Below are 72,089 nucleotides of genomic sequence, written 5' to 3' on the forward strand. Positions count from 1 at the left end.
CAACGAGTGCAGCGGGCTGGTATTTGGTGTCGACACCCGCCGCACGGCCGAACAGCTCCTTGCAGCGGTGGACTCTGCTGTGACAGTGAAAGCGGCCTCATTGGACGGCAGCACCCTGAGGCTCAGGTTCGCCGCTACTGCCCCGCCGCCACATATATCCATCCACGGCCGGGTCTTGCCGGTCCGACCATGTCGTCCTCGCCCACTACAGTGTGCTCGGTGTTTTAGCCTGGCCCACGCAACCGAAGCCTGTCTCGCCATGGAGCGTTGTGCCCGTTGCGGCGGGCCACATCCAAGTGCGGAATGTGCCAGAGCCAAGCCACGGTGCTCAAACTGTGGAGGCCGCCATGCTGCCACGAATCCAGTCTGCCCTGCGTGGCAGAGAGAGAGGCACGTGGCCACTATCCTCGCGACGTCAGAAGTGCCCCTCTCCCGGCGGGCCGTTCGCGCGGTTGTCTGTGAGGGAACTACTCCTTCGGGTGGCCAGAAGCACCAGCGTGCTCCCAGCTATGCGCAAATGGCCTCCCGTGGCGTGCACCAGCGCCCGCCCCAGCAGCCCCGACAGGACCAGGGACCGCGCCAGCAGCAGGGGCGTCAGCAGCGGCCATGCCAGCAGCAACGCCAGCAGCACCCCGGGGGCTCCCAGACCACAGCTCGCACCGCACAACCCATTTTCGGTGCGGGCAACATCCACACCACCTCTCCGGACGAGCGAGATAAAAAGATCGAGCAGCTGATGGCTGCAATTCGCGTCCTCGCCCGGTATATCCCGGAGGACTCTCCCGACAGGCGCGTCTGCTTAGATGCAGCAGGCGCCTCCTTACAGGATGTCCAACATCATGGCTAGTCGCCGGACACCTCCCCGAATTCCTTCCATCCTGCAGTGGAACGTACGTTCTCTTGCCGCGCGCTATTCAGAGCTGCGCTTACGAGTGTCTAACGAGTCTCCTGAGGTTGTAGCGCTGCAGGAGACGTACGTTCGTGCACAAGAGGGGGACCCTCAAATGCGGCTGCCCGGCTACGTCGGATACCACTCCCCGACAACCTGTGAGGAGGTTACATGTGCTGCAGTGCCGTGCAGTGATCCCCAGCACAAACCAGGGAAATCTCGGTGCGCGGTTTATGTGCGGCGCGATGTCCAACATGTCCTCGTTGACTCGGCGGCGGCGACGAGTGATGTGCAGGAGTGTGTTGTTGTTACAGTCCGCATACGTGGTGTGGACACGTCTGTGGCTAGTGTTTACGTGCGTCCAGCTGTGCAGTGGAATGCCCAGTGGTTCAGTGCAGTCTCTTCGTGTTGTGCCACCCGACAAATCATCCTCGGAGATTTCAATGCCCATCATTGTGCGTGGGGAAGTGCCCGAAACACCGCGCGAGGAGACGACCTACACGCCATGGTAACACAGCTGGGACTCACACCGCTGAACACCGGCGAGCCCACCTTCCGGCGACGCGGCACACCCGGCTCCTGCATAGACGTCGCGTTCGCGTCTAGCGGCATCGAGGCGACCTGGAATCGCGCACCATCACTTTGGGGCTCTGATCACTTCTCTATCCTCATTGAGCCCACTGCCAAGGAAGCTCGCGCCACGCGCACTTACTCCATTGTCAACTGGAACCGCTTCCGCAGCGAAGTAGAAGCCGCAGCTACGTCCGGCGCGGATTTCTTCTCCAGTCTCGTCCGTAGCGCGTTCGCAGCCACTCGCCGCGTAGAGGTTCGGGCAGGGCAACCAACGCCCGACAACAAGCTGCTCGACCTGAGACAAAAACGCGACAAAGCTGAGCGACGAGCACGGCGGACGGACCGACCAACTGACTGGACAGTATACAATCGGCTGGACGCAGCAGCGAGGCGGCATTCCAACAAACTCTACCGCCGGCAGTGGGCATCGCTCTGCAGGAAGATGGAGGAGGACTGTAGCTCGCGGCGGCTCTTTACCACCCTGCGACGCATCACAACGCCACAAGCGAACCCGCAGCCGCTGGCCGCTCTCGCCATCTCTAGCGGCCTTAGCTACGAGGAGCTAGCTGAGCGGTTCGCGGACCGCTTTGCGCCGCAAAGCCCCGTGAACGCAGGCAGCCAAACTTCACCTCTGAGTCCCGGAGACAGAGCCAGCGCTCCTACCCCTGGTGACCCTTGTGATGCCCTCTTCACAGTGACAGAGCTCAACAATGCGCTACAGCGCTGCCACCGTCGCTCGGCGCCAGGGCCGGATGGGGTGACCTACCAGATGCTGCGCAACCTGGACGCAGATCAACGGCTGGTTCTCCTGCAGCAGATCAACCTAGTGTGGGAAAGCGGGACCCTCCCGGAGGACTGGCGCACGGCAGTCGTCTGCCCCATCCTCAAGCCAGGACGCCCACCAACCCAGCTCGCGGGATACCGTCCAGTGGCGCTAACATCTGCGGCTGGTAAGCTCATGGAACACATGGCTTTACATCGCCTTAACGAGCAGGCTGCGGCGGCGGATTTGTTTGATGAGCGGCAGACGGGCTTTCGCGGAATGCGGTGCACTGCGGATTCCATCTCCGATGTTGTCAGCGCGCTCGAGCACGCGAAGGCAGTGAGGCAGGTTGCGTTGCTTCTACTGCTGGACGTGTCGGGCGCGTTTGATAACGTCTGCCGCGCTCCCATTCTCGCGACGCTTGAGAGGGCTGGCGTGGGCGGACGCTTGCTACAATACATTCGGAGCTTTTTCCAGGCGCGCTCCATGCGCGTTCGCGTGGGGGGTGCTCTCTCGGCGCCTCGCCCGGTCGGGCTAGGCGTGCCGCAGGGCTCTGTCCTGTCACCTTTTCTGTTCAATGTGGCGATGTCGGTGGTGCCGGGCTGCCTGCCTGCAGGCTGCCGGCATCATGTGTACATCTCCATATACGCAGATGACATTGCTCTGTGGTGCCTGGGACCGCCGGGCGAGACAGCACGGGTGCGCGCGTGCCTGCAGGCAGCTCTGACGGCGGTGAGCGACTGTTTGCGCGGCCTAGGTCTCTCGCTCAGCGCGGACAAATCCGTCGCAATGGCCTATGTTCCGAGCTCGCGCAAACGACCACCGCCGCTCACACTGGACGGGACCCTCTTGCCGTGGCGACGTTCGGTGCGGTACCTGGGGTTGGACATAGACCAGCGCCTTTCCTTCCGACCCGCGGCGATCAAGGCCTGCCTGCAGATGAAGAGAACCACCGCCGCCGTACACAGGCTCACTGCTCGAGGCCAGGGCATCTCCCAGCAAGCAGCGTTACGGCTGTACAACTCCGCGGCTCTGGGGGCAATCCTCTACGCGCTACCGCTCGTCACACTTCGCAAACCATGCTGGAAGAAGCTAGAGGTCGAGCATCGCAAGGCGCTCCGCATTTGCCTCGGCCTTCCTCAGAACTCTCAATGCGCAGCTACTTTGGCCGAGGCAGGTGCGTGGCCTTTACAACTTCAGGCCACGCGGCGGGCGCTCCGACACATCGATCGCCTACAGCGCGCAAAGGACGGCGGCCCGCTATTACATCGGTTGCGACATCATCGCCACTCACGCATGGGAGCGGCGCTGCTCGAGTACGAGCAGCTCACCAATGCAACGCCCCCCTACGACCTCTTCTCGCCCTGGCCCGCTGCTACGGAGGTTCAGCGAGAGATTGTCGGAATCGCGGGGAAACGCACCACACCGCCCTGTGCAGTGCAGCAGCTGACCAGAGCCGTCATCTACGAGGAACTCCAACACCACCTCCTCGTTTACACCGACGGCTCCGTGGCCAGAGACAGTTGCTCGCTAGCAGCGGCGGCTACCATCCCCGCCCTGCAACTGCACAGACAGCTGCACCTGTCATACCTGGGTTCTTCCACCACGGCGGAGCTGCTGGGCCTACGCCTAGGCCTGGATCTACTGCTTGAACTGACTCCGCCGCCACCCAGGTGTGCCGTGCTATGTGACTCCCGCACTGCCCTCAGCCGCCTTCGAACCACCGGCCGGGGAACTCCGCTGCTGTGCCAGATTCGCGCACGTCTCAAGCACTTGGCGGAGCGTGGTTGCGCTATACGGGCACAGTGGATCCCCGGGCACTGCGGCATAGAGGGAAACGAACGTGCCGACGAGCTCGCGACCGCAGCACATGAACTCCCTCCTAGCGACGAGCAACTCGCTTTGGAGGATGTGCGTGCGGTAATCGACGATCACCTCCGGACGCAGCACCCCGACCCACGCATCGCAAGAGGTGAGCGCATTCACAGTGTCAGCGGCCGCTCGCTGACTCGGCTGCAACGCGCGATGATCCTCCGTGCACGCATTGGATGTGTGTGGCCTGGGGAACGACGGATGCGCCACGGACTTGCCAATAGTGACGTGTGTGACGGCTGTGGCGAGGTAGAAACTCTCGAACATCTTCTACTGCGCTGCACCGCGCTAGCCGAACCACGACGTGAGTTGCTGGCGGCTTACAGAGCGCAGGGGGTAATCCCGGACAGCGTAGCTGTGCTCCTGTGGCCGCCGGGCTGTGCGCGCGCCCGCGAGCGAGCTCACGTGAGCTTGTGTGAGTACATCGAACAGGCGGGCTTGATGACCCGCCTATTTCACCTCGCCAGATAGTGCGCGCTGGGACTGAACGCTCCACGTGTGCTATTTCCCACAATAACGGCTGATCGCCCACGACAGCCGTCAGTGTTTTGTACAGTGTGCAAGTGCGTGCGTAGTGAACAGTTGCCTGGACGTGGAGCTATTGCGGAGGCCCGCCCGACGTGCCGAGTACTCAGTGACCTAAGACATTTGCGGGTGGGCCTCATGCAAACTACTGTATACTGTACCATAGTGTATATATTTCTTTTATTTTTACCTACTCTTTTCTTTCTCCCTATCACTCACCTCTTTGATTTCCTCTACCTTCTCCTCGCTATCCCTTTATTTCCGCCGCCCCAGTTCAGGTGCTTCAGATATAAGATAGCAGATACCGGGGCTGGCAAACATCTTTTCTTTCCTTTTGTACATACAATAAATAACCACTACAACGCAAAACATTATCCTCATTCATAAGAAAGGGGACAATAACGACCTTAAAATTTACAGAGTACTCAGGTTACTGTCTGTTACGTATAAGGTATTTACTAAGGTAATTGCTAATAAAATCAGGACAACCTTAGACTGCAATCAAGCAAAGGATCAAGCAGGGTTTCGGAAACGATACTCTACTATCGATCATATCTATACCTTCAACCAGCAGATAGAAACATGTTCGTAATATGACCAGCCCTTGTACATAGCATTCATTGATTACAAAAAAACATTTGACTCAGTAGAAACCTCGGCGGTGATGCAGGCATTGCGATATCAGGTGGTAGGTGAACCATACGTGAAAGGGCTGGAAGATACATATATTGGTTGCACAGCAACCATAGTTTTGCATAAAGAAAGCATCAAAATTCCCATAAAGAAAGGGGTTATAGGCAAGGAGACACAATCCCCCAAGTACTATTCACAGCTTGCTTAGATAAAGTATTCAGAGATTTGGAATGGGAGCAGTTAGGGATAAGGGTAGATGGAGAATACCTCAGTAATCTGCGATTTGCTGATGACATTGCCTTACTAAGTAACTCAGGAAATGAACTGCAAAGAATGATTTGTGACCTAGACAGAAAAAGTAGAACAGAAGGATTGAAAATCAATATGCAGAGGACTAAGGTAATGTTCAACAGCCTCGGGAAGGAACAGCAGTTTACATTAGGTAGCGAAGCATTGGAAGTAGTAAGCAAATATGTCTACTTAGGACAGGTGGTAACTCAATAGCTTCTATTGCTATTTCGTGATCTCCGTATTGGCTCCGAAGGCGACCTTCTACCAGCCGGCAGCTTTGGACTTGCACGGCCGCAGCACCAAAGGTGTTTAGGTGGAAGTCAGCCTTTCCTAAAACCTTCAAATCAAGTGTTTTTGAGATATCTGCTCGAATGAACGTTTTTTGACTTCCACCGTCCATGACGCCCCGGATGTAGCCGTATATGGTGCTCCCCAAAGCAAAGGCACGGAAAGTCTGCAGTGCCGTCTCTTGCGTTTCTTCTGTTTTGGCTTCTGCATGCACATCAGTGGCGGTGATCTCTGTTGGTACGTCAGTTTTGATCGCTGCCCAATTGGGGTTACACATTGATGTAGCGTGCCTTTTCTCGCAATTCCCGCATTTTATCTTTCGCCTGCAGTCTTCTTTTGCTCGGTGTCCCCACCTTGTGCATCGAAAGCACCTTTTCGCCCTGGCAAGTTTTTCGGTTTTTTCTTCGTTCGTCAGTGCAGCCGTGCAGATCTCTGTGCCGTGCCTGTTCGAATTGCAGAATGCGCATTTTTCTGTCTTCTCTGTCTGCGCATAAAGAACAGCGGCACTCGGAGTCGGCTGCCTGGCGCGTTTGCGGAGCTTTTCCTTGTAAGACGGCTTTGTAAAGGCGGGAACTTGCCTACATCGCTCTCGACACTCTGTTTCTACCAGCAGAAAATGTAGTACCTCCTCCACCACCTTGAATGCACGACAAAGGAAGTCTCGAAAACGGCGAGCCTCATGAAGGACTCCTTTTGCGTGGACGATCTGGTGACGGGGGCGGCTATAGCAAACGAGGCGTTGAGAATAGCTACTGAAGCCACCGACATAATGAGAGCCGCCGGCATGTGCTTAAAGAAATGGTCCTCGAATTCCGATGCAGTCCGCGCGGAGCTTGGTGACGACGAAACTACACCTTCGAACGGTAAACAGAAGATCCCGGGAATGAAATGGAACGCAGCTGACGACAAGATGGCAATATCCCTGGCCAGTGTGATCAGCTCATTAACTAACTAGCGGAGCTGCGTCGAAGCGCGCGGTGCTGCAGGCGTCGGCAAGAACATTCGACCCCTTGGGCCTCGTCGCACCGTTCGTGGTGCGAGCAAAGATCCTTTTTCAAAGGCTATGGGAGAGAGGTATTGAGTGGGACGACCAATTACCGAGCGACTTGAAAGAAGACTGGAGAAGTTTGAACCAGACTGGAGACAACTCTCCTTCCCACGTTGCACCCTACAGAACGACCACGTTTCCGGGCAGCTGCACATTTTTTTGCGACGCAAGTCCGTGGCCTACGGGTGCTGTGCCTACCTCCGCATTGGAGAAGACAGCGAAACGGTGAGCGTCAACCTCATCCTTGCCAAGTCACGCGTGGCGCCTCTGAAGGCCTTGTCGCTGCCTCGGTTGGAGCTGATGGCGGCTGTAATTGGATCACGTATGGCCACCTACTTTCAAGGAGCAATTGATCACCAAATGAATGCATTCTATTGGACTGACTCGATGATTACGCTCCTCTATCCATTGGAAACGCGCATAAAATGAGTTGCACTCATTTTTTTTTTTGGGGGGGGGGGGGGGGGGGGAGGATGTAAAGAATATATAAAGAAAAAGAAGAACCGACAATCCCGTAGCTCGACTTCAGAAACGAAAAAAGGGCCTATAATCTGAGCACAAAGCAGAGAAGAAATGCCGAGCTCTTGCTCCCGGAAGAGCAGCCAGTAAAAGTCAGCGCGTTCCTAGGTTTCAAGTTACAAACCGAAGACGGCATGGTCCACTTTCCCGGAACGACCGGGGAACGCGCGATTGGAAACAAGGGTAGGCGTGGCACCGCGCTGAGAAGGAGGGGCCTGGGCCGGCGACGAGGAGGCTGTGCGCACGTGCGGGGTGCGAGTGCTGCTGGGAACGACTGGCCGAGAGAGAGAAGAGGGGACGAGACAGTGTGGAACGCACCCTTCGTCGGAGAAAGACGCGTGTAAACTTTGCTGAATATATCCAGTGTTTTTGTTACCGTTAAAGAGTTTTTGTCCGCGTGTGATTTCTTCACTTTTATTCGAATCCCCTAAAGTTCGAAGTTGTAGTAACAAAGTTCAGTCTAATATCAAATCAACAACTACTACAAGAAGAATAAGATTGGGATGGAGCGTATTGGCAAGCACTCGCAGATTATGACTAGCAGCTTACCGGTATCGCCCAAGAGGAAAATATGCGACAGTTGCATCTTACCTGTACTCACCTATGGGACTGAAACGTGGATACTAACCAAGGGGGTCTGCTTGAGGACAACGCAGAGGGCTAGGGAACGAAAACTGGTATGGGTAACATTAAGAGATAAGAAGCGTGCAGAGTGGGTCAGAGAAATAACTCAAGTTACTAGCATTATAGTGGAAATCAAAAAGAAGAAATGGGCATAGTCAGGACATGTATTGCGAAGCGAGGATAACAGATGATCGCTCAGGGTAACAAACTGGATTTCAAGGGAAGGAAAGCGGATCAAGGGGCAGCAGAAAGTTAGGTGGGCGGATGAGGTTAAGAAGTTCACAGAGGTGATGTGAATGCAGCTAGCACAGGACCGGGTTAATTGGAAGAATACGGGAGAGGCCTTCACCTTGCAGTGGGCATAGTTAGGCTGATGATGACGATGATGAACAGAAAACGTTTACATATTGTTACTAGTTGTATTCTCTGGTCATACTCCAGAGGGCAATAAAGTGCGACAGCTGCCTAAAGACGAGGATGCTGAGGGTGGATAGATCTGGGCTGCCATCAACGCTAGTGGTAAGGACTTGTGGATCTTGCCCATGCCATCTCCTGGTGGAGGTGATCTCGTACAACAAGCTGGAGCTCTGCAGTGGCCGCCACGTCGGTACATTTCTACAGAAGCCTCCCCTTCTACGGTTGCCGCCCAAGCTGTCATAATGGCTCAACCCCGGGATCCGGGCACCTTCTGTGGGACCGACGATGTTGATGTGCACGACTGGTTGGCCATCTATGAGCGAGTAAGCAAGCACAACCACAGGAGTCCTCATGATGGCAAATTTCATTTTTTTATTTGACCGGCACCGCGCACGTCTGGTTTGAAACTCACGAAGACGAGCTCACATCTTGGGACGTATGCAAGCAAAAGCTCCACGACCTTTTCGGCAAACCTATTGAACGCCAAATTGCCGCCCAGAAAGACCTGGCATCCTGAGCCCAAATTTTGTTCGAATCTTTTATTTCTTACACACAAGGCGTCCTGTCCCTGTGTCAGAAAGTTGATTCGGCCATGACTGAGGCCGACAAAGTAGGCCACATACTAAAGGGTATTGCCGATGATGCTTTCCACCTCCTCGTGTGTAAGGGCTGTTTTCTGTGGACTGTATTTGTGACCTGGACCGAAAACCTCTGCTCACTCTTGCACTACACAATTACGGCATCGTCGATGTTCTTGTGGATGGAGTTCCAGTTTCATCAATTATTGATATCTGCGCCCAACGGTCCGTTCTAAGCTCCTCATTTCGCCGTTGCCTCAAGAAAGTCCTTACACCAGCCGTGTCGTCCACAGTTCTCGTCGCTAATGTAAGCCCTGCTGCTGTGGTTGCGCTAGTTACCATTGCTGGCCGCCACGTCCCAGTGTTGTTCACCATCCTACAGGAATGCCCACACGACGTTATTCTTGGGATTGACTGTCTAACAGACCACACTGCCTCTCATTGACTGCTCTACCGCCCTACATTACTTAGACCTTCCGCTCTGTTCTAAAGATCCCGCCTGTTCACACTGCCTTAGCTCAGCACAGTTCTGCCGCCTTCCTCCTGAAGCTGCCGTTTATATCCCCATGTCGCCATTTCCACCCGTCCCGGACGGCGACTATCTCGCGTGTCCCGTTATTGATGTCATCCTGCAGCTGCACGTCCCCCTTCCTCATTTAACTGTACATATTTCCCAGAACTGCACCACTCTCCCTGTCCTTAACTTGAGCTTGTCAACTCAAGTTCTGCTCGAAGCAATTTTACTAGCTGTGCTGTCCCCGCTGACCGATTGTGCCATTTCAGCTCTGACTACAGATCATCCAACTGCCGTCCCTGCAGCCCGGCTCTCGCCCTCCACATCGCGTTCTGACCCTGTTAACAGCATGATTGTAGCTGATCTTCAACCTGAATTCGCCACGGAGTTACACAAGCTTTTTCTGACCTATAGTAATCTTTTTGACTTCTGTACCCGCCCATTTGTTCAAACTACAGTTGTCACCCACCGCATTGATACCGGTGACGCTAGTAGTATTCACAGGCGGCCCTATAGTGTTTCGCTTGCCGAGCGGCGCGTCATTCAAACGAAGGTCGAAAAGATGTTGGCGAATGACATAATCGAGCTTTCTATTAGTCCCTGGGCATCGCCTGTCGTGTCGGTCAAAAAGAATGATAACGTTTGGAGATTCTGCGTTAGCTACCGCCATTTGAATAAGATGGCTAAAAAAGATGTGTATTCTCTTCTGCGTATTGATGACGCGCTTGGTAGTTTGCACGGAGCCAGCTATTTCTCATCCATCGACCTTCGTTTTGGCTACTGGCAGACCTCTGTCGACAAAAGAGGCCGTGAGAAAACAGCGTTCATCCCTCTTGACGGCCTCTACCAATTTAAAGTAATGCTTTTTGGCCTTTGCAATGCCCCTGAAACATTCGAACGCATGATGGACTGTTTGCTTCGAGGCTTCTAGTAGTCCACTTGTTCGTATTATCTTAACGACGTAATTATTTTTTCCTCTACAGTTTACTGTCTCCTCCATCGCATTTCTACAGTTCCTAAGCATTTTTATTGAGCCGGACTTCAACTAAACTGAAAGAAGTTTGCTTCGGTCACCCAGAAATGAAATTCCTTGGTCACTTGGTTAATGCTTAACGAATATAACAGCGCAAAGAACGGGACGAAACACGGAAAGAAGAAACACCTACACGGGCACGTACAGCGCCCGTGTACATGCTTCTTCTTTCCGTGTTTCGTGCCGTTTTTCGCACTGTTATATTAGTTATGCAGTACCAACTAGCCCGGCAGCTTACACTTCGGTAATGCTGCCGGCTTTCAGCCTGACTGTACAAGGTTCCCGCTGTCAGAGATTTTCCGACTCCGCGTTCATCCAGCGATGTTCGACGCTTTATTGGCCTATGTTCCTATTTCCGACGATCCGCCCCGAACTTCCCAGCCCTTGCTCGTCCTCTCACTTAACTCCAGAAGAAAGGCGTATCATTATCTTGGGGGCCGGAACAAGGTGCACCTTTCTAGGAGCTTATGGCTGCTCTCACTAAAGTATCAATCAGTCATGGATCATTTCAACCCTTCCTCCCCTACTGAACTCCGCACCGACGCAAGTGGCCATTGCATTGGAGCTATATTCGCTCAGCGAGAACACGGCCGCACACGGGTGATTGCGTATGCCAGCCGCCTCCTATCTACGCCCGAATAAAACTATTCTATCACAGAGCGAGAGTGCCTGGCGCCTATTTGGGCTATTACAAAATTCCGCCCTTATTTGTTTGACTGCTCTTTTACTGTTATAACAGACCATCATGCTTTGTGTTGGCTTTCCTCCCTCGAAGATCCTAATGGCCGTTGACGCTGGGCGCTACAATTCCAAAAATATACATTTACGTCTTCTACAAGTCTGGCCAGCTTCACCAAGATGCAGACTGCTTGTCCCGTGATCCCGTCGACTCCCCTACCTCTTCCGACTCCGATGACGACGCCTGTGGCTTGTCTGTCTCGGCCTTTTCTAATATTGCGAACGAACGGCGCCTGGATCCTTCGCTACATTCCCTTATCTCTGTCTTATCTCCCACCAGCCTGATCCATCCCTTGCCTTACTTGTTCCCCATGGAAACACCCTTGGAAATGCACATGGAAACACATATATCGACGTAATATGCAACCAGATGGCGCAAACCGTTTGCTTGTCGTTCCCCGACATCTCAGTTCCACAATTCTTAACAGTTACACCTGAGTGTCTTCCGCACATACGACAGCCTGCGTCGACGTTTTCACTGGCCGGGGCTCTACCGCTCCGTCCAGCACTACGTTTCCGGATGTCAGCTGTGTCAGCTTCGGAAGAAACCCACAATTTTGCCTTCAGGTCACTAGCAACCGATCCCCTTACCGACTGACCCATTTTCCCTTGTTAGTGTTGACCTTCCTGGGCCCTTCGCAGTTTCCACCTCGGGGAACAAATCGATCGCCGTCGCCACCGATTACGCTACGCGGTACGCTATTACCCGAGCCATCCAAACGAGCTGCGCCACAAGCGTCGCTGACATGTTTTTAGAAAATGTGATTATTCATCATGGCGCCGCTCGTGAACTACTAACTTACAGCGGCCGCTGCTTCCTCTTACGAGTAGTTGACGAAATTCGCAGTTCGGGCTCCGTCCGCCTCAAATTCACTACCGCGTATCACCCCCAGACCAATGGCCTCACGGAACGTCTAAATCTTACACTCAGACATGTTTTCCATGTATGTGTCTGAATACCACCAGGATGGAGCGTTCATCTACCCTTTCTGACGTTCGCCTACAACTCGTCTCTCCATTCTATTGGTGGATACTCTTCATTTTACCTGCTATTTGGCCGACACCCGTTACTGCCATTCGACACTGGACTTGCAGACGCACTAGTACTTACGCCAGTGATGCCGTCGCCCGTTTTTATGGTTTCCGCCAGATTGCTCACGACTCTCAAACATGCCAGTACAATAGTCGCCACCGTGATGTGCACTACTATACTCCTAGACCTTTCGTCTTGCTGTGGCTCCCGTGCCGTCGAGTGGGGTGGTGCGAAAAACGTTTCCCTTTTAAACAGGAACTTACCGTGTTTAGCGGCCCGTGACCGACATCATATACGAGTTTGAACCGGTGCATACGAGCTCCTCGTTCATAGTGCCATCCTCCGAAAGTGTGCATGTGTCCCGTATCAAGCCATATAATTCACGTTCTATTTCACTAACGTAGAAAGCACCGGGACTGTGTTTTTGTCGAGGGGGGGGGGGGTAGTGGTACTAACTGTATTCGCTGGTAATGCTTGAGATAAAGATGAAGTGCGACAGTTGCCTAAAGAAGACAACGCTGTGGGTAGACAGATCTAGTGCTGCCATCAACGCTAGTGGTACGGACTGCTATCACTTGTGGATCTTCCTCATAACAATATATTGTAAAACAGGTATTCGCTCCGATATGTTCAGCGCCTGATGCTGAAGAGGATGACGACCACCATGTTCAACGCGCGTGACGGTCAGGAAAGAAAACGATACAAAGCTCGCTCCAACGCTCGTGCGTGTGCTGACACAAGTTCGAAGACGGATCGCCGGACGTTCCATTGACTGTTGACGGCGTAGCGCCCTGTTCAAGGTCTTCTATAACAAGTGGTGGAGGTGACAGCAATCCCCTCAACCTGGAGCTTCGCAACCGAGCGTTGCCTACCACTTCCGCGATGCCTGAGACCGCCAGACAACCGCCACCCTCAACGCCTGTCAGGAGGAGGAGGAGGAGGAGGAAACAACTTTATTTAACGCATTACATTAAGCGTTAAGAATGTCCTGGGCCAGGGTCACCAAGGCCAACTGATCTTGCAGCTGGTCAGAGGCTAACCAAGCCCGCCACGTTGAGGGAGGAGGGTGTGGAAAGTGAGGAGACTGGAGGGTGACAGGGCATGGAAAGATGCAATGCTCCAAGTTTGCATAGTGTTCTGGGCAATTTGGGCATGCAGAGGAATGTATGATTCTGTATAGAAAAGATCGGGCAGGAGTAAGCAGTGTATTTAGTTGTATGCGTCTAAGAATGCGGATTTGCGTGGTAGTGAGAGATTTATCAGGAAGAGGAAGTGTACGGAAAGTTTCTCTAATGTTGTCGTAGTGAACGTTGATTTCGTTTTTTGTAGTGAAGAGTAGTGTCCCACGTTGGTGGATAAGGCCAGGGATCCCAGGCGCCCGGTGTTGAAGTTCACGGGTGAGGCGATGCACTACCTCATTGCCTGGGATTCCAGCGTGACCATGAATCCACCTCAGTGTTACAGTGTGGGGACGTAGTTTGGTAAGAGCTCTGTGTAGATCATCGTGTAGTTCAGGAATGCGACCTGTGTGAATGGCGCGTATAGCTTGTATTGAATCAGTGTATATGGTATATCCTGAAGGGTTAGGGGGTGCTTGTGCGAGGTCTTGAATACTGGTAACTATTGGTAGGGTCTCGAGAGTCGCTGTAGTATGAGGATCTATGTAAGGACCGAGGGTATGCGTCACTACATCGCTATAGCTCTGAATTGAGTAAGCAGCCGCTCCGACGTTAATTCGTGATGCATCTGCGTAGATGATCGTGAAATCTGTCGGGTGAACATGGTTGGAAATGCGAGCGGAACGTCTGCCTGTGTTAGTGTCGGGTGCAACGTTTTTTGGAATGGGGATTATTCTGAGGTTATCCGGGAGCGAAGAAGGAAGGGTAATTATAGGGAGGTCTATGGGTTTGAGTGCAACCTGCTGTAGTATCCAATGTCCTTGTTTGGTGCTAGAAAGACGTGCCATTTGCCGGTCGCGATGTTGTTGTATGAGGTCTCCCAGGGCATCTGCCCCAGTACAGCGCGTCAGCGCGACTCAGCCATCTTCAGCGGCAAACCTGCTGTAGTATCCAATGTCCTTGTTTGGTGCTAGAAAGACGTGCCATTTGCCGGTCGGGATGTTGTTGTATGAGGTCTCCTAGGGCATCTGCTCCAGTACAGCGCGTCAGCGCGACCCAGCCATCTTCAGCGGCACCGATGAAGTGGATGTAGAAGACTGGTTGGCGTCGTATGAACGCGTACGTGCGTACAATAAGTGGGACAACACCGTGAAGCTCACAAACGTCATTTTTTATTTGAGCGACATTGCCAATCTATGGTTTCGCAACCATGAGAGTGACATCTCTACCTGGACGGCTCTCAAGACCAGCCTGACTGAAGTTTTTGGCCGTCCCGCAATACCTAAGCTTCGCGTCGAGCAACGCTTGCAAAGTCGGGCACAACAAACTGGTTTAAACTTCACCAGTTTCATAGAAGATGTTGTAGACCTCTGCAAGCGCGTAAACCCTACCATGAGCGACGTCGAGAAGATCGGGCATATTATGCAAGGCATTGACGATGAGGCCTTCCAGATGCTCGTCACCAAAAACCCCCAAACTGTGTCCGATGTTATCAGCTTCTGCCAAAGCTTCGATGAGCTGCGCAAAAGGCGGCTTTCCACACGACGCGCTGGCCTTCAGCAGGTTACCCTTTCCAGCTTGGCGCTCTCCGCGTATGGTCCCGTGGACCAGCAGTCGCTCATTCAGCCCATTCAACAGTTTGTTTGTGAGGAAGTCGCACGCCAGCTTTCCTCGTCTACCTGCCCGCCAGCACCTGCGCCTGCGCCGCCGCTTACTCCCACTCTTCAGCGTGTCATACAAGACCAGGCCGCGGAGGTGCTGTCTTCACCTCCTCAGCAGCCCCTGGTGGCGCTCCTCTCACATACGCTGATGTTTTGGTGCGGCCACCACCCCCTGTCGCCCCCAACACGTTTCTTTATAGGAATTTTGTTACTTTCTTTATGCAGAACTATGGTTGCTGTGCAGCCACTATATATATCTTCCGGCACTTTCACGTACGGCTCGTCTACACCCTTATTTCGCAATGCCTGCATTCCACCAAGGTTTCTACTACCCCAAACTACGCCTAAATGTCTTAGGTATGCTTTTTCATTGATACCTTGTGCGAAACATAAAGGGTGTACTATAACACATACGTGCCAAAAGGGCGATAATTAGTTTTTAAAAAGGTTCCTTGTCATGTAATTTCGGTTTATTTTAATGAGGTTACCACAACTGAACTATGGATAATGTATATCGTAATACAGATTAAACCTGCAAGATATCAGTAGTTCATTCCCGGCAATTGCGGCTCTTCGGCCATACTAGCGAAAGAGTTGGAAATAGTTTACAGTAATGTAGTAGCCATTATGTTACTTTTTGCATGATGAATTTGTGACTTCATAGCTGCTGTTAGACTGCTGGAGCAGAAACATACTGTGTTGGCGCAGTAGTTCAGTTAAAACCATTATTTCAAATTATGAGATAATTCCACACTCTAACGCTTCTTATGTAGTACTCCTCTCAGTTGGTAATGATAAAAAAAGTACAAATTAGTTGCCTACACGCTTGACTTCAACGATTTGGTACGAAATCTACTCTGTGGTGAATGCTGGCTTATCTGTGGGAACTGGGAATGGGGGGGGGGGGGGGGGGGCATAGGTTTATGGTAAGATCAGTGCCTGATTTCAAGAATATTCCCTGAAGTGAATCGCATCATTCCGTGCATAACAACAAATGTCTATTGACAATAATTAATAAATCTGTACTGAACGAGGGGGGCAAGGAACGCGAGGCAGGACATTATGTCCAAGGAGCGCTCCTGCATTTCTAATAGCAAGCATGATGCTTAACTTATGAGGCCTAAATAAATGCGTCACTAAACTACACTTGTCGGATGACAAAGCCAGTTCTTAGTGTATTAAGCTGAAATATAATCGTTTGAAGCAAGCATGTTCGAGCTGCAAGCGTAACCCATCATTTAGTGGGAAGTGCATGTGGAAGTGGGAAGATCATTAATATAGGGGGAGGGGTGTGCCCCTCATTCGCAGTGTGAAGCATATAAAACAGCGAACAGCCTTCACTTTATCGATTTTACGACAAGCGTAGCGCTGCTGTACGCACCTCGACATTGGCAATGTAGCTCCATTCGGCGTGGAGGAAGGCGTTCAGACCCGTGCTGGAGCCTTCCATCAGTGCAGCCCGCGACAGCAGCATGACCGTCGTCGTGACGTGCAGCAATAACATGACGTAGAAGAACTGCATAGAAACATGTGGCCGCGTAGGATAAAACAAACTTAATCCTGTTTAAATTAATCCTTAAACAGTATTTTTCAATTTTGCCTCGTTGCACTGTAGAAAATAATCTGAAGGCGTGAGTTCTAATTTCCCTACAACGACGTGCGAAGACCAACGAGGTCACCAGGATTCATGACGTGACGTTACTATTTAAGCATTGTTCGATGTGCATCGCCTTTTGTATCGGCATGTAGGACGTTGATCCTGATTTCTCGACACGGGTTTAAGTCTTGCGGGTCACTGAACCTCCGGGGAAGCAATAAAAAGGTCAACTTCAATTGTACTTTTGCAGCCTCAACTGCGTTTCTGGTAACAACTAGTGTTTAGAATTACCTCTCGTTAGGGTTTGCCCAGCTGCATTGCACTATAAGTTGTCACGAACCTACAAAATGACACAGCTGCAGAACTCTGGAGCTGAATTCCACAATCTCCCTAATACGTCGCTGTAGCGCCGGGTACTGCGGATGGGGCCCTTGGCTTTAAAGGGACGCTGAGTACAAATAAATGAAATATTCTCAACAAAATTTCATTCGCTTCTCCTTCCGACATTTTCGTTGGCCTTGCAAAAAAAAAAAAAACACATTTAGAGGGAATAAAATGCGAATAAAATATCTTCGCGCCAGCCGACTGAAATTCACGACGCCTTTACAAGAAAGAACGGGTTGCCATTGTTTTCAAATAAATGGTAGTGAAACATGGTGTTTGGAACCCATGCTCATAAATTGGTGTCTAATGATACATTTGATCTGGGAAAACGAATGGTGTGAGGACACTTCTAATTGTATTTTTTTATATTTTATTCCAGCTCCCGCTTTTCAGAGAGGGATTTGTTCATGGTTGAAATGCGGTACACTGGCAAATTTTGTGGGCACCTAATATTCGCCCGTAAGGATTAAGACGGGACAGCGTTAATGACTCCAGTCTACGGCCACCCTTGAGGATCCTGATTCGTGTACAAGAAATATGCTACTCGCGCAATCAATATTTTCTTAACTTGTTCATCTATATGTCGCACATGCTTACAGTTCTTCTTATCTCTTATCTTTGTACCTTTCTACTTGTCTCTTGCATCTATGAAATCTACTGTCTCTTATCGCTTAGAATTTGTATAATCTCTTATCACATTGTCACGAAATCGGCGCCCATTTTCATCAAGCCGGTACGGCGCGAGGCCCGCACGGCGTCGCGTGGAAGGCATGGAGAGCAAAGCCCCCTTCCCCGCGCGGGAGAGCGCGTAACTTTGTACGCGTTGTTGTCGCCCTCTTTCCCCTTGCCCGGGGAAGACGGTGGTTCATCGGCCTGGAATGCGCCAGAAAAATCGAGCATCTTCTATGGGACCTAGCCAATGACGACGCGCGGCTCGACGGGAGGAGAAGAGGGAGCTATAACCAGCGAAGTTATGTGTGTGTGCGCGCTAGCTTTGGCGCGTGTTAACAAACAGACGCGGCGCGCCCTATTTAAAGCGACCGCGCCGCTTGTTGAGTCAGTCAGTCAGTCGGTCAGTTCGTCCGTGTTTTGCGACGTATTCGCCTGTGCTTCGGCTGGACTCCCGGGGATCACCCGCTGCTGGCAAGCCCACGGACTTTCAAGGGAGCGGCGCTCGTCTCGTATGGCGGCCACATCGTGACTCTTGAGGCGTCGGACTGCAACAGTGCCCGGTGAACAAATTGGTGTTTGTTTCTGTACTCTCTCGTCTTTCATCTGTTGTAAAGCCTCTACGTTATTGGATACCTGTGTAATTGCATGCTTAGCGTTTGTATTCTGTGAACCTCTCGTCTATATATCTCAAGTGATCTTGTGTATTCCTTTGTATCGTCTCTTGCTGTGCATAAATTGTGTTTTGTTTGTTACTTCTGACTCCGATCCTTTCTCTGGTTTGAACCGGCGACCGCTGGGCACCAAACGATCACCCCCTTCTGTCACTACAAGGTAGCTGAATTCCGGCTGAGCTTGCCACGCAAGTCGAGGGCATCTCCTTTGCGACCGGAGCAGCTACCCCCACTCACTCTAAGGGTGTCTGGGAGTGTGCGCACCGTTAAGGGCGCATCGTTAATAATACCCCCTTAATTATTAACGGGTGACACACATAAACTGTTTCTTATCTCACATCTCTTATTTCAAACGTGATACAGAAGTAATTACCAGATTATGCGAAATACCTGAAAGACAAAGCCTAGATTTAAGCATGCCATACGATCGTGCCTGCGTAGCGTGGAATTATGTCATCATCAGCAACACCAAAAAAAATTATTGCCAGACTATATCCATTGCGGGATAACGACCTCTCCTACATTCGTCAAATGAACCCGCTCCTAACCTAGCTCCGTTGATTTGACCTCAGGAAATTTGATAATTCTCTCTAATTTTCTGCCGCCTGCTGCTACGCTTTCTTTATCTTGGAATCCATTTTGTTGCCCTTCGCGACCATCAATTATCCTCTCTTCTCTTTACATGCCCTGCCCATGCCCATTTATTCTTATTAATTTCCATTTGAATGTGATTAATTTGAGTTATTTCTCTGACCCACTCTGCACGCTTTCTACATCTCTTAAAGTTACACCTGCCATGTTTCGTTCCATAGCCGTGTGCGTTGCCATCAACTTAAGTAGAACCCTTTTCGTTAGCCTCAACGTTTCAGCCCCATAGGTGAGTACAGGTAAAATGCGACTGTTGCATACTTTCTTTTTGAGCGGTACTGGTAAGCTGCTACTCATACTTTGTGAGTACCTGCCAAATGCGCTCCATCCCTATCGTATTATCCTTGTTATTTCCCTTTCATGGACCTGATTTGTGGCTACTACCTGTCCTAAGTAGACATATTCTACTGACACTTCCAGTGCTTCGCTAACAATAGGAAACTGCTGTCACTTTCAGATCCTGTTGAACATTATCCAGTTTTTTTTTCAATATTTTGGGAAGCTTTCTAATTTTACTGTCCACGTCATTAGCCATTTTATTGGCTGGTCACCTGAGCTATTTAGCACTATATAATGTGACTTAGGATGCAAGGGCCTCTGAGGCCTCCCGCAGCGGCCGACAACAGGAGCCGAGAGGGCGTCGATGAATGCCTGACGACACCTGACAAGCTCCGGTGCTGTGCCGCATGGCAGAGGCGCACCGAAATGAAGGCTTGCCGTCGGTCAAGTCGCCCCGCCGGGGTGGTGCAGTGGTAAGACGCCCGACTACTGTGCCGGAGTTCCCGGGTTCGAACCCGACCGCGGCGGCTGCGTTTCGATGGTGGCGAAACGAAGTGGCGTCCGTGTGCTGTGCGATGTCAGCGCACGTTAAAGATCCCTAGGTGGTCGAAATTACTCTGTAGCCCTCTACTACGGCTCCCCTTTCTCTCTATCCACTTTCACTCCCACCTTCATCCCTTTCCTTACGGCGCGGTTCAGGTGTCCACAGAGCAAGTGTGACGGATACTGCGCCTTTCCCTTCCTATGAACCAACCAACCAACCGTCGGTCAAGTCTGAATATGTCCAGGCTCCGTGACGCCTCGGCCTGCCGCCGCGGCCTCAGCGGCGCCTCGTGCTCTCTCTCTTGCGCCGCGGCAGATTCCAAGTGGGAGAACTGCTCACTCGCTATTTGGCCTCGCGGGACGCTGCCAAATGCAGCCTCCGGATTGGGTAATTCAAGTGGCAAAGGTTTCGTAGCCTACTTAGAATGTTTTTAGTTTTGGTTTGTAAGGTTTGCCATCCTAAAGCGACTAAGGCTTTGAGAGATGAGGTAGTGTAGGGCTCCGGAAATTCGACCACCTGGGGGTCTTTAACGTGGACTGACATCGCACACCGCACGGACGCCACTCCCTTAGGTTAGGTTAGGTTGGTTCATAGGAAGGGAAAGGCGCAGTATCTGTCACACTTGCTCTGTGGACACCTGAACCGCGCCGTAAGGAAGGGGATGAAGGTGGGAGTGAAAGTGGATAGAGAGAAAGGGGGACCGTAGTGGAGGGCTACGCAGTAATTTCGACGACCTGGGGATCTTTAACGTGCGCTGACATCGCACAGCACACGGACGCCACTTCGTTTCGCCGCCATCGAAACGCAGCCGCCGAGGCCGGGATTCGATCCCGGGAACTCCAGCACAGTAGTCGGGCGTCTTACCACTGCACCACCCCGGCGGGGCCGCCACTCCCTTTCGCCTCCATCAAAACGCAGTCGCCCTTATAAGAAGGAACGCTACAGCTTAGGAAGAGGGTAGAGATCGGCAAAACGGCTCACTCAATGAGCTGCCCGTAACGGCTCAGCTCACCTAAATGAGCTGTCTCGTTTGAACGGCTAACCTAAATTGTAACTGTGACTGCGTGACTCGCTAACTCAGGGGCGACCCTGAGGTATAATTTTATTGCAGCGTTTTTTTAACGCACTGTCCAATTTTTCACTGCTGTCCGCGTTAGTCCTTTTTCTCTTTCCTACATTGCTCTCTTTGCCCCCCCCCCCCCCCCGTTTTTGTTTTATCTCTCTCGTTTTTCACATCACCCTTTTGTTCAACTTTGCGGCAGTTTTTCTCAAGGTCCACGGTTTTGAGCAACTCGGCTTCTGCCCCGGTTTCCTTTCTACCTGGCGAAAGGGTTTTCCCCCGGTCCCCTAGCTTCTACTAGTTCAACCTTTATGTTTTCGTCGCCACATACCCGCGCCGACCATTTTTAATTAATAAATAATTCATTCATTATATGTCTACCTCATGCCGCATCAGTCGCCGTTCATGTTGGTGTAGTTCTAATATTACAAAGAATCTGTTTCCCGTTTGAAGTAGACGCGCTGCAGTCGGTGCTGTTTGTACGTGAACGAACAGGTTTTGTTTCTCCAGGGCTGGCTGCGGAAAGGGTTATACTTTCGAAAATCACCTTGTTGTAACGCAGCTTGACAGAACTACGCATAGTAAGCATGGAAAGCGTTCCACGTGCGACAAGCAAAACAAGACGTACGAAACCGGCTACGACCACCCGAAGCATACCCGTAGCATTGCCGGGTTGCCGGCGCGGAGCCAGACGACTTGGGCAAGGCTGCCGACCAGGTTCCGACTTCGCAGCATAAGTTTTTATAGCAATCATCAAGTTTTTCTAGAAATCATAGCAGGCCAGAGGCACCGCCACCCTGTCACCCGTTAATAATTAGGGGGTATTATTAACGATGCGCCCTTAACGGTGCGCACACTCCCAGACACCCTTAGAGCGAGTGGGGGTAGCTGTTTCGGTCGCGAAGGAGATGCCCTCGACCTGCGTGGCAAGCTCAGCCGGAATTCAACTACCTTGTAGTGACAGAAGGGGGTGGTCGTTTGGTGCCCAGCGGTCGCCGGTTCAAACCAGAGAAAGGATCGGAGTCAGAAGTAACAAACAAAACACAATTTATGCACAGCAAGAGACGATACAACGGAATGCACAAGATCACTTGAAATGCACAGCCGAGAGGTTCACAGAATAACAAACGCTAAGCATGCAATTACACAGGTATCCAATAACGTAGAGGCTTTAAAACAGATGAAACACGAGAGAGTACATAAACAAACACCAAATTGTTCACCGGGCACTGTTGCAGTCCGACGCCTCAAGAGTCGCGATGTGGCCGCCATACGAGACGAGCGCCGCTCCCTTGAAAGTCCGTGGGCTTGCCAGCAGCGGGTGATCCCCGGGAGTCCAGCCGAAGCACAGGCGAACACGTCGCAAACACTGACGAACTGACTGACTGGCTGACTGACTCAACAAGCGGTGCGGTCGCTTTAAATAGGGCGCGCCGCGTCTGTTTGTTAACATGCGCCAAAGCTAGCGCGCACACACACATAGCTTCGCTGGTTATAGCTCCCTCTTCTCCTCCCGTCGAGCCGCGCGTCGTCATTGGCTAGGTCCCATAGAAGATGCTGGAATTTTCTGGCTGATTCCAGTCCGATGAATCACCGTCCTCCCCGGGCAATGGGAAAGAGGGTGATGGCAACGCGTACAAAGCTACGCGCTCTCCCGCGCGGGGAAGGGGGCTTTTCTCTACATCCTTTCCACGCGACGCCGCGTGGGCCTCGCGCCGTGCCGGCTTGATGAAAATGTGCACCGATTTCGTGACACTGCCCCTCCCTTAAAGAATATTGTCCCACAATATTCACAACAACCACGAACATCGCGCGCACATGCATGCGCTCACAATTGTATGGGGCAAATGTTCACATCACACATATTGCACAAATTTCACAAACTGTAATAACACATTACAAACTTCACACATCAATGCCATGAAATTCACCAACGTGACAACACACTGCCGTCGAATACACAGGAATCAACAACAGAAGCACACAGTTATTCGAATGTGAAGAGCACAAATCCACGGCATGCTTTCGCCTATATTTCCAAAAACGGCTTGTGGCTCTTCCTTCGAACAGGTGAGCTCCTCTCAAGCTACCTAGCGCGCCAGTTCTCTTTCTTACGAAGCACTGGTACTTCTTTCTGACGCGTATCCTGCTGTTCTTCCTCATTCGCGCTTTGATCATCCTTATATTGTCTGTTTGCCGATCAGAAGTAGTTTGGCCCTTGTATCTGAGGCCCCCAACAGTACGCTCGCGGAGAGAAATGTTGCCTGCAGGCCTAATATTATTCCGTGCCGGCCGCCCAGTTTCTTCTCTGTTTGAGCTGTTCTCCTTGCGCTTCAAGTCCTTCAGTAAGTTCTTCCTTTTCTTTCTTCTTGACTTTTCCGGCTCCATTTCACCTGACTTGGCAGGTTTGAAGTTGTTTCTTTTCATTTTCACTTTTATTCGCCCCTTTGGCCGAGAAACGTTTGATCCGGTTTTACCCGCATAATCAGAACATTGCTGTCTGAAAGGAGAGTCTTTTTGAGAACTTTGTTCTTCCTTAATCCTTTTCATTTTCTTTCTTTTCTTTACGACCTTCAGTCGCACTTTCTTGAAGCAGAGCTCATTTGCAACTGGATCCTCATCCTCCTCACTTGCGGTTACATCCAGTTCCTTAAAATGTTTCTTGAACCCTTTCATTGCAGTCCAGTCTTCGCTTTCTTCCATTTCTGAGTCTTCAAGGTTAGGATCTGCACTGTCACCTTCATCCAAGCTTTCGTGCTCACTGCTATTTGAAAGCTCCTCATCCCGGTCACTCATGTACTCAGCCATGGTGTCATTTATTAAGGAGCTACAATCCTGCCCTTCTTCATTTTCAGGCGTAGAGTACATGAATGAGCATTCTGACTCGACAACTGCCGTTGCAGCTTCTGTGCAACCTGTCGTCTCGGAGGGCACAATCTCCATTTCCTGAGAAATTTTAGCTCCGGAAAAGTGTTTTTCTGAGCTTTCTGTCGCGGGAACGGACTGTTCCACAACCTCATTCTCGCTGCTGGAGCCAGTTTCTACAGTACCTGTGGCTGTCAATGTATCGCTTGGTTCGCTGTACTTTCTAATATAAGGAAAGGTAACCTCCGGAGGCTCGGTAATACCTTTCAAACGCCGAACTTCAGCCAGCTTTTTGAGAAGGATCTCTCTCTCTTTTAAGAATCCTTTTTCTTTTTCTGCCTGCTTCCTCAGCCATTCTTTTTCTCTTTCGGCTCTCTTCCTGAGCCATTCTTTTTCTCTTTCTTCTTCTTGTCTCTTTGCCTCTGCTTGTTTCCTCAGCCATTCTCTCTCTCGTTCTTCTCTTTGCCTCTCTCTTTCTTTCTCAGCTTCTTCTAGAACCTCCCTTTCTTTTCGGTCCACCCATTCTCGCAGTTCAGCGCCTTTAAGACCTTTCTCTAGGCCCAACGCAATAATCTCCTTGAGATTCATCTTCAATCTGAACTGCCTAATGCTAACACATAGCACTCTCAATGGACCTCACACAACCGCTTCAGCGCGGTACCTCACGCTATCGCTCTGCTGTTACACTGTTTACGACCTCTTCGTAAACTATTCCAACTCGTTCACCGTCCTCTGAGCTTGAGTGCACCAAACGTTCTGTCGCGGACGCCAGAATAATTGTCACCCGTTAATAATTAGGGGGTATTATTAACGATGCGCCCTTAACGGTGCGCACACTCTCAGACACCCTTAGAGTGAGCGGGGGTAGCTGTTCCGGTCGCGAAGGAGATGCCCTCGACCTGCGTGGCAAGCTCAGCCGGAATTCAACTACCTTGTAGTGACAGAAGGGGGTGGTCGTTTGGTGCCCAGCGGTCGCCGGTTCAAACCAGAGAAAGGATCGGAGTCAGAAGTAACAAACAAAACACAATTTATGCACAGCAAGAGACGATACAACGGAACGCACAAGATCACTTGAAATGCACAGCCGAGAGGTTCACAGAATAACAAACGCTAAGCATGCAATTACAAAGGTATCCAATAACGTAGAGGCTTTACAACAGATGAAACACGAGAAAGTACATAAACAAACACCAAATTGTTCACCGGGCACTGTTGCAGTCCGACGCCTCAAGAGTCACGATGTGGCCGCCATACGAGACGAGCGCCGCTCCCTTGAAAGTCCGTGGGCTTGCCAGCAGCGGGTGATCCCCGGGAGTATGCAATTACACAGGTATCCAATAACGTAGAGGCTTTACAACAGATGAAACACGAGAAAGTACATAAACAAACACCAAATTGTTCACCGGGCACTGTTGCAGTCCGACGCCTCAAGAGTCACGATGTGGCCGCCACACGAGACGAGCGCCGCTCCCTTGAAAGTCCGTGGGCTTGCCAGCAGCGGGTGATCCCCGGGAGTCCAGCCGAAGCACAGGCGAATACGTCGCAAACACTGACGAACTGACTGACTGGTTGACTGACTCAACAAGCGGCGCGGTCGCTTTAAATAGGGCGCGCCGCGTCTGTTTGTTAACATGCGCCAAAGCTAGCGCGCACACACACATAGCTTCGCTGGTTATAGCTCCCTCTTCTCCTCCCGTCGAGCCGCGCGTCGTCATCGGCTAGGTCCCATAGAAGATGCTGGAATTTTCTGGCTGATTCCAGTCCGATGAATCACCGTCCTCTCCGGGCAATGGGAAAGAGGGTGATGGCAACGCGTACAAAGCTACGCGCTCTCCCGCGCGGGGAAGGGGGCTTTTCTCTACATCCTTTCCACGCGACGCCGCGCGGGCCTCGCGGCGTGCCGGCTTGATGAAAATGTGCGCCGATTTCGTGACACACCCTGTCTCCATCGTTTTCGTTTCTTTGTAGGCCCGCTCGATTCCGCTCCATATGCAGTTTCTTTCTCGCACTACTAATAGATGGCGCGCAAATCGCACCTGTCAGAAGACGCGGCTCTGAGGAAACAATTCTTCACAGGTCATTGAACCACGGCTCTCCAAAAAAACCGGCTCTCAGTGAGCCGTGGCTCTCTCGCGCTTTTGAGAGAGCCGCTAAAAGACAGCGGAAGGTGAGGGGATGTCTGCGACTGTTGTGGGAAAAGGCAGGAGTACAGTTATTTTCACGCATCTCTAATAAATGGCGCTGAAGTCGCACCGAGTACATGATCCGAATCCGACGGAACGGTTCGGCACGGCTTACTGAACGAGAAAGAAACTGCTCTGCAAAACAACTGCCGCTCACTTGCTCTTTAGGAAAAGCTGCTCAGAAGAGGGGTCGCTTAGGATATCTGTGATACCTGGTGTACCTCATGGCATTGTCCTAGGCCTCCTTGTATTTCTTAATTTTATTGATCGGCCAAATCGGGTTTCTGTTTCTATGAGATTATTCGCCCATGGCGGCCTTGTCTATAACACCGTACAATCTTCGAGACATCAAATCAACCCAGCCTTGAGAACATAATACAATAGTGTCATGACTGGCAAATGGTAATCAATCCTATAAAATCAGTATGCATGTATATTAGAGGAAAGATGAAGATCCAGCCATTTCCATATAGTATAACGGCAGCAAGCTCCGAAGGGTAGAGAAGCTCAAATATCTAAGATTAACATTCAGAAGTGACTTGTGATGGAATAGACATGTAGAGGAAATAAGTAACAAAGCAAATAAAGTGCTTTCAAGTTTAAGGCGCAATCTACATAGCGCTACTCCTGAAATTAGAAACGTAGCCTATACAATATTGGTTACACCTATCAATGAGTACGCGAAAATAGTCTGGGACTCTTGCACAGAGAAAAATCGTAAGAAACTGGATAGGATTCAAAGATCAGCTGCTCGATTCATCTTCAGCAATTATACCAGTCTTCAATCCTCTTCAGAATTATTTCCGCGTGCAAAGCTTCCTAGCTTAAAGTCCAACTGTGACAGGTTGAAATTTTTTCTTATCCACAATGAAATAAATATCAATAGGATGACATATTTTGAAGTTAATACTAATGAAGCATCTAGACACCGCCACAGCATGTATATTCCTACTCCAGCAATTCGTAATGATACATTCCAAGTATAGTTTCTTCCACAAAACGATAAAATATTGCAACATGCTTCCCGATTTCGCACTTTGGTTTACTTCTTTTAATGCTTTTCTGAATAATTTAGACAGAGTTATTTATTGTGAAACTGCATATTGCTGACTGCACATATTGTGTGTTAAATATGTGGGTATTTTATGTTATTTTGTCGTATTTGTTCAAGTGTATTATATTTAGTACATGACTCTAGCAGAGATTGACTTTTTTTTGTAACGCAGTGTATATTATGCATTGCACAAATTTCAAAGTCCTTGTAATTAGTTGTTACTTATACGTGTATTGCACGCTTGACCTAACTAGATGTGTTGCCACTGCTTGTTTTCATTTTCTTTGTGTTTCCTGTAATGGCCCTCACAGGGCTGGCAGTGTCAATAAAGAAGGAAAGAAAGAGAGACCGTCGAGAGCGTCCGTGGAGTGCAGTACTGCTATCCTGGAAGAGACGCGGTGAAATCTCCCTGGCCGTCGCTGTGCGAACCCAGTCGCGTGTAGCCAGTAGCTTTCTACCCCGTGCCGATGGTTTGTTTTGTATCATGATCCTAAATAATGTACAAAGTCATTCTTTGTTCTCGTCTCGTGAACCTGCAGCCTTAATACCAGGACAGGGACCCGAATCGCGACGCTTCGGTTCTGAACGGAGCTTGCCATTTTAGAGATGGTCCATTTGGTAAATTCTGCCATCCTCAGACATGTTATATTGTCTCACGGTGTCACACAAGCTGCCGACTCATCAATACCTGGCCATGGTGTTTGCCAGGGGTGCGCTAGTGATTTTTGACTGATAACGCCAACAGTGTCGACGCCAGATTTACTCGATAGCGGGTCCTTTGATGTTGTGGCGTTAATACATGCCAACTACTATTTAAACTTAAGGTACCTCTAGCTACCACTTCGCGCAGAAGGCTTCAGCTGCTTATGAAGCTCTTTTGTGTCGTGTTCAGAAAGTGTTCAGGGACTGTGGCATTGTTTTATTTTCGGCGAATGCGTAGGCATTGGAAGAGCGGCGTACTTAGGATGGCTGCGTAAGCATTTCATGTCTGCGCCACGATTGCTGCTCAGCGCGACAGTGCGTACACTGCGTACATTTCTCAGCTTGGGTACTTCCATCAATTTCCGTGACAGCGGCAGAAAGCGGAGGCAATGAGTGAGCGATAACTTGCATTCTTGATTCCGACGAACCCCCGGTGGGCGACCGCGAACACAAGGAGCCACAAGGCGGCGATGCACAGCAGTGGCTGAACACGGATGTGCTCGAATGACGCGTCCACCCAGCTGTGCTGGTGTCGGCTGCAGCAGGAAAGAGGGGAGGTGTAGGGATAAAACAGGACGTTTTTTATGCGAAGCATACTAGCCGCACAACCGAGCTCTTCCTTGCTGCGCCTCGCGCGGCCGCGTAGCTACCACTTCACCTACATCGGCGCACCACATGATATGACGTCACAACAGCTAAGAAAGCTGGGGCTCAACTGGGCGACCGCATGCGTTCGCTTTCTGAGACGGACGCCACTTAGTTTCGCTCCGCAAAAGTTCAATCTGCGAATGCGGTATTTGACTACTCACCTCCTATCCTGTGTTACCAACGGATACCTGAACCTTGAAACACCACGGGGACACCGGACTTTCAACGGTAGGCCTAATTTTCTGGATTTTATGAGTCTTTAAAAATTTCTGACCGAGGCCTAGGCCTAGCTCAACTCCGTAGCCTCGCTGGGCGCTAAGCGTTACCCGAAGAGGCTGGGAGCGGCCCCAGAGCGTCGCGACTTGAGAAGATCAAGATGATGGAAACCGTGGAAGGAAGAGACGCCTCCGCCAGCGATATTTTGAATGGACAATGGTTCATCAGAAAGAGAAACCGAAACGTGGCAGTCAACAACGCCCAAGCCGATAACGCTGAGCCTACCCAAGCCCAAGCCCCCTCAAAGGAGGAAGCTGGCCGAAAAATCGATTGAGCGACAGCAGGAGAGAATTCCCAGCACCGCTAACAAGATCATAATTCGCCCCAGAGGCGGAATTAATAGCATTATCAACATTGTAGGAAGATTGAACTTGTCTCGAGTTATCATCCAAGCCGCCGGCCTGGATCTGACGACCACGAAGGGTGACATCATCTCCCCAAACTCTACTCAGCAATCAATACTGGTCGCTACCACGGATACCGAGAGAACATACAAGTACGCAGCAATTCAAGCTCTGAAGATTGGACCCAACATAATTGAAGCCAAGTCACACATCGCCATGCCGGAAACGGAGGCAAATGCGTCGTTCACGACGTGCCACTCGAATAATCAGCGGAGGAAATTAAAGAAATGATAGAATGGAGTGGGACTAATCCGCAAATCTCCGGTATTAGAAGATTGGGAGCGGGATCCAAAACCATTCTGATACTTTTCGAAGACTGGTTTGTGCCGAAATGGCTCAGTTTCCAGGGAATCAACATGAGGTGCTACTTGTATAAGAAGAAGTACGAAGTCTGCACAACATGCTGCAGGCTGGGACGCAGAGCCGATGTAAGCCCAGACCCGACCAACGTGAAGTGTCGCGGGTGTGGCTTGGAACATCCAGGCGCTGGACACACATGTGAACCTAAGTGTCAACTCTGCGGCAAAGGCCATGTCCTAGGAGACAACAAATGCCGCGAAATATACAGGATTCCCTACCTCTTAAAGAAGAAAATGTGGGAGAAAAGGCTAGAAAAACAACAACTGCAATCAACTTCAGGAAGCCAGGGATCCATCCTCTACTCTTCGGAACAAGAGCACCGGGGACGAGAACCCCGAGGAAGGAACCGGGCAAACACGGACTCACGGTCGGGGACCCGATTGAGATCAAGATCAAGCTCGAGAATCAGAGAGACCCCGAAATCCCGGGACACGAGCCAGGGACGAGGACCTGGCCTGCCTTCCAGAGATCCCAAGAATCCATGGGGCCAACTCAAGTCAGCAGACAACAAGACGGTAAGCTTCAATAGCAAAACCTCCCAGGCTGAAAATAGATGGAAAAACTCAGAGGGGAAAACGCAGAACTTAGAGAGATGATCAAACAAATGAGTCGCGAAATTCAAGAACTTAAATCTAAATTCACCGAAAAGCCCACGGCTAACAGCCCGCCTGCAAATCAATCACATGAGGTACCAAAAACCACAAATTCAATTACTACTAATTCTACTTCAGAGGAATCAAACTGTATGAACTTGGAATTCACCCGGCCGCCACCCCAGAAGCGTCAAGGGGGAGCGACCGATCCATTTATAACCCTTAATAGAAAATTTGAACAACGTAATGACAAATTTGATAAGCAACTCGAGAATATTAACACGCTAATCCAGCAACTTCTAGGGGCTCAGGGACAGATGCAAGTGCAGATTCAAAATCTCACTAAACAAATGCAGGAAGCATCACTGGCCTTCTCTGAATCCAGTAACAGAATCGCAAAACTAGAAGAAACAATGGGTAACAATCATGGGCAAAAGCCATAATCAGAAAGACAACTCCACGATCTGGCAGTGGAACTGCCGAGGGTACCAGAGAAAGCGAGCGCTCTTGCAACAATACATAGGACAAACTGCCGACAAACCCATAGCTATCATGATACAGGAGACTGGGAAAACCCCAACCAAATTGTTTGGATATCAAAGCCACAGCAGCGATAGGGGCGAAAAATCCAAAGTCACGACTTTTATCCAGAGAAACATAGCCGCTACTAATCACGAGATCACATCGCGGGATATAGAAGCAGTTTAAACTGAAATCATCACTGGAAAAAAAGACCGAAAGAGTATCTTTCTTTTGAACATATACAGCACTCCGAAGCAAAAGAAAGTTAGGTTTCAAGCCCTATTCCGAAAAGCCCTAAAGATCGCAGGAAATAACCCGCTTATCATAGCCGGTGACTTTAATGCAGCCCATCAGGAAGGGGGGTACAATCGGCAGGATCCTAAGGGCAAACAATTATGGGAAGACATGCAAACACTAGAACTCACCCTGCACACTGATCCAAATGCACCCACACGCACGGGTAATAGCGTCAGCAGGGACACCACACCCGACCTGACCTTAAGCAAGAATGTAAGTACAGCGGACTGGAAAAACACCGAGCAAAACCTAGGTAGTGACCACTTTATTATTGCACTCGCATTAGGAAAAGGAATCAAAATTAGAAAACCCAAACAACCCAAAATCACGGAATGGGAAAGGTTTAGGCAAATACGAGAGACCGAGGGAATTGAGAAAATCGACGATATCGATAAGTGGTCACAAACGCTAAAGAAACATGTGGAGGAAGCAACAGTCACTCTAGAAGACGAAGATGCACCGCCGAGTATCGATAGCAAACTCCTAAACATGTGGAACAAGAAACAGGACCTCGAGAAAAGCCTAAAAACACAAAGATAGAACCGTAATATTAGGAGAGCACTAGCTCGACATAATAAAGAGATGGAGACATACGCCATCAAACTAAATGAACAAAACTGGTGTAGCAGATGTGATGAAATGGAACAAGGCATGAGCCTCTCCAAAACATGGAACATTCTACGACACATGCTCGATCCGGAAAAATTTAAAGCACAAGCCAACGTACATCAAACTAAAGTTAAGCATGCCTTCGAAGGCTCTGACGAACAATTGATGCGTAAATTAATCGAAATCTACATTGGACAAACGGAAACCGGAACGTTACCAGCATATAAGGAGAAACCTTACTTAGACGCCCCCGTTACCAGGGCTGAAGTCCGAGCTGAGGTTATTGGATTAAAGACAAGATCAGCCCCAGGACCTGACGGTATCACGAACACTATTATCAGAAATCTAGACGACGATTCAATCACAGCCCTGACAGGATACATGAATAAGGTATGGGAGACTGGACAACTACCGCAGGCATGGAAAAATGCCAGTATAGCCCTCATACCCAAACCGGGGAAGCCGCCAAAACTAGAAAACCTATGACCCATATCACTGACCTCGTGCGTGGGAAAGCTAATGGAACGCGTTATTCAGACGAGACTTACCAAATACATGGAGCTAGAGAACCTCTGGCCACACGAAATGGTGGGCTTCAGGCCAGGGCTAAGCACACATGACGTGATGCTCAGACTTAGATACGATATCATAACACATGAATCTTCAGATACAAAGACTATTCTCGCACTTGACCTAACCAAAGCCTTCGACAATGTCAAGCATAAGGCAGTGCTCGAAGGTCTCCAAGAAGTTGGGGCTGGAATCAGAACCTATAACTATATCAAAGATTTTCTCACTAACAGAGAGGTCACCATGAGCTTTCAAAGCGCCAAATCACACACAATCACCTTGGGTAGCAAGGGAACGCCACAAGGCTCTGTCTTGTCTCCCTTTCTATTTAACATTGCTATGAGGGGGCTACCAGCACAACTAAAGCAAATACCGGACTTAAAATTTAGCATGTACGCAGATGACATAAATCTCTGGATAAATAAAGGTAGCGACGCAGAAATAGAGATCAAACTCCAGGCTGCCGCAAATAAGGTGGTTGAGTACGCTGCGGAACGCGGTCTATCCTGCTCGCCGCAGAAGTCAGAACTATTCATCTACAACCCCAAATATAAGAAGAATAAAGCAGACATAAAGATAAATGTTGAAAACTACCCGGTTCCACAAGTAGAGGAAATTAGAATCCTAGGAATGATCCTCCAAACAAGAGGGCAGAACACAAACACCATCAAAAAATTGGAGAACTACGCAGCCCAAGTTACGGGCATATTCAGAAGAGTAGCGCTTAGAGGACACGGTCTCAAGGAACGTAGTCTACTCAAAATGACACAGGCCTACATCATCAGTCGCATATATTATGCCACACCTTTTCTCAATCTCAAAAAGACAAAACGTGAAAAAATCGACGTCATAATTCGAAAATGCGTCAAACGCGCACTAGGCCTCCCTGTCTCCAAATCAACAGAGAAGCTGGAGAAAATGGGGATTCATAATACATGGCAAGAGCTCACTGAAGCTGTCAGAATCTCTCAACTGGAAAGACTAAGTCAGACGGAGACAGGCAGAGCCATCCTAGACTGGGTCGGACTCCAATCAGACAGAGGCCCACAGACGAAAACATCTATCCCACCCAACATAAGGGAACACATACTGGTACCACCCTTACCTCGAAACATGCACCCAGACTAGAACAAAGAACACAGAGCCAAAGCCATCGCTAAAAGGATGAAACGCAAAGCAGTCGATGAAGTTGCTTATGTAGACGCATCATGCGGACGACATGGAGCAGCTGTCTCGACAGTAGTAAATGGAGAAGGTGCACCTAAAATTGCGGCCTCAACATGCACCCGTGACATTAGTACAGCTGAAGAGGTTGCAATAGCGCTCGCATGCACTGGTACACAGGCCAGAACTATAATCAGCGGCAGCAAAACGGCTGTCTGGAATTTCGCAAAAGGACGGATCTCAGAGGAGGCCAAAAAGATTCTTCTCACAAATCCCATTACTAGAACCATATCCATCATATGGATACCAGCACACGAATCTGTCCCTGGCAACGAAGCTGCGCACCTGCTGGCCCGAGATCTCTACCACCGGGCAGCGGTAGAACAGCCCGAATGCAAGGGAATTAAAGATTGCGCTATCACATACAATGAGATCACAGAATCTTACAAATTAGATCGAAAAGTATACCCTCCCCCAGATCGGTCTATCACTAACAATGAAGCACGCATCTGGAGGCGATTACAAGCCGATAACTACATCTGCCCTGTCTGGGTTTTTTTTAACACAGACCGGGGAGGAAGAAGATTCTAAATGTAAAAATTGCGGACAAAAAGGCACGCTAGATCATATAATATGGCAATGCGCCGATTCCCCAGGCGCCGGCATTAACATTGATAGTAGAGAAGCCTGGGAGGTTTGGCTGCGGAGCGGAGATCCCACCGTTCAGAGGCACGCGACCCGCCTGGCGGCTGATGCCGTGAAGAGTGCTTGTAACCTCACCTGACCTCAGCCTGCGGGGCCCTCCTGACCCGCTCCCCGGCCTGCGTGCCGGGGGCGGGAGACGAAGGGCTCCTTTTCGGTGGAAATAAAGTTTTCATTCATTCATTCTGGGGTTCAACTCGTGCGCTCGCTTTCTGACGCGCAGCCTCCGCCGGCGGCCTAACTCCCGCTCCTACCGCTAGGAGATACTGACGTCACGCAATTGTCAGTTGAGCAGCAAGATGTCGGCCAGGGAGAGGGCGGCTCGCCAGACCGCAAATTGCAAGTTACAAACAGCCACGGAAACGGGAGAAAAACGAGAAGTACGGCTTGCCAAGCGACGTGCACAGTATGCAGCTAGACGGCAGCGTTCGACAACCGATGCCGAGGTGAAGGATGAAGCTTCGAGTAATTCTACTCGGTTCGAGCGGCGAAATGCTACCAAACGGAAAATGCATGCTGAAGACTGATCCTAATAGTGTATTTATTGGTTTGAGAAAAATAAAGGAAGAAGCAGAGTAACACATGAGTTGTTCTTGTCTATGAAATCGCTAACCAGCTATAGCCAGGTAATGTCTTGTCTATGAATGGCTAACCATGCAGGTATAGGTACCGTGCAGAAACCCAGGGGGTAGCACTCGCGGCGAACAGGCAGCGCCACGAGTGAGCGCCGGAACAGTTTGATAGGGAGACGCGCGGCCGCCTGGGCAGGGCGCGCGCTTGAAAAAGGCGGGCTACGCAGCGAAATGGTAGCAGTTTCAGCCAGCTCGAGCGACGTAGCGAATCACAAACAATGCGAGAGCCACACGACACAAGACGCAGAGACAGGGACGAGCCCTGGTTGTCCGCTGAGCGTTTATTTCTAGGGTGGAAACACGCAAAACGGAAGACGACAGGAGAAGCGCGCGCAGTTGAAAAAGGCCGAGCAAAAAACGAAGGAGGTGGGAGGGCGGGGGGCGTAAAAAACACGGTAAAAATGCAGAAAACTACAAAAACATTTGTGGCGAACGCCCTTCCTCCCAAGTATGGTACAGCTTCACAAAGGCCAGCTCGAACTCCCCAAGCTGGAGGGCTGAGAGAAAAAAAAAGAAAGCTGCGGGGAATCGAGTGGCCTAGAAGGATCAAATGAGTGTGGGAGAAGAATAGGAACGAATGAAGCTGTAGTCGAAGAAGAGAAAAAAAGCCTTAAAAAAAAGCCACAAGCCTGAAAACTGTCGCATATCGGAATTGTAGCATGCTTAATTTTCTTTTTCGTTGAAAGAACGTCCTGCCTCATCCCGACTTGAATGCTAGTTTTATTTCGTTTTTTTAACGATCCTTAATGCCTCTTTAACGGTGCTTTCAAGTCCTCTGCCACAAAATTAAGTTTTTACAGGGGAAGGTAACAGGTCAGCCAGCCGCTCGACCACTTGTTTGGAGCAGGATGGCGTGTAATGAATGCAGGATCTGTTCAGAACGTTCACGAATAAGTAGTAAAAAAATAACATTTATTTTTTTTACTTATTTTTTACTATATTCTCGATTGAGCAGTATCGCATGACAAACAGCTTATCATTCGTGGTTCAACAACTCAGTAGACATCGAAATGTCATTAACACAACTAAATGAATAAAGCATATGGAATGGCAGACAGGAGCTTTATGAATCACATCTACAGAGGAGGGCGAAGCGGACAGCGAAGGATAGCGAGGAAAAAAAACCAAAAACGTCAGGCTGCAGGGAGGAAGCCGCCCAAGAGGAGAAGGAAAGTAGCAGCATAAGCGTGAAAGGAAAGGATGTGGAAAGAAAAAAGGAACGAGCTGAGGGAGGGAAAAATGAAAGCAAGCAAGCAAAAAAAAGAAAAAGTTGCCAAGGTAAATTTGCGAAACTAATGCGCAAGACATAGTAAATGCGGCATTAAAACTCTTCATTCCTGTTGATTACTCTGCATTGTACTGGTGCTTATGCAAGCTATCGTAGACAGAGAAATATAAACCACAGGACAGCATAAATAAAAATTATGCAATGAACAACTGCATTCACGAGCGCGGCCCACTGGGCGCGCACGGCGGTCACAGTATCGCTGATATGCGATGAGTTGCCCAATTTCTTTAAATATTATTTTTTTTTGCAGGTTGAGAAAGGATGCTAATGCAGGTGAAGGTATAGTGTGTCCTCTTTCAGGAAAAATGCTTTGCGGTAAATCTGGACGCGGCAATACCCGGGCATGATTGCGAGCTCACTTCTCGTTGGAAGGCAGCGATTCGCACTTAGCGTCGCTTCGCTTCGTAAAGCTTATTCGGGGACGCAAAAAAATATTTTATCAGGCCAGTGAAAATGTGTGCAACAGCAGCAATTCAAGGACTGCAACCTAGCAATTCATTTGTAATCATAGAATGCCGCGGATCGAAAGAACGAATGGCGAATGCGCCCCACGCACAGCAGACCCGCCGCGTCTCCGCTGCACGGCCGGGCGCACGTCTCCCTACCAAACTGTTCTTCCCGCCGCGAGGGGCGCGCGAGTCGCACCGCGAGTTACTCCTGCATGGTGCCTATAGCCAGGTAATGTTTAATTTTTTAGGCTAGTATGCTTCGCATCCTAGGCTTAACCATAAGCTAAGCCAGACCAATTTTTTTTTCTGCTGAACTATATGGGTTACAAAAAGTGGACAAAGAAATAAAAAATAAAAAAGTAATAATGAGAGGCTATAGGCATAGATTTTTCTTCCTTGTCAGAGTAGCACCACTTCATCTCATCTTCTTCCCGATTTCGTGTTTGTGATGGCCCGTGGTTTCGCTTAGTAGCGATGTTTTTCTGGTGGCCTGTGTTGTTTGTGTTTAGATGCTTTAGCACTGTGCAGGTGCCACCAAGAGAAATGTGGCATCATGTTGCAGTGACGCTTCGCACTCACAAGTCGTAGACGGGGGCCGGTGTGTACAGGTCTGGCGTGCAAGTCTCGGTCTCGTTGTAGTACGCCCTGGATGGTACCAGCACCACCAGGTCTCCGCGCAGCAGGGGCACGCCTTCGGTCAGCTCACGGCGCTGAAAGGAGCCCGACAGCCGACTCCGTACCGACCGGCAGAGGGTCTGGGATAGGGAGCAAGACGAAGAGAGCCGGTGTCTATCGCCATTATATTCACCACTCCTTTACGTTCACACCAAGACAATGACTTTTCTTAGTGACGTCGTTTTACGCATGATCCTGTCTCAACTGCGACTGCAGTACATCCTAGCACTTTCACCGCTCACCTAGACACCTGGTTTCCCGCCACGTGTAGCTACATTTCGTTTCGTTTGGAATTCACTTCGTTTCAGTAAGGCACCAACTGTTATCCCTTTTCTGCACTACATGTGCCGCCATATCCATTTGCTCTTCATAGTGTCAGTCAAGAAGTCATGAGCCCGAGCTTTTGGTTTATCTTTATCGTTATTTTCTGATCTCCTGACGTTACACTTTCTGATTTCGCCCGCGGCGCTTGCACAGTAGCTAGTGCTTAAAATGTTGACTCAGAAGACGCGGGTTTGATCCGGGCCATGGTGGCCGTGTTTCGAATAATGTTATACGCCCGATTTCTGTGCGATGGCAATGTATGTTAAAACTACAGGAGGTGTAAATAAATAATGATAATAATTGGTTCGCAGGAAAGAAAATGCGAATATCTGTCACACACGTCCTGTGGGTACCTGAACCGCGCCGCAAGGGAAAAGAGGAAGGTGGTAGCGAACGCGGTGAGAGAGAAAGGGGCGCCGTAGTGGAAGGCTTTGAAATAATTTCGACCACCTGCGGTTTTTAACGTGCACTAACATCGCACAACACGCGAATGACTTCGTTTCGCGCCCCGCCAGGGTGGTGCAGTGAAAAGACGCCCGACTACTGTGCCGGAGTACCCGGGTTCGAACCCGACCTCGGCTGCTGCGTTTCGATGGAGGCGGAACGAAAGGCGTCGGTGTGCTGTGCGATGTCAGCCCACGTTAAAGATCCCTAGGTGGTCGAAATTACTCCGTAGACCTCCACTACGGCGCCTCTTTCTTTCCACCTTCACTCCTACCTTCATCCCTTCCCTTACTGTGCGGTTGAGGTGTCCACAGCAAACAAGTGAGACAGTTAGCGCGCCTTTCCCTTCCTAAAAATCAATCCGTTTTTTTTTTACTTGTTTACCAACACATGTATTTCAAGGTCAAACTGCGGCGAATGACCTTGAGTGTGAGCGGTAGAGCTAACGCTCTAAACTGTTCTTGCATCAGTAATTCACATTCCGTTTATGGGGCTGGGGCAGGTGTGTCCCCGCCGCTTGCGGCGGGAGCTAGCGTGCCGCAGAATTTTTATCTGTTGTAGGCCCGCCACCGTTTCGGTGTTGGACGACGGCTGTTGCTGCGGCGCGCGTCTTTCTCTCCCTCTTCCTTTTCTTCTCTATTTTCTCTTCTGTCTGCACGAGGCAGCGGAGGTGGCTCAGCTACAGAGCCAGTAGCAGGCCCGTGAATTTTCTTTTCCTTCTTCCTACAGCCACAACAACAACAACAACAGCATTCTGCTGCGCCTGCCATGCGCGCAACATACCCTCGGGCAAGGATGATTGCAGCTGTGGGCGCGATAAACGGCTGGCTTTGACAACCACATTGCACCACTCACTTTAACCCCCATTAGCGATTATGCATTACAGCATTGCTCAAATAGCCGTTTTGATGTTTTAACAGTGGCGCGAGCAGTTCCCTTCCCTCAAACCTGATAGGGTGAACTTATTGAAGTCGAAAACCATGCGTATGCTGAAGCCTTACGCCAAATTCCTGGGAAAACTAAGCTTTTGTGTAGCAACACAGTCCTGTTCGCTTATGTGTATAGTTCTTTTTAATTCGAAAAGTTTGCCATAAGGCATATGTTGACAAAGGAGGAATGGGATGCAGGAGATAGAAACTTAAAAGAATGAGGGAAGTCCAGTTTCACTTAGGTATATTTACCACTGCCCAAACACTCCGAGTGCGTTCATTTGCAGACGGGACGCAGAAGAAAATTATCACGCTGAGTTATTCAATGTCTCCTTGTTATTGTCTGACTGGTCGGGCTTACTGACTCATTCAACTACGGTAATTTAATTGGTTGGTTGGTTCACAGAAAGGGAAAGGCGCAGTATCTCTCACACTTGCTCTGTGGACACCTGAACCGCACCGTAAGGGAAGGGATAATTTAATTGCAATCTGGAGGGCATTACTGACCGATCCCGGCTTGATGGCGTAGCAGGTGCGGTTGTTGGCAGACCACCCTCCGGGACAATGGCCTCCACTCCACGGGAAAATATCTTCCATGCCAGACATTTGTATTAGCACGTCGGAAAGCGGCATCGAGTCGGCGACCACGTGCAGTACCACGTAGAACGTCAGCGCGTAGCCCATACCTGCGTCCACACCGCAGATGTACATAAAAACAGGCCAAGGCGTCAACTATGCGTCGGCAAGGAGCTTTCAATTGGAGGTAACAGAATACACACGCAGTAATTTTAAATAACCGTGTTCTTTATTAGGAAACTTTATATGAACCTAATCTTTTATGCGAAGCATATTGCTAGAGGTAAACCACAGCCCTTCGTGACGGTTACACGCCGTGCAAGGAATGTGGAATGCTACGTCACACCACGTGATACGCTGACGTCACGACAGAGGAGAGACGGGGGTCCAGCTCGATCCGTCGGCTGCAGTTGCACGCCGTGTGGACCACGCGGTATGGTGACGTCACACCACGTGATACGCTGACGTCACGACAGAGGAGAGACGGGGGACCGGCTCGCGCCGTCGGCTGCGGTTGCACGCCGTGCGGACCACGTGGTATGGTGACGTCACACCACGTGATACGCTGACGTCACGACAGAGGAGAGACGGGGGTCCAGCTCGCGCTGTAGGCTGCGGTTGCACCAAGGAGGTTATACAAAAACTGCTGGAGCGGAGGGCGCCTATGCCGGCCAATGGGTTCGGGTGAAGCCGACGGCAGCCATCTTGTGGGGGGCAAGAAGCAGCCTGCCAAGCGCCTCGCAGCGCTGTTCGCCGACATTAACAGCGGTTTTTAATTGTTTAACGGGTTTTCAAGCTCTAATGCAACACTCTAGACTATGAGGCGAGCCATATAGGTGATGACAGGATTGATTTTAAACACCTGCGCTTTTTTAAAGCTGAGATATCCGAGTAGTGGGGAGTTTTTTTTTTTTTCATTTTATCGGCACCAATCTTGGCACCAATATGCGCTGTATGCAGCTGCCGCAAAGCAGAAAAGTAAAGTAGGACAAAACGAGTTCAGCAATTATCGTTTATTCATCTTCTTAAATGCACTCTCTTTAAATAGAGAAATTTATCAGTCATGGAAGATGTCAGAACAAAAATCAATTCAAAGACATACTGGAGTAAGCAAGAAACCTGACTGTCACACTGACACAGCCAACTTTTCTATATAATTTCTATATAACCTCCTTGGTTTCATGTACCCAAAGGATTTTTAAGTTGTGATGCAATGTTGTGGGCTACCAGCTGAGCAAGTGTTAACTAATTGCAAGTATTATTTGAACAAAGTGAATTAACTGCTAATAAACTTTAGATTTTGCACGTCGAGTCATATGTCGTTAAATAGCATATGTCGAGTATAAGTGCACTGGCTTGACTTAATTCCTAATTAATTATGCTAATTAGATAATTGTCCATAAAAGTTGAAATACATGCATTGGCTACAAGTCATATATCGTTGGATAGCTTATGGCGAGTACAAGTGCTTTAGACTAATTTCACGTCTTAATTGATTACCGCTAATTAGTCCATTGTGATTAAACCTGAATTGAATGCTATCCTTTCAAGTCATATATCGTGGTGTAGCTTATATTGAGTACAGTTCTACTAAATTAATATCATTGCAATGAGCACTAATTTGCGCAATTAGCGGTAAATCAAACATGCAGCTAGTCTAGTGCTGTTGCACTTGGCATAAGCTATCCAACGATATACAACTTGTAGCTATAGCATGTTATTATTCACAATTATGCAATTAAAGTAATTAGCGCAATTATCGGTGAAAATTAGAACGTGCAGCTAGTCGTGCTGTTGGACGTAGCATAAGCTATCCAACGATATACGGCTTTCAGCTATAGCATGTATTTTAATATTTATTCACAATTATGCAATTAGCAGTAAATAATTAGCGCAATTAGCGGTAAATAATTGAAACGTGCAGCTAGACTAGTGTTGTTGGACTTGGCATAAGCTATCCAACGATATACGACTTGTAGCTATAGCATGTATTTTAATATTTAGTCACCATTGTGCAATTACCAGTACTCGGATATCATGAATATCTTTAAAAAGCTAGATGATTAAAATCAATTCGGAGATATCCAATATGGCTCACGTGATAGCCCAAAGCATTGCATGAGAACTTAAAAATCCTTTAAGCCCTTGAAACACACTGGCAACGCAAGTGAACAGCGCTTCCAAGTGCTGGCAGGCCACTTCTTGCCCAACGCAAGATGGCCGCCGCAAGCTTCACCGCAGCCCATTGACTTCCACTCCAGCAATTTTTTATATCCTCCTTGGGTTGCACGCCGTGCGGACCACGTGGTATGGTGACGTCACACCACGTCATACGTTTACGTCACGACAGAGGAGAGACGGGGACCGGCTCGCGCCGTCGGCTGCGGTTGCACGCTGTGCGGACCACGTGGTATAGCGCAGGTTTATACATAAAGGGGAGAGGATTGGTCTCTGCCATGATGGGGCTTGGTGCAGGTGGGTCACCGCTGCTTGCGGCGGGGGCTGGCCTGGCACCGAATTTTTATCTGTTGTAGGCCGTCATTGCACACGCCACCGCTGGTGGTAGACGACGGCTGTTGTTGCGGCGCGCGTCTTTCTTTCCCTCTTGCTTTTCTTTCTTCTCTATATTCTCTTCTATCTGCACGAGGCAGCGGAGGTGGCTCAGCTAAAGAGCCAGTAGCAGGCCCGTGCATTTCCTTTTCCTTCTTCCTACAGCCACAACAACAACAACCAGTAGACCCTCACAAAAGGTGGCGATGCCTCCAGGGAGTGCAGCCGAGCGGTGGAATGAAAAGTGAAGGCTGCGGCGTGCTGCAGAGAGCCCAGAAGAGCGGGAAGAACGTTTGGCCAAGGAGCGTGCTCGGCATGCGGCTCGGCGACAACGATGCTCCACTGATACGAGCAACGCTTCCACTAGTATGGACACTGAGTCTAGTAGTACATCGACACGTTTGGAGCGTTGGAATGCCTCTAGGCGACGGAAGCGTGCCATGGAACCATGGAAAACCGAGTTTAGCAATCAATAAGCTTCGCATCTGACCAGGCTTAACCAAGCTAAGCCTCAGCCATTTTTTTCTCATACCATAAGTATTTAAATATAAATCACTGCACTGATAGATGCACTGAGCCTCGAGAGGCTCGAACATTTTTTGCGGCCAACGTTTTCGCTATTTTAACTAAGCCTTCTCTACTAGTATTACATGGTAGTCCTAACTACTCGATAGAGCCAAAATGGCGGATTTGGAGGAGAGCTTAAGACGCGTGCCCGGCCTCTGCAGATTAATTTCGTTTATTTGTCTTGTTGCTGTCCCCGAGAAGCGAATTTTTTGTCCAGCTTAGCAGTCGAGATACGGTCCTAGAAAATTAATAGCTCCACATGCTGTCAGGAGAGCTTGCATTTCTCGCCTTATTACCGGTAGACTTCGAAATTCTACGCGAAACAGTACTAGATTTGTACATAGATCAAAATTGTTCAAAGATGCTTACAATAAAGGTATAAAGCTAGCATTGTTGTCTTTTTTACAATTTGCTAGGTAGCCTTTATGTCTCCAGTTATGCTGTCTGTCGTAATGAAAACTTGCGTCCATTAGACCCACGTGCCCTTATTTCAGGGACTTACGTTTGCGTAGAGCAGCTTGAAAAACTCCATTAGTTTCAGAAAATTTAGGTAATATCATCAAATATTTTTCTGGGTGAGTTGGGGCCTATTGTACACTAAAAGGTTATAGCTAAAACAACAACACAGAGACAGGTTGATGAGACACAGTAGTGGTTCCTTAGATTCCTTATCTCAGTAAAAGTTCTCTTTGCATCACGTTTCACCCCTATAAGTTCCCGCCCAAAATTCCCAAATGTCTCATCCTGGAGTATTTTCACTTATAGGGAATCAAGTTGATGTATACAAGCGATAAAACGATAAATTTCCTGACGCCCAAGCTATGCGATACAGTATCTAAGCATTTCGTATCAGCAGTATATTACCTTTTACTGACTGTAAAAGAAAATTGTTATTTATGAAGCAAATATAAAAGATAAGCACTCTCCGGAGACATTTTCCTTTGCTCATCCCCTCGTTTCGCCAATTCCCGCAAACTGCAGAAAGGATCTTGCTACGCCAATCAGTGTTAAGGGCGCAGTTACCTCAATCGATTGTGGTTTTTGGACTGCAATTTAACAGCAGGAACGAAATCAGACAGTGTGAATAGTTTGAGACTACATGCCGCGCACTGACCAAGGAATAGCGGGACCGCGGTGAAGATGCCGCAGTTCCCGTCCCCGGAAAATTGTGCCAGGTTGCTCTCCAGCTGCATCATGGGCATCGCCACGGTGGCCAGCAGAGTCAGGTACGCCAGCAGGAACGGCGCTGCGCATCGCAATTGGTGCAAGTTATTGCCTAGACGAATTTCGCTTTCAATAACCCTGGATCTGGTGCAGTAACTTAAGAAATTGTTTCGGTTTATTTTTTTACATTTATTTTCCAGAAGTGACAGGCGCCTCTAAGATGATATAAAGTATCATAACACGGCTGCAACATAAAATCGTGCTAGCAATGGAACTGGAAGATTAATAAATTTCCAGTGACGGGTCTTTTTTTTCACATTTAGTTTCCAGAAGTAGCAGCGCTCTCAAGATAAGTATCGTAACATGGCCGCAATGTAAAATCGAGCTAGAAATGGAAGATAAATGAATTTCCTGTAAGGGTGAAATTAAAGACGAGCAGCATAGTCTGCGTGTTCGGTAAAACTGGAGGCATTTCCCGTCCTTGACATCGCTAATTTGCAGAACTGAATCACAGGACCGCAGATGAAGCCGGTGAGAGCAAGAGACATTTTGTCGCATAACAGAGACTCAGCATACTCTGTCGTATATACAAGGCTGCTGTCTGTTTGAGTTCACTGACAACAGTGAAAACGTACGTAAGGCACGTGTACTGCTCACGGATAGATATCGACCGCTTCAAAAATTAAGTTGTGGTTTAGCTCTGGCTAACCCTAGTTGAATTGTGAAAGCAATGGCGGAAGCTTCTTTGCCTGCTGCAATATTACCCTATCACGCCCTATCAGTGAATGGTGCTACATTATTGGGAACAATTAAGCTCATCCTTTAAGGGATGCATAAGCTACCAGCCCACATATACAGTCACGCTTCAACCAAGCCGTTTGACGTGCCTGCGTGTCGTAGGGGTAACGAGAATGCAAACGGTTCTGGCAGGCTGACTCTGATATCACCCTCCCTTGTGAAAGGAGCGACCCGAGTTGGCGCCTCCTGCCCATGGCATAGAGGTAACGTGAAATCGAATGTCATGGCAGGTTGAGGTTTATGAGGAGGCCGTAGCTAGGCCTCTTGACAACGTAGCTGCGGCGACTCGAGGTCTCGCTTGGGCTGTCGTAGAGTTGCTTTCGCAATAAAACTGGCCATGGTGCTCATTTTTCTCTCCTGATGCAGTAGCGACTAATTGAAGTATACAGCGCTTTTTTTAACAAGCAAATAGAATGCGTTACAATCGCGCGCAGAGACCACATGTTTCTATATTTGGTTTTTATAGAGATTGACTCTGCACTTCTCTTTAAAATGAACCTTGCATACTGTGAGCCTTCTGTGGACCTTCTTTTATTTGTACATGCCATGATCTTATTCTTTCATTTGTACATACCATCATCATCGTCCCGCGGCGCCGGCTCCGGCGCGCGCCTAGGTTCGTGATCGGATTAAAACGCTAGACAAGGCTTCGCTGTCCTTGCCGTCACGACCTCGCCGTCTCGACCTAGCCTTCTTTTACAATATGAATATCCGAATCCGTTACGCTTTCCGATATATTTGTTCAGGCTGGGAAGCTCCACTTAATCGGGAGGAAGTATTTAAGAACCTGTCCTCAGAGCCAGTTTCGCCACAAACTGCCACCGGGTGGTCCGTGCGACTTAACTCGGGTAGAGTGTGGCGGCAGCAAACGATGGCAACCGGAGAGGCTGCAACAAGACCGACGGTGTCTGTTACGTGCAGTTTGCTTTTACCCTTGCAGTTTCTTTGGGCACATGGACGCCAGGACGAAATAAAATGACAACATGTAATTTAGAGTGGTATCTTTATACTTCGCAGAAGTTGCTGTAACGCCAAGTGGTAGTTGGCAGATCACATGTCTAAGAACTCATTCGTCCATGTGTTGTGCGACTTAACGATACCACATGCTGTCACGAAATTGGCACAACTGTCTGGTAGTTGGTTACCTTGGCAGCTTAATGAATTAAAACGGCATGCTAATAACAATGTGCGAGATATCAGAGGCACATATTAAAGGATTGGTAACTAAGTGAGCTTCAACTATCGCGTCATTAAGGCCAACGTGTCGTACCTTTTAAGGCTGACGTTAAGTGTCCTCCCTTGCGGCAAGGCAGGTTCTGCCTTAGTGCATCCCACAGTTTCAGAGCGGCACCGTCGGCGAAGGCGCTGGGAGTAATTCGCTTGAAATGAGCGAACTAACCAAGCTACCACTAATCAAGCTAGGTTCATCCCTACGTTCAGGCCCGGAAATGCTTGAGAAAACGGCCGCGGCAGCCTTCGCTGTTACAGAGGTAACTTGAGATGACGTGTCGTAAGTACACGGCTTCTGTTTGCACGCCCGTTTTTTTGTTTTGCCAGAACCCGACGACTGCTTTCTACATTGAAGTTTGCAGCTGCTTGCTTCGCATACCTCCGCCGTAGAAGATGAACATCATGGGAAACATGGCGGTGTTTCTGCCACCGGCGGTCATCATGAACAGGGCGGCAAACTTGTGGGCGCGGCTCTGGTACGTGCCATAGTTCTGAGGCACCTGAGGTTCCTGCGTGGGCTGCAGGAAAACCGCAGCAAAGCGAGGCTTATAAAATGACAGAAACGGGGTCTTTACAATTATGTTGCCTTATTTTCTGACCAGTGCGGCAGGTGTCGTTATTTGCATACTTCGTTTACGTTGGAGCACACACAGTGCAGTGTAGTGAAGTGTAGTGTAGTGTAGTATAAGGCGGGATCAGAGTTTTATTTTTCTTGGCAAGACAACCGCATTTGTGTCAAGTGCTTGGAAGTGGGTTGCGCACGCACAATTTCATCTGCTCGTGGAAAATAAGCCCAGCTCAATGTGCAAATATACTTTGTCCACGAGGAACTAGGAGCACGATTAACCATGGGGTGAAACTGCCGACATGTCTTCACTGTAGCATTTCGATTATAAACGCGGTTATACCAAGACGGTGATAAGATCAAGCCATACGTAGATATAAAAATACAAAACATTTCATTTAAACAAAATGGCTTGCTGGGCGAGTTGGTTGGACATTAGGTTAAAACAGCGCTAGAAACACACACAGATTAAAAGACAAACACACATTACAGGCAGCGCAGTGTGAATTTGTCTCTCTATCTGCACGTGCTTCTAGCGCTGTTTTAACATAATTTCATTTAGTTGTGAAACAAGTATGCTGAATGTAAACGGTGTACTTATTGGAACGCACAAATCATCGAGACATCCGCTCTCAACATAGGGCGGTCAAAACTACCTGACTGTGTAAATGGCTCCACATCTGCCACTCACACTGACATTCTCAGGTGACTACAAGGTCGCTCAGTGCGCGACTGCTTTTTGTAGTACCGGCGGCCCACCACCAAAAGAGCATTTCAAGGCGAATCCAAAATCGTGCGTTCGAGCCGACATTTCCTTGCGAAAAATATCGCATGAGTATTTACTACTACCCAGGCAACTACGCGCAACTTTATGAGCCACGGCGGAACATGTGTCGAGAATCACAGCGGTAATGGTTATAAGGCTGCGGCTTTTTTTTTTTTCAAAGCGTCGCAAGAAACGAAAACTACTACCATACACAAACATTTCCGTATCTCGTCAGCGAGTGCTACGTTTCAGCCAAGTCGCGAGCAGGTTAGCGTGACAAGTGTAAACAGCTGTACTATAAAAATCCTACGCCTGGGTAGTTCACGCAAGAGAATTCCTCTGGCGACCGCCATATTAATTCTTCGCTGGACTGCTTTGTGCACTTGGCGCTAGCGGGGTGAACCTCCATACAGAAGGTGTTTCGACATTTTCCTCGCCCAATGGAAAGGAAAAAATTATAAAAACGATCCCTCGTACGCAATCGCTGTGGTAAGAACGGGGGAAACAACTTACTCCGCTCTCCTCCTCGCTGTCAGCCATGCGCCGTGTGAAGTATGTCGAGGGGCGCCCTGAGTCCTTTAAGTATCGGCTTGTGTGAGAGCCCAAGTACGAGGGTAGCAGCCGGTCTCTAAATCAGTGTTCTTCTGACACCTGAAAAAACCGTGTGCCTTCGCGCGCTGGACATCTTCCTCTTCTCACGGGATTTTCGGCACGCGAAAACCTTTCTTTTCTACATTTTTTATTCCTACCACGTGAACATATTTTCTAAATTTGTTACCTACTAACCTTGATCCCTAGATATTTACTTACGTACGAGGCGAATCACGCAAGGGCGAATTATTCATCATCTTGACGAGTGAGCCAGGCTACCTTGTCCAATACCTCAGGTTGTAGAAGTAGTAGCGAGTCAGTTCAGTTCAGTCGTTCAGTCGTGGCCGACTCTTCGTGACCCTATGGACCATGTCACGCCACGCTTTCCGGTCTCTCACTATCTTCCTAACATCACATACCTTCATCTGCAGTGCCTCGAGGATGCCATCTAACCATCGCGTTCGCTGCCTACCCCTTCTCCGGTTACCCTCAACCTTCCCCAACATCAAATCTTTCTCCAGCGACTCCTCTCTTCTCATCAGATGACCAAAGTAGCTGAGCTTTAACTTTAGAATTTGACCCTCCAATGAGAAGTCAGGGTTTATGGTCGACAATATCGACTGATTTGATCTGGCAGTCCAAGGAACTCTCAAGAGTCTTCGCCAGCACCACAATTCAAACGCGTCAATTCTTCGGCTGTCAGCCTTTTTCACAGGCCAACTCTCGCATCCATACATCACAACTGGAAAGACCATAGCACGAGTTATACGGATCTTGGTTGGCAGATTAATGTCTCTGCTCTTTACTAGGCGGTCAAGGCTAACCATTGCTCTCTTTCCCAGAAGCAGGCGTCTCCTAATTTCATGGCTGCAGTCTCCTTCCGAGGTAATCTTGGAGCCCAAGAAGAGAACATCTGTCCTAGCTTCCACTTCTTGTCCATTGATGCTCCAGGACTTGATAGGGCAAGACGTCATGATCTTTGTCTTTTTAATGTTCAGTTTAAGCCCAAACTTCTCACTCTCTTCTTGTACGCGCATTAGAAGTCTCTTGAGTTCCACTTCACTTTCTGCCATTAAAGTGGTATCTAAGGTTGTTGATACGTTTTCCAGCAATCTTCACTCCAGCTGGAGACTCGTCCAGACCGGCCTTCCTCATGATGCACTCTGCATATAGCTTAAACAGGCAGGGCGACAGTATGCAGCCTTGCCTCACTCCTTTCTCAATCGGAAACCAATCAGTAAGACCATGCCCAGTTCTGACTGTGGCCTCTTGTCCTTCGTGCAGGTTCCTGAGCAGACAGATGAGGTGAATTGGAACTCCAATCTCTTGGAGAGCTTGCCACAGCCTGCTGTGATCTACGCAGTCAAACGCTTTCGCATAATCAATAAAGCAGAAGTAGATGGGTTTCTGAAGCTCTCTTGCTTTTTCCATGATCCAGCGAAGGTTGGAAATCTGGTCTCTAGTTCCTCTGCCCTTGCAAAACCCAGCTTGCACGTCCGGAAGCTCTCGATCCACATACTGCTGCAGCCTACCTTGGAGGATTTTGAACATCACCTTGCTAGCATGCGAAATAAGCGCGATCGTGCGGTAGTTGGAACAATCTTTGGCACTAATTTTTTTTGGAATGGGGATGTAAACTGACCTCCTCCAATCCTGTGGCCACTGCAGGGTTGTCCAAATCTTCTGACATAATGTATGCAGAATGTTAACAGCGTCATGGTTGAGGTTTTGAAGCAATTCAGCTGGAATGCCATCAATTCCGCTAGCTTTGTTCTTAGCAAGGCTGGCTAAGGCCCATTCAACTTCACTCTTCAGGATGCCCGGCTCGAGATCAGTAATCACAACCGTCTTAAGTTGGGTTTGCACATTCGGGTCCTTTTTGTACAGTTCTTCTGTGTACTCTTGCCACCTCTTCTTTATCTCCGAGGCTTCAGTAAGGTCCTTGCCTCGTTTGTCCTTTATCACGCCCAGCTTAGCACAGAAGCTTCCTTTGATATCTTTGATTGTCTTATACAGAGCTCTTGTGTTCCTTAATTGGCTGTTGTCCTCAACTGCTTGGCGTTGTATGTTCAGGAAGGCATTCTTATCTCTCCTTGCTATTTTCTGAAAATCCGCATTGAGAACCTTGTATTTTTCTCTTTCCCCCATACCTTTGGCCATCCTCCTGTCCTCAGCTATTTGCAAAGCCTCTTCAGATAACCAGTTTGCTTTCTTGCATTTCTTTTGCTTTGGAACTACCTTAGTAGCAACTTCTTGTATTATATCACGAACATCAGTCCACATCTCTTCGGGTTCTTTGTCTTCTAGATCTAATTCTTGAAATCGATTCCTCACTTCCACGGCATATTCTAATGGAATTTGATCCAGATCATACCTGAAAGGCCTTCTAGTTTTCTGCGTTTTCCTAAAGTAGCGAGTAGAAAATGTTTATTGATAATGAGGAATGAACCTTGGAGATCACGGGTGGCGCCTCTAATCCAGAAATATTTGTAAGGGCCGCTGCCTGCTCTTTCAACGGGCGCGTTTGACCCTGTCGGTCTCGAGGCCCAAAATAGACCGGGTGGCCTCCTACCCCTCAATTGTTTGTTGCATACGTAAACTGTGGTTATGATTTTCCTGCCAGGCCCATGCCATCTCCCTCCTTCCCAAAGATTTTTCGCTGCGCCGAGAATGAGCCTGGGGACATCGCATTGAGTTTCCATAGGCTGCTGATAGAATGCACTTCTACATTTCTGAATTGTACATGTTCTATAGTGAGACTAAGTGGGAGTTAGTATTTTGCCTGCTCAAGCTTGTATTGTTGAAATAGTTCGGTGTAAGCTGTGAGCGAGCTGTCTGGTTCTGTGTTGCCTCTAATGGAATGGCACATACCCATATTGAATAGAACATTGCTCAAAGATAGACGGTGCCTCCATAGTGATTACGTGCCATGCCTTCAGTTGCAGCGGCGAAAAGAATATGAGTCTGTAGCCCTATGACTAACTAATGTTTATTATACTGGCAGTGCTGTGAGCACAGTGACATCCAAACTTTTTATTATTATTTAGTTCGTTTTGGGTGCGCACCTTTTCCTGACTCTCAGAGCGTGAACTTTACAATACATACGTTTTTCGGGTGTTGATAGCGTTGCGCAATAGCGCTCTGAAATGCAACAGAGCGCGTTCGCGCTGTTAGGGTGACAGGGATAAAAAGGTTTGGAGCCCGCGTAAGTTTCTTCTGAAGAGTAGACGAGATAACGCCTTTAACACCGGCTGTTTATTCCGTGAATGCATAACCAGTTGTGCCTACCTATTGCAGTGAGAGCGGCCTGCTTCGAGTAGTGCCAGACAGATCGACCTACAGGGCGAATATCGGCAGCATGGCAAGCAACGAGCAACAGCTTGAAGAACCATGAAGACAAAGCTCGCATTTCATCTCTCCTCCTCACTGCCACGCTCTATACCGCGTAAGCCGCGAGCTCTCCGTTTTGTGTGTGCTTGCTTATTTCCCCTCCCTCTTTCAACTCCTGCGCCTAAGCACATGGTATCTCGTTCCTTTTCGGTGGCAGACATCGGAGTTCGGTGCAGCTGGCGGGCGTGCTGCATGTTGTGTATGCTGGTGTATGTGTGTGTGCCAGCGCCTGTTCGCTATTAGCTGTGTGCATGTAACAAAAATGCTACAGCAAACCTACAAGAGCTTCAGTCTGACCGTCGGAACAGAGGAAATTACTGTGTCCCACTGCGGGTGGAAGCTGCCTCCCCAGCCTTGGCAGCGAACCTGATGGTTGATTGAGCTTTTCGGGGCTTCTGCCCTGGGGGGCCCGGCCAAATCTTCACCATTGTGTCGGATCGCACCCTAATCGTGCCGCCTCATCTTCACGCCGGATCACCAAAACCGTGAGCGTGAGACTTCATGTCGGGAGGTAGCACTTGCCAGCGTCAGGATATTGTTCACTTTATTATTTTGATGGAAAATTAATTTTTCAATCAGTAAATTGGATGGTAATTGCCAGTATGTGATATTTGTCCGTACATTTCGTTGCTAATTTGTCTTTCGCTCCAGCAATTTTGACAAATTTCAGCGGGTGGATAAGGTCCTTCGTTGTTTATTATTATTATTATTATTATTATTTGTACTACCTAAGTAGCTTCAAGCTTGATTTGGTTTAGGGGCAGAGCTGTCGCGGTCATGACAAATGCCATCGGACATGCTTTTTTCTGTGTTTTCTCTCTTAATTTCAAAAGCAACCACGAGTTAGGCGCGTTCGCTCATTTTGCACTGCAGTCTCTGCTTAAGGTAAAACCAGTACTTCCTGACAGCCCATATGTACTTTGCTAAGGTTAAGGTATTGTCATCAGTCCCAGCAGTGTGTGTTTTATCGGCCTACGGTTTAGCAGTACTTTTTCCGCGTGTCGACAAACCTTTATATTCCATTTTAATAGTCTCGTTCGATTAATAGCCGTTTATTTTATTTAGCTTCGCAAGTAAACCAGCTCAAACTAAAAGCATTACTGGTTAAAAGTCTGTGTGTAAAAGAGTAGAATAAAAATGAAATAACTAATTTAATAGGTTAATGTCTTTCAATTTAGCTTCTCGTGTAGACATTATTCTGTTCAGATATCTCATTAGTTTTTATAGTATCGCGCGTAAATGAGTAGAATCTCAACATTTACTAACGGATGAGCATGTCTTTGCCCTCGGTATACACACGTAATTCAGGACCGTCTTTGAGCGATTCCATATAGCCAGGGAAAAAAGAAAACCTGTGGTTTCAAAGCTATTTGCCTGTAAGGTTTGAAATAAATGGGGAAATTCAGGTTTCCTTTTGCAAACTTGATTGAGTGTGCATTTAGCTGGAATACGAATTGTCTTGTGTGTGTCGTAATAAAGTGTTATGTTGATATGCAGATATATAGATCTATAGTTCAAAACCTACATGCCATGCGGCTAGATCGTTAAATCAGGAATTGGGTAGATAAGGCACATCTGACCAGATATGCCTTATCTGGTACTCGAAATCAGGAATTGGGCAGATCAGGCATATACAACCAGATATGCCTTATCTGGTACTCGAAATCAGGAATTGGGCAGATCAGGCATATACAACCAGATATGCCTTATCTGGTACTCGAAATCAGGAATTGGGCAGATATGCCTTATCTGGCCTAGATCTGTCCTAATATACCATATCTGCCCAATTCCTGATATACCTGATCTGGATTTTTTTATAAGTCCAGATATGGCATTTCCGTAAGGGTACACTCCCATACCTCCTAGCTCCCTAATTATCCACAAAGTGGCCGAGAGCCATCCTTCTTTTCAGTTAAATGATTCATTCATTCATTCATTCAATCATTCATTCATTCATTCCGCGAATTTCGGTCATTGGACTGGCACACAGTTTGGTAAAGGGTTAAATATCTTTGTTTGGTTTGGGTTTGGGGGTAATGAAGGTGCTGTATCTGTCCCAATTATCAGCGGACACCCACATTTACATTTAACCGCATACAATTGAAGCTATAGCCTGAAATGTCCTGAAGCCAAAGGGTTTTAATTTCAGCCGCAAAATGGAGTCGTCAAGGCGCCATTAAAGACTAAAGGGTAGCGAAATGCTATGAGGCAGTTTGTCATCGTGATAAAAATACTTCTTTTCTAGCATTGTACATACCGTTTTGTGATAAATAATGGCGTGGTGGCTCCATTTTGCTGCTGAGTAGAAAATCCTATTGTTTCAGGATTTGTGAGCAAGACTGCGCTAAACTCACTACATTGGTTAGAATCTATATTGTGCAGCAGTCTCCAGCGAAGTGGTATGATATCAACCTGAACGCCTGAACTTTCACAACGAACGGTTGCCTCGAAACTGCGATGCGAGATTATGCACGCACTGTTTTTCTCACTATTTCGCGGCTTGCGGTGAGGTTAATGGCAAAGCCATTTCGATCGAAGGAGCTTTATACTCGGACGTAAAATTTTTGCACGGGAAATTCAGACTTTGGCGTGCATGAATCCGAGAGCTTTATAGTCGAATGGATCAAATGATTTCGTGTGAGTTCTTGGCATATATTTGAGTTCTTTCTGTTGATACTGGATTCGGTATGTGTAGGAGAGGGTTTATGGTTTGGTTTGGATGTTTTGTGCCTCCAAGCGACTCACCACTCTATTCACAAGCACGGCGTCACTCGAACTTCTACGCGAAGTGGCCCTCAAAGCCGATGTTCCATGCCAGAAACCAACTTGCATTCGAATCGCTCCTAGGCTGAAGGGAAAACAAACTAGAGTTTTGTCGTTATAATCTCGAGGTGACATCGGGGCTACCTTGAGAGCTCCTTGACCGCTACTACACTAGAAAACATGGTGGACATCGCATGGTTCGCTCGCTCGGAGGACTTGGTTTTACCAGTACACCATGCTTTTTGCGCAAGTGAAATGCAGATACATGAAACCTTTCTCTAAAGCGTCGGCTCTAAAGTGATCCCTGGCACGTTATTGGTTTACGGGTGCGGCCGTGGCTATATAGCCTCCTGACGTTCTTTACCGCTGACGCCGAGCATGTATGACCGTGATCAGTGACCGAAACCACTCCTGTAGTTGATCATCGCATTACGCTTCTGTGGTGCGTGCACACTTCAAGACAACAAATATCTGATCAACGTTACAGAGCCTACGAAATGACGAGTAGCGAGACACATTCTACGGTTAATGGCGAGGTTACTCAGCACGGTGGCTTCTGCAGACGGCGCCGAACTTGTGGCAACGGCCTATTGCATACAGCAAGCTGGGAGCAGCACCGGTGGGGTTGAACTGTGGTGACCTGCGTGCTGCACATTACGCATCAACAGCTTTTCGTGGCCTCAGCATGCGTCATATGTCTTAGGACGTGTCGCGCTGGTGATGGAGCGCGTTGGTCCACTCGTTCTACGCAGGGACGCTCGCGATCGACGAAAGGCATAGCTTTGCAAACACGCTTAAAATTACGACTCCGAGAGAGCTTTGATTTTACAGGGTGGGATTCATGGACATGCGTTGCAACGTACTGTGAGGCAGAACGCATGTTCTTGTCGCTTGCCTTCGGGCCCTTCGAGGACAGAGGGTGAGCTTAAAAAAAAGATGTCACACCAAACGCGAATAGACGCAAATTTCAGAGGATTTCTCGAAGCTGACGCTAAGCTTTAATTCAAGAGTAAGTCAACAGCAGTGACCGCTGTTTTCCGTTGTTGTGGCTGTAGGTGGTGGTGGTGGTGGTGGTAGTGGGATGGAAAAGAAAACGCACGGGCCTGCTTCTGGCTCTGTAGCTGAGCCACCTCCGCTGCCTCGTGCGGACAGAAGAAAGTAAAGAAAAAGAAGAGGGAGAGAAAGAAGCGCGCCGCAACAGCCATCGTCCACAACCTAAGCGGTGGCAGGTGCAATGACGGCCTACAACAGATAACAATTTGGTGGCTGGCTAGCCCCCGTCGCAAGCGGCGTTGACCTACCGTCCCAGCCCCGTAGGGCCAGAAACAGCCACCTTCCTGCTTTCTGTGCTATGTTCCCCAGGTGGCCGAAATTACTCCGCAGCCCTCCACTAAGGCATTACCTTCTCTCTTTCCGCTTTCACTACCACCTTCCTCCCTTCCTTTACAGCGTGGCTCAGGTGCCCACAAACCAAGTGTGGCAGATAATGCGCCTTTCCTTTCCTGTGAACCAAATATTATTACTATTATTGTAGTGAGAAATTTATGCAAACACTTCCTGTTGTGAGCTGACGGGGAATTGGAAATATTTATTTGAAGTGGGGCCGGCTGCAGTGGGATTTCGACTGGAATACATCTTTCAGCTAGTCTTAAATTCCAACCAGAGCTCGTTAACAAAACCAACGCAATCTTGCTCAGTGTCAAAAATCGTTCGTATCGACAGTTTGACTTTTCAAGATTAGGCGTGTCTCGTCTGCCAAACGGAAAGCCCGGAACATTGATTTTTCTTTTTTTTTTGGTTATTGAAATTGCCAGTTCAATGTAATGTTAAAACGAAAATGATCGGGATCTTTAGTAGCAGTTCCACTATGCTTGACCGGGATGTGTTATATGTCATGAAAAATATGAGTTCAAGTGCTTTTGAGCTGCTGTTCTCTTGTAATTTTGCGCACACAGAAACTACATTCTTGAGACCGCGAGACAAACCTTAATATCGTTGATTGCCAGTTGTTCATAATCTCGGGCCCCAGTCATCATTTCCTCCTAATTATCACTAGAATCAGTGAAATCTCGTGACATAATGGTATTTGTTTTTTGCGAGCGAGTCATGAAAAACGTCGCTTAACTATTTCATCCAAAATGCCTCCTTTCCAGAACGATGCACCTCCCGTAATACTAATTATTGCATTGCAACCCCCCCTGCCCCCTCAATATGCATGCAGTTGCCAAGCGCCATTGAAATGTTTCAATATTTTCTGCTTTTACCTCGACAATACTTATGCTTTTTTAACCAGTTCTATCTCGAAAGTTGCATCATGCTGTGCTTGAGCGTTGTGCGATGTTTGAAATTACTACGTGATGATTACGGACTCTGGACTTTCTCCACCAATGAATATTTTAGTATAGCGGCAGCGGACATGATTCCGCTTCACCCCGACAACACCAAAATACTACAGCACTACAGAGGCTTGCGGAAAATAGTAACCGCAGTTAAATAAGAAGCTCAGCAGCAAGAGGCCATAGATCTGAGGCGGCTGCAGACAGGCACCTTCAATAATTTACACATGTTACACGTGAAGCATCCCATGGCATTCAGGAGCGAATGCCCATCGGGCTGGAGGACCCCCACCCCTTACCACATAACGTGGGAAGGCAATACACATCCAATACAAACAGTTCCAAATCCAAATGAAAGGCAGTGGGTGGCTTTGCTGGCCAGCTCTGACCAGGAGGCTCAGCTCTACCTGGTCACATGAGCTCACAAATTGGCGGAAGTCAGTAGTGGCCTGGACTGGCGGCGCCAACCACTCGGCAGCATCGGCTGAAGAGTCCAAGGTAAAAGATCCCCATGCATTTATTAAAGTTTTACTCACTCACTCACTAACTGACTACTACTACTACTACAACTACTACTACTAAGCTCTTCGGGGTATTCTTGGGGAGGGAATACTGGACGCGGACTATGTCAGCCTGTCACGAAATCGGCGCCCATTTTCATCAAGCCGGAACGGCGCGAGGCCCGCGCGGCGTCGCGTGGAAAGCATGTAGAGAAAAGCCCCCTTCCCCGCGCGGGAGAGCGCGTAGCTTTGTACGCGTTGCCGTCACCCTCTTTCCCATTGCCCGGGGAGGACAGTGGTTCATCGGCCTGGAATGTGCCAGGCCTTTCGAGAAGGTTCTATGGGACCTGGCCAATGACGACGCGCGGCTCGACGGGAGGAGAAGAGGGAGCTATAACCAGCGAAGCTATGTGTGTGTGCGTGCTAGCTTTGGCGCGTGTTAACAAACAGACGCGGCGCGCCCTATTTAAAGCGACCGCGCCGCTTGTTGAGTCAGTCAGTCAGTCAGTTCGTCAAGTGTTTTGCAGCGTGCTCGCCTCTGCTTCGGCTGGACTCCCGGGGATCACCCGCTGCTGGCAAGCCCACGGACTTTCAAGGGAGCGGCGCTCGTCTCGTATGGCGGCCACATCGTGACTCTTGAGGCGTCGGAGTGCAACAGTGCCCGGTGAACAATTTGGTGTTTGTTTATGTAACTCTCTCGTGTTTGATCTGTTGTAAAGCCTCTCTGTTATTGAATCATACGGTAGTTGCATGCTTAGCGTTTGTATTCTGTGAACCTCTCGTCTGTGTATTTCAAGCGATCTTGTGTATTCCTTTGTATCGTCTCTTGCTGTGCATAAATTGTGTTTTGTTTCTTACTTCTGACTCCGATCCTTACTCTGGTTTGAACCGGCGACAGCTGGGCACCAAACGACCACCCCCTTCTGTCACTACAAGGTAGTTGGATTCCGGCTGAGCTTGCCACGCAGGTCGAGGGCATCTCCTTTGCGACCGGAACAGCTACCCCCACTCACTCATAGGGTGTCTGGGAGTGTGCGCACCTTTAAGGGCGCATCGTTAATAATACCCCCTAATTATTAACGGGTGACAATTTTTCTGGCGTCCGCGACAGGACGTTTGGTGCACTCAAGCTCAGAGGACGGAGAACGAGCTGGAAGAGTTTACGAAGAGGTCGTAAACAGTGTAACCGCAGAGCGATAACGAGAGGTACCGCGCTGAAGCGGTTGTGTAAGGTCCATTGAGAGTGCTATGTGTTAGCATTAGGCAGTTCAGATTGAAGATGAATCTCAAGGAGATTATTGCGTTGGGCCTAGAGAAAGGTCTTAAAGGAGCTGAACTGCGAGAATGGGTGGACCGAAAAGAAAGAGAGGTTCGAGAAGAGGCTGAGAAAGAAAGAGAGAGGCAAAGAGAAGAACGAGAGAAAGAATGGCAGAGGAAACAAGCAGAGGCAAAGAGACAAGAAGAAGAAAGAGAAAAAGAATGGCTCAGGAAGAGAGCCGAAAGAGAAAAAGAATGGCTGAGGAAGCAGGCAGAAAAAGAAAAAGAATTCTTAAAAGAGAGAGATATCCTTCTCAAAAAGCTGGCTGAAGTTCGGCGTTTGAAAGGTATTACCGAGCCTCCGGAGGTTACCTTTCCTTATATTAGAAAGTACAGTGAACCAAGCGATACATTGACAGCCACAGGTACTGTAGAAACTGGCTCCAGCAGCCAGAATGAGGTTGTGGACCAGCGTGTTCCTGCAACAGAAACTTCAGATGGCCGAACTGAAGTTCAGAATTCTCAGAAAAAAGAGATTGTGCCCTCCGAGACGACAGGTTGCAGAGAAGCTGCAACGGCAGATGTCGAGCCAGAAACCTCGGTGTTTTCAAAGCCTGAAGATGATGAAGGGCAGGATTGTAGCTCCTCAATAAATGACACCATGGCTGAGTGCATGAGTGACCGGGATGAGATTTCAAATTGCAGTGAGCACGAAAGCTGGGATAAAGGTCACAGTACAGATCCTAATCTTGAGGATTCAGGAAGGGAAGAAAGCGAAGACTGTACTGCAATGAAAGGATTCAAGAAACATTTTAAGGAAACTTTTAAGGAACGGGATGTAACTGAAAGTGAGGATAATGAGCCTCCAGTTGCAACTGAGCTCTGCTTCAAGAAGGTACGACTGAAGGTCGTAAAGAAAAGAAAGAAAATTGGGATTGAGGGAGAACAAAGTTCTCAAAAGGACGTTCCTTTCAGACAACCATGTTCTGATTATGCGGGTAAAACTGGATCAAACGTTCCTCGGCCAAAGGTGCGAATAAAAGTGGAAACAAAAAGAAACGAATCCAAACCTGCCAAGTCAGACAAAGTCGACAGGGAAATGTCCTATAGAAAAGGAAGGAAGAAGAGGCCGAACGCCTGGACGTGCAAGCGCATGCGGAGCCGCCCAGACCGAGAAAGAATGAGACGGCCTGCTCGAAGCGCTGCTAGGCAAGGTAGCATTAGATCTGGCCTAACTTCCGATCGGGAAGCAGAACTCAGGAGTAAAGACCGGAGCGAGAACAACTCGCAATGGAAAAAGCTCTATAGTAAGCGGAAAAAGAGCCGAACTCGCGGGAGGAAGAAACGGCAGTGTCTAGTAAAAAGGAGAATTCGTTTTCCTGAAAGTTGGAGAGGAACTGATACGTTCCAAGAAGGTGCATCCCGAGTGTGGAAATATAGGCGAAAGCATGGCTTAAGTTTGGGTGCTTCACATTTGAATATTTGTGTGTTTCTATGTTACTGATCCTTGGCATGTATCCAACAACAGCGTGGTGCTATGTTTGTGAACATCATGGCATTGATGTGTGAATTTTGTAATGTGTTATGGCAGTTGTGAAATTTGTGCAATGTGTTAATATGGTCATTTGCCCCATATATTTGTGAGCGCATGCATGTGCGCGCGATGTTCGTGGTTGTTGTGAATATTGTGGGACAATATTCTTTAAGTGAGGGGCAGTGTCACGAAATCGGCGCCCATTTTCATCAAGCCGGAACGGCGCGAGGCCCGCGCGGCGTCACGTGGAAAGCATGTAGAGAAAAGCCCCCTTCCCCGCGCGGGAGAGCGCGTAGCTTTGTGCGCGTTGCCGTCACCCTCTTTCCCATTGCCCGGGGAGGTCGGTGGTTCATCGGCCTGGAATGTGCCAGGCCTTTCGAGAAGGTTCTATGGGACCTGGCCAATGACGACGCGCGGCTCGACGGGAGGAGAAGAGGGAGCTATAACCAGCGAAGCTATGTGTGTGTGCGCGCTAGCTTTGGCGCGTGTTAACAAACAGACGCGGCGCGCCCTATTTAAAGCGACCGCGCCGCTTGTTGAGTCAGTCAGTCAGTCAGTCAGTCAGTCAGTCAGTCAGTTCGTCAAGTGTTTTGCGGCGTGCTCGCCTCTGCTTCGGCTGGACTCCCGGGGATCACCCGCTGCTGGCAAGCCCACGGACTTTCAAGGGAGCGGCGCTCGTCTCGTATGGCGGCCACATCGTGACTCTTGAGGCGTCGGAGTGCAACAGTGCCCGGTGAACAATTTGGTGTTTGTTTATAAAACTCTCTCGTGTTTGATCTGTTGTAAAGCCTCTCTGTTATTGAATCATACGGTAGTTGCATGCTTAGCGTTTGTATTCTGTGAACCTCTCGTCTGTGTATTTCAAGCGATCTTGTGTATTCCTTTGTATCGTCTCTTGCTGTGCATAAATTGTGTTTTGTTTCTTACTTCTGACTCCGATCCTTACTCTGGTTTGAACCGGCGACAGCTGGGCACCAAACGACCACCCCCTTCTGTCACTACAAGGTAGTTGGATTCCGGCTGAGCTTGCCACGCAGGTCGAGGGCATCTCCTTTGCGACCGGAACAGCTACCCCCACTCACTCATAGGGTGTCTGGGAGTGTGCGCACCTTTAAGGGCGCATCGTTAATAATACCCCCTAATTATTAACGGGTGACACAGCCTAAGTCGTGACAGCACTCTTGGCGTCAAGGAGAAGGGGGAGATGGGATGTGGGGAGGGGTGGTCATCGTCATGGAGCCGCTCTTGCCGTCGTCTGCTTCTTCGCCAGCGCCATGGTCCGCAGGTCCGGTGGAAAACTAGAGATCAGCAGCCAAGCCCGTCTTCTCCAGGAAGGCCAGCCGAAGCCGGTGGCCTGCCAGGGGGTTCTTGGCCGGGAAGCGCCTGGTCCTCTGTGGCAGCAGGGAGACCAAGAGCACGATAGCCTGCCTCCATCCATCGATGTTGCTGGGCGCGTGCTGGGCACACACACAGGAGGTGCCTCAGCGTTCCCGCGTTGCCACAGGAGGGCCTTGCAGGGGAAGGGAACCCGGCCACGGGCATACCGCTCCGTGGGCGTCCAGGAGCCTCCAGTGCGGAGGCAAAGGAGGAGAGCTCGCTCCCTGCGGGCAAGCTTGTCCGAGAGGCGGTGGAAGGTCCTCCCTTCGGCGATGCGCCGATCAGGGTGCACAGCATTTACTGCCTTCTTGCGGGAGAGCCTGGAAAAGTCAAAGATAGAGAAATTGTTAGATATACTTACCTGATTGGAGAAGTGAGCCACTTTGGCAAGAGCATCGGCCTCATCGTCGCGCTGGATGCTATCATGGCCCAGGATCCAGTGCAGCGACAGAGCGAAGCCGGCATTCTCCAGGGCCTAGAGGTGCGCTCGTAGACGACAAGCCGATAGCTGGGAGCAGGACGGCGTGATCAGGAGCTGCAGTACCGGCCTCGAGCAGCACAGGATGGCATAGGGGCCTGAGGTCTGGCCGGTCTCAAGGTAGTCCGCCGCCAGGTGGAGTCCTGCCAGCTCGGCTGCAGTAGAGCTAACAGGGAAAGAAAGCCTGCAGGAACTGGACAGCCCCGTCTGTGGGGCTGTCATAGCCGCCATAGCCTGGGCCGTGGAAGGCAGGACCGAGCCGTTCGGTGAAGAAGAGGGTGCTCCCTTTGCACTCTTCTAAGAGGGCTGCGGCAGCCTGGCTTAGGGCAGCAACAGGGGAGCAGTGCTTGCTGACCCCATTCAAGTCGAAAGTGATCTGCAAAGGGGGAGGTGTTGACGGCGGAGGAAAAATGGAATACCCCGAGGTTGGTCCGATGTGGTCCGTGTACACAGCCGTCAGGTGTCCCATCCGTGAGTAGGGGGCACTGCGCAGCTGTGCCAGGAGGGAAGCTTCGTTAGGGGCGTGGTGGAGGCGGTTCACATGTGTGAGGCCTCTCAGAAGGATCAGCAGGGTCAGGGGGTAGACACCGGCTTCCGCCAGTGCTGCCGTAATCATAGAGCACTGCGTTGCTCCTGGTAGGCCTGAGGGAGACAAAAGGGAAAGCATACAGAATGGATGAGGTGGCAGCCCCCTCGAACAGCCGGATGGCCCATTATGTTGCGTAGCTGTTGTCCCCTGCAAGGAGGCGTTGGGTTGCTAGGCCAGCCCGTTTCAGATGATCCAGGTAGGCCTTGTCCGCAAGGATCAACTGGAGGCGGTAGTAGATCACGAGCCCCAGGTACTTGACCTGGCGCTTCCAGAGCAGGCTGGTGCCGGCAATCACGAGGGTGGCTGCACGGGCGGAGGCTCGCGCTCCCAATGGGTGGACCATTAGGGCCTCCGACTTTGAGACGGAGAGCTTGAGCCCCTTGTCGAGGAGAAACTGCTGCACTGAGTCGAGGGCTCGTTGCAGGGCTAGCCTGGCTGAGACCACCTGTCTCCTTGAGGCCCGGATCCACAGCGCCACGTCGTCGGCATAGACAGAGCTCAGCACTCTGATGGTGACCGTGCTTGATGGCACTCGGGAATCCAGCCAGGACCAGGTTGAACCGGAAGGGGTTGAGAACAGAAGACCACGGAGGCACTCCGGTGTTGATGGGGTGAGGTGAGCTGAGGGTCTGTCCAACCCGGACCTGCAAAGAGCTATCGAAAGAAAGGCCATTATGAAACGCCACAGGTTACCTATGACCCCCAAGTCATCCAATGCCTGCTGGATGGCCTGATGTGATAGATGTTCAAAGGCGGACTGGACGTTCATGACGGCGAGAAGGGCAATGTCTCCCACATGCTTTGCTTCCTCCAGGGTGGACACCATGTCTGCAATCGAGTCCGCTGTACACCCGTGTCTCTGAAATCCGGCCTGGCTTTCAGGAAGAAAGTTTTTCACCCGAGAAATCCAAGAGACGCTCTAGGGCCACGGAATCCATGGCCTTGCAGGCAGCAGAAGTCAGGGACACAGGGTGGCAGGAGGAGAGCTGCTGAAGGGCTTCTTTGCCTTGAGGATGGGGACAACAATGGCCGGGATCCAGCTGTCGGGAAGAGTGCCACTTTCCCAGATCTCATAGAACATCTGCAGGAGGCGATACTTCTCGGGGGTGTCCAGGTTGCGTAGCATCTGGAGGGTGATGCCATCTGCACCTGGGGTTGTCTTTTTCTTGATCGGTTGAAGGCGCGAAGAAGCTCGTGGGTGGAATCGATTGGACGGCCCACTTCGCTCATTGCCAATTGAAGAGTTGGTTGTTCTGTTGCCTAACAATTTGACCTGTTGATGCGTTTTGAATATTTCTATGTTGTCTATTTTTATGCTACTGATGTTATTTGTTTCTACTATTGTATTTACCCACTCCTGCTATGTTTCCTCTCCGAGACAGCAGTATTTGTAAATAAAAAAATTGGGATCCGAGCTAGCTCTGGTCAGCGACCTTGGAGATTGCAGCAGCAAGGAGGGAGTGACGGCTCTGGGGCTCAGGTAGCGGAGGGCTGGGTTGAGGGTCGAGGACCTGGTGTGCGACCTTGGACAGGTGGTTTGCCAGCTACTCGGCTAACACCTGGTAGGACACCCCTCTGGCAATGGCTTCATCCAGGATAGGATGGCGGTTGACAGTCACCTGGAGGGGGGATCGAAAGAGTCGCTATGTTGCCGCCGACTGCCGGGCGATCTGCAGCTTGTGGCAGATGATGGCCCAGCCTTCTCTTCCGCGTCGGTTGGCCTGTCGACGGCAGCAGGCGTCGATCTTCCGCCATTTGGTCCAGTCCTGGGGGAGCTTTGTCCTCTTCGGTGTGCGTTCCGCCTTTCGCCTCGCTGCTTGAAGGCCCAGAAGTCGGAGGTTAGGCAGCGGGGTCAGTCATGGGAAGTGGCAGGACACGCTGGTACTCTGGGCGCATTCTCTCAGGAGGGCCAAGAAGTCACCTGCATGTGGAATATACCTTTGGTCAGCTCCCTGAACTGCGACCCCCTTTTTACCCGATACACCCTGCCTCTTTATCGACGCTGCTTGGTAAGTGTCAGGTAGAAGGGGAAGTGGTTGGAGCCCAGAGAGTCAGCTGCTCGCTCCCCGGCGAAGCAGCAGGCTTCCGTCAGCAGGGCCAGGTCAAGGATGGCAGCGCGTCGAGGCCTGATGAAAATTAGGGCTGTGGGCTTCAGGAATCGCGGGCCGGCAGCTTAGATGGCATCCAGCAGCTTTTTGCCCCTGGCTGAGGACATCTGGCTGCTCAAGCCATGTGGTGAGCATTGAAACCGCCACGGATTAGAGTATCATTACCTAGGCGGTAGTGCAGGGCTGTGAGGCAGGAAGGGCCTCATGGGACGCCGGGGGGGGGGGGCACAGATCGAGGTCACCGAGGTGTCCGTATTGCCAAGACGGACTCAGATGCCACAGTTCTCGATATGGCTCAGGTTCTTGGCAGCGATATAGAACACCACGTGCCGATGGAGTTGCGCTCGTAGATGGCTGTGCAGGGTTGGTCCTGAGGATGGGTTGGGTCTAGGCAGGGAGCATCTGCGCATGTTTCGAGGGCACAACAGGACAGGCCAGAGTAACCAGTGTAGCCCAGAAAGTAAGCAGATTTCGCAGGTATCCTGGTCTCCTGATGCGCCAGGATGTCGAAGTCTAGAGTTTCCTGCAAAATCAGATCCCGTAAGTCAGCCAGGCGAGCGCGTAAGGATTCCACTGGAGGACGCGTGACCTCTCTGTGGTTCCTCTACGACTCGCCATAATTAAGAACAGAAGGGCTCTCTGCATCGAGAGCTGCCTCATACAGCTTACGTGACCCCGAGTGGAAGGGAAGCTGGGCAAGGGTAGTGTGGACCGCCAGAGGGGTTGCTGCGGTCACGCCTGGTTGCACTGCTTCCACCGTGGCAGGAGGCTTGGCAGGGGCTTGGGCTGCAGGACGAGGTAGTCTGGTGCTTCGCGCCTTGAGGACCCCTGCATAGTTACCTCTTCCCGCCAGGTAAGCTTTGGGTCCAGGGGGGCGTTGGCTGGGTTGCTGTGAGCGCAGGTCAGCAAGGATTTGCCGCCTTGCCTCTGGATTAGGGTTCCTCCGTAGAGCGGTGGTCAGCTTGTTCTGCTGCTTCCACCTGAGACAAGACGGATTCGAGGCCTTGTGGCGTCCACTGCAGTGAATGCACTTGGGAGCAGGGCCGTACAGTCCTTCCGGAGGTGCGACCCAATGCTGGTGGTGCACTGTGGCGGACGGGTACAGGCAGACCTGGTATGGTTGTATCCACCGCAACCATCTGCGTCTCTGGCTGACAATCCACATCGGCCTCAATGGAGTTTTACAACGGCGCTGTCGCTCACCTCCCGGTTGATGCCGTACACCATGCAACCATAGTTGTTCTGTTAAGAGGCCTCAAACGTACAGACTGAGGTGTCGAGTAGTCAGAAGAGTGCTAGAAGCTGGTCACGAGAAGCCTCCGTAGACACATCTGCGGCGATGATGCTCCGCTTAGTGTTCACCCGAACCTCCAGGACACCAGGGTAGCCGTAGAGGTAGGCACCATAGTCTTTCACGATGTCCCTCCTCACTCACTCACTCACTCACTCACTTACACACTCACTCACTCACTCACTCACTTACTCACTCACTCACTCACTCACTCACTCACTCACTCACTCACTCACCCACTCACTCACTCACTCACTCACGGCCAACTGCGTAAGTTAAAGTTAAATTGGTTCACAGGAAGGGAAAGGCGCAGTAACTGTCACACTTGCTCTGTGGACACCCGAATCGCGCCGTAAGGGAAGGGAGGAAGGTGGGAATGAAAGTGGAAAGAGAGGAAGAGGAGCCGTAGTGGAGGGCTACGGAGTAATTTCGACCACCTGGGGATCTTTAACGTGCGCTGACATCGCACCGCACACGGACGCCACTTCGTTTCGCCTCCATCGAAACGCAACCGCCGCGGTCGGGTTCGAACCCGGGAACTCCGGCACAGTAGTCGGGCGTCTTACCACTGCACCACCCCGGCGGGGCACCAACTGCGTAGACATCTGTGTTTTCTGTGACATGGGTGCCTTAACAATGTGGTGGTCTTTGAAGAGCATCATATTGACCCTGTAAATTGTTTCTTATTACAAAGTACCCGGGTGCGGCATATTTAACACACGGATATGTCAAATATAGCCATGGCTTCATAGTAATCACTACATTTTGCAAAATGTAATTAAGGCGCGTTGACTCACTGACCAGGCTTGCATTATTGCTCAAAGGTGAAAGCTTATCAGCGTACGTTTTTATACTTGTGGTGCATCTCTGATCCCTCTGTTGTTGTATGTTGTTGTGGCTGTAGGAAGAAGGAAAATAAAATGCACGGGCCTGCTACTGGCTCTGTAGCTGAGCCACCTCCGCTGCCTTTCCTGCCACCTGGGGATATTTAACGTGCGCTGACATTGCACAGCACACGGACGCCTCTTCGTTTCGCCTCCATCGAAACGCAGCCGCCGAACCCGAGTACTTCGGCACAGTAGTGGGGCGTCTTACCACTGCACCCCCCCGGCGGGGCGTGCAGACAGAAGAGAAAATAGAACAGAAAGAAAAGAAAGAGGGAGAGAAAGACGCGCGCCGCAACAACAGCCGTCGTCCACCACGGAAGCGGTGGCGGGTGCAATGACGGCCTACAACAGATAAAGATTCGGTGGCAGGCTAGCCCCCGCCGCAAGCGGCGGTGACCTACCTGTCCAAGCCCCATCAGTGGAGAGCTCTCGCTCCCGTGCTTCATCACACAAAATAAAAATGGTTTGTTGCGCCACCTATGCTTTCGTAACACCATCAATTTTCAACTCGTAGAAGGCCATTAGCACATTCTGTCCTTTCCATTTAGTGCCTGGGTTCGATGCCGACTGCAGAGGCTGCGTTTCGATGGAGGCGAAACGAAGAGGCGTCAGTGTGCTGTGCGATGTCAGTGCACGTTCAAAATCCCCAGGTGGTCAAAATTACTCCGAAGCCCTCCACTACGGCTCCTCTTGTTCTCTTTCCACTTTCACTTCCGCCTTCCTCTCTGCGCCTTCCCTTTCCTGTGAACCAATATTATTATTATTATTTTTTTGTCTGTGCCATATACAGTGTTCGCAAATTGTCTCGTTCACTACGAACAATAACAGAACAACCTCTGTTGAGAGAAAGGCTAAGACAAAATTTAAGCATTTGTTATTGCATATCTTGTCACTGCCTCTTTAAAATCACCAACACATAAAATCACAGTCCATCTCTTTCATTCCACTGTCACAGAAAGTCTGTGAATTTGCAACTGGGTTAGGTACTGCATAATTCACTTCATCCTCAAATACGCCACTAAGGACTTAACTATTTAGTGTTTTTTTTTCTCAGTTGTGTATTCTATATCCTCAATAAGGGGTAATTTCGTCGGCATCGGTTTTGAACGTCGTCCTAGGACCGGCAAATTTGTAATTGTTGTTGTCTAGCGCTTCTTTTTAGGCTTCGTCCAACCTTTTCGCTATTTCGTTCAAAAACATTGAGTTCACTACTGGTTGGCTAGCTTCTTATGCAGTAACCTATCTCACGTTCCGTTTTCGTTCGTTTCCATTATGTAGTATTGTCTTAAGCAAGACTTCTGTCAGCGGGCCATGATTGGCTCCCATTTGACCACAGCAGAGCAAGAAATTTGAAATGGCAAACGCAACACCGTGTGGTGGTCATGAAAGGATATGTGGGCTCTGAAACCAGCATTAGTGTGCATGTAACACTATCACACATCAACACGCATCTTTTGAAACAGTAGTAGAAGGGTTTTACTCACCTTTACTAAGCATAAAAGAAGAATCATCATTCCTGGCATGCCAGCGTTCATGAGACCATTTCCTATCGACTTAAACTACGATTCGCTATTGTTCCCGGACTGGCTGTGCTCGTTTCCAATGCTCTTAATTGGGCTAGTTAGCTTACAGATTCCGACGTAGTGGTTGTAGAAGCAGGGCAGCCACCAAAACCGCCTCTGACTATCTTTAATCTCTGGCTGTTCCTACGACTATAGTGGTCTAGAATTTTGAGCAGTGAGTCGACCTCGCCACGAAATGCATGGGAGTGTGGGGCCGCTTTTGCGATGACGGAGGCGCCGCAGCACGGAGGGCGCCACCAGCAACTAGTGTGTCAGACGTCCGGGTGCCCGCGCGCGTATGCTCTGTGCGGCGGGCCGGATACCGTGCGCATTGTACAGGGTAATTCACTTCTAGCTATAACACTGTCAATGCTTTTAAAGCAACATTGCGTCTGACGCAGGCACATAATGATATGATTCGATGCAAGCCCACAAGGACCCGGATATGGTGCTTCACATGGCCTGCCACGTACTTTTATTGCTTTTCCGGGCCGGACGCAATGACACTTTGAAAGTAGTGAGCGTGTTACAGCTAGAAGTGTGCGAGGCTGTACGTTCTTGTTTGCTTGTGCACAGTTTCGAGCTGTTCGCGACAACATTATACAAATAGGCTGGTTAACGGGGCTCAGTACTGTTACCAATCATATAATTTATTTTCCATTTTGGCCGTCGGCAACACCTTGCGGAAGCAAGATGACAGGAGTTGGGCGCCAAGAAAAAAAATCAGCTTGAAGCTTGCGTATAAATTCAAACTGGCACACCGTGCTTCACTCACCGTACAGCTTGGTTAAGCATTCCTAAAGCACCTAATTCATGTTTTGGAATGTATTCGTTTTGAAAAGAGGGCAGTGGGGAGACAGGATGTATGAAGAAGCCAAACATGCAACACGTGCGTTCGAGAGCTAACTAAAGCTGGTCATTTGTAACCCATTACCAAAGCTGTCCAAAATTGTATATTTGGTTGTTTCACACACAAACTCATGCTGACTACATTACGCCGCCTGAAGCCACAAGGAAAGTCGGCATTAAGTTGGAATAAATTAAATATGAACTACACCGCATGCAAGTAAGTAGAGATATAGTAAGGACATGAAAAACGAACGACACGCCAGGTAACTGGCTATTGAATAACAAAACACAGTGGGTCAGGAAAGGCAAGATAATTAGGAGGTAAAGGTTGCACAGGAAAAAAAAAAAAAAAAACGTTTCACCTACCAGGGTGGGAGAAAAGGGTTGGTGAAAGGCACGCGGCGACATGAAAAGAACGACCGTGAAGGTGAACAAAGGTTTGTAATTTTCGTGCGGCACGGAAAATGCGCATTTGAGAAGAAAGCGGGCAGCTAAAGACGAAGAAAAATTGAGATATATGCAAGTCATTAAAACAAAAGGAAACAACCGAGCTTAAGGAGCGAATGAAGGCCCAGGAAAGCAGTGCACACAATTGCTGCAAGCGGGGCGTACACTCGAACGCGTATAAAGATATGAGCGTAAAAATTTAAAAGTCAACAACTTTGCGAAACTGTTCATTATTATAGGAAACTCTTTTTTTCAATACGCTGGAACATTCTTGTAGCGGCAGTTTTAAATACTCAAAGATTTCCGCACACTTAAACTGAATGCGTTATAGTTTGACGATAATACAACTGTTCCTGAAAATATTTTCATTCTAGGTGGTTGTAATTCTGTGTGCTCAAGCAACCGGTAATATGGTAGTCATTTCCCATAGAAACTTGCTCTATTCCTGTTCTGGCGCATATGCAAAAAAAAAAAAAAGAATGGTTTAAAAAAGAATGAACAACGGAAAGCTAAAGAGATAGAAATCGCAGAGGCGTGCGCTTAATTCATTTCCGTTAGGACATCTTTATAATGTAAAAATATTCAGTTTACTATATAATGCGCGATATGCAGCTCTTAATATTCTGCGAAAGAGAGTTTATGAGGCCGGCGCGTGGTTTTTCAACACGAATAAAAACTGCGCCATAGGCTCGAAGCTAGGTCGCAATTTACCACAAATTTGACTCGGGTGGTTCTTCTGGACGCCTTTGAGCTTTAGATTTTGCAGCATTCCTGTAAAGTGTGAAGGTTAAAAATTTTTATACGCCTGGAGCACACGAAAGCTCACACTTGAAGTAATGAAATTTCATGTGCTTTTGCGGCTTCGCTCTTTGAAAAGTCAGCGAACCGCGACAAGAGTTCCCAAAGGGGAAAAAAACTTGAATTCCCTTCGAAGTATTTCACGCGTAATATCAACCTTGTTACAGTTTTCTTGGGGGAACAAATATAGCCTGATTAGTTCTGCAAAAAGTAACCGGCAATTGCAGCCCGTATATAGTTCCTTAAGTACTATAGTTCGCAAGTATATCGAGTCGATTAATCATATTTCTTATCATACACTCGAATAAACACGCATTAGTGAAGGCACTTGAATTCGGCCTTACATTAATTGGTTGCGTATTAGGTGCTCGTCCTTGCTTTCGCATTTTTCAGTTTTATCTCGGTGTGCGCCAAGAAGTACATCATACTTACCAAGACGAAGCGCAATTATAAGTGCTTTATTTGTTTCTTTAAGGGGGAAGGGAGGGGGCTCTTTACATCGACCATTTGATGCCAGTAAAGCGTCCGCACTCAAGTGCCCACTATAAACGTATTCCCTCGTATATGTTACAGGTTTAATTTTTCATATTTTATCTGAAGTATTGCCCTAGCTGTACTTGACATTTTTTTTCATCTGCACAGCTGGTTCACCGTTTAGTGATAGGCACGTAAACAAAGGTCCGCGGTATATTTATTTGTCAATCCCTAACAAAGAATAAATCCTTGAGGCGCGTATTCGTTCATTGTTTATTTGCTGGTAAATACCGCAGGGATTTAAACTAGTACGGCTATGTATCAATGTGTTGTGCACTATATTTGGACACTCTGCGATTTCTATAAGCGGTGATTAGGGCACAGAAAGAACATCGATTAAGGAGATATAATAAATATTACTGATGATTTAGATAAACATTATTATGTATTGATAAGTGCAAGCTGCGAAATGTAAGCAGCTATTCGTAAATAAGGTTCGTAAAAATAAGGTGTTCCTAAAGAGTGAGTGTTCCTAAAGCACAAGCTTTGATTCGCAAGCTTTTTCTCTTCGTGCCAATAGCGCTCGTCGGCAGCAGCCTTTACTCCCTTACGGGAAGAAGGAATACAAAACACCACGCTTCATTGGAAACATTGGGTACAAATATCTCATCTGGACGATTTATGGCTGTCCACAGGAAGAAGAAACGTTCAACGTGTTTCAAATAGCAATTCAAACGTCGCGCGCAGCTCCGCCTTGCACCCAAGAGTACACGGCATTTCCAGAGAGACGTAAAGGAATTGCTGGGATTGGTTTAGGCCTCTGGAATAAGCAGCCTCTTTATTAAATATCGCACCAATTACGTAGCGTGTGAAAATAACCACAAAGAGTACAGCGCCCCTCTCCTGTACTCCCGCTATCCCCGCGGCCGCTACGCGCCGAGCGGCGAACGCGGCACCCCTGTTGGACGTCTCGCCCTCTCGCGGAAGTCGGTGGCTGTCATCGCAAAAGCGGCTCGCTCTCCGGCGCCGGTCGTTACACTGCCGAATATTCTAGAGTCTACGGCTGTAAATGTGCCAACATGGCGCTCAGTCTCTCGAGCGAGGTGACGCGACCGGGAGGCGAGCGCCGCGCTTCCATTTCATGCCATGCGTAGGTGGCGCTGCTGTCCGTAGTGCGATACGGCAGCGCGCTGCGCGCAGGAAAGGCTGGCTGCGCCGGGTTCGCCGCGCGTGCAGAAAGCTGGATTTTTTTTTTCGCGTTCACGCTGGATGCACCCGCGCAGATTGGTCTGAAACTGAGGTGAAGACTTTACAGCCTACAGTGATCATCAGTCTGCGTACGCTTTTAGCTCGTGAAAGCGCTCACTATAGAGTGAGTGAGTGAAAACTTTATTGAATATTTTAAGGGTTTCGCGGTTGTGAAGTCTCCGTCGTCTTCTCTGGCGCTGGCGACTTGAGACTTCTCGTCAGCAAGGGTGGGCCCCTATTCCAAGGCTCCACTGAGTCGTGCTGCATCAGTCGCGTGCTGCACTAAGGCCCTTTGGGTCGCGAGCTCGCTGCTGGTGAGCCGACTCTCCCATTGCTCCGCACTCGGGTTTTCGTGTTGGTGGAATGCTTTGTTGCGTTCGCATTCCCACGTGATATGATAAAGTGTAGGTGTGGCATCGCACCAAGGGCAGGTGGCTCTGTATTGTGTCGGGAACATTTTATTAAGTATGTGTAGGTTAGGAAAGGAGTTGGTCTGTAATCTGCGCCAGCCGGTCGCTTCCTCCTTTGTTAGAGAGTAATCTTGCGAGTCTCACACGATCTCGCAACTCTCAATAAAGGAGCGCCACAGAAATAAGCAGTCCTGCGCAAGCAAACCAGCATGTGAATATGACATTTATTACACACTACGTTCAGGAACTTATCACGGAGGCATACTGCACAAATGGGAAACTATAAAAGTGACTCGATCGTTAAAAATAGAAAGCTTAGAGG

General features: G+C 49.3%; 1 protein-coding gene across 1 annotated transcript; it reads right to left on the reverse strand.

Moving 5' to 3' along the window:
• Positions 1–8,689: 8,689 nt before the first annotated feature.
• Positions 8,690–47,418, reverse strand: LOC146188187 (sodium-dependent acetylcholine transporter-like). The gene is made up of 8 exons (XM_084605004.1): positions 47,392–47,418; positions 45,927–46,065; positions 43,470–43,601; positions 39,170–39,348; positions 36,870–37,045; positions 28,186–28,312; positions 16,499–16,633; positions 8,690–8,755 (listed from the first exon to the last, which is right to left on the reverse strand). The coding sequence occupies exons 1-8, from the start codon at positions 47,416–47,418 to the stop codon at positions 8,690–8,692; spliced, it is 981 nt and encodes a 326-aa protein (XP_084461130.1).
• Between the last annotated feature and the right edge of the window lie 24,671 nt (positions 47,419–72,089).

Source organism: Amblyomma maculatum, chromosome 5 (genome assembly GCF_055883805.1).
Source record: "Amblyomma maculatum isolate TAMU_Amacu chromosome 5, ASM5588380v1, whole genome shotgun sequence".
In the NCBI taxonomy this organism is placed as follows: domain Eukaryota; kingdom Metazoa; phylum Arthropoda; class Arachnida; order Ixodida; family Ixodidae; genus Amblyomma; species Amblyomma maculatum.

Bases quoted from the DNA above. Each gene is read 5' to 3' on its own strand.
- LOC146188187 (XM_084605004.1), bottom strand. From the start codon at position 47,418: ATGGCTGACAGCGAGGAGGAGAGCGGA. The intron at 43,602-45,926 runs GTATGCGAAGCA...TGCGATGCGCAG, and splicing joins GTTCATCTTCTACGGCGGAG to CGCCGTTCCTGCTGGCGTAC. The intron at 8,756-16,498 runs GTGCGTACAGCA...ACTCGCTCATAG, and splicing joins GCTACATTGCCAATGTCGAG to ATGGCCAACCAGTCGTGCAC.